This window comes from Doryrhamphus excisus, linkage group LG9, assembly GCF_037039965.1.
Source record: "Doryrhamphus excisus strain RoL-2023G ecotype Guam linkage group LG9, RoL_Dexc_Guam_v1.1, whole genome shotgun sequence".
Classification (NCBI taxonomy): Eukaryota; Metazoa; Chordata; class Actinopteri; order Syngnathiformes; family Syngnathidae; genus Doryrhamphus; species Doryrhamphus excisus.
In genome coordinates, this window is record NC_136365.1 from 20,293,767 (window position 1) to 20,359,359 (window position 65,593).

General features: G+C 39.8%; 2 protein-coding genes and 1 long non-coding RNA gene across 5 annotated transcripts; 2 read left to right on the forward strand and 1 right to left on the reverse strand.

Moving 5' to 3' along the window:
• Positions 1 to 854: 854 nt before the first annotated feature.
• On the forward strand, positions 855 to 46,877 carry hhip (hedgehog interacting protein). 2 transcript variants are annotated; one of them, XM_058065310.2, is made up of 13 exons: positions 855 to 1,893; positions 8,028 to 8,220; positions 14,231 to 14,375; positions 15,098 to 15,299; positions 23,693 to 23,844; positions 25,446 to 25,619; positions 26,900 to 27,043; positions 27,141 to 27,259; positions 31,033 to 31,156; positions 32,940 to 33,085; positions 34,757 to 34,838; positions 44,208 to 44,356; positions 46,079 to 46,877. In XM_058065310.2, exons 1-13 carry the CDS (start codon positions 1,621 to 1,623, stop codon positions 46,273 to 46,275), a joined length of 2,100 nt encoding a protein of 699 aa, XP_057921293.2. In that variant the 5' UTR covers positions 855 to 1,620; the 3' UTR covers positions 46,276 to 46,877. The 2 variants fall into 2 exon arrangements, with proteins under 2 accessions (XP_057921293.2, XP_057921314.2); XM_058065331.2 differs by lacking the exon at positions 855 to 1,893 and adding an exon at positions 2,120 to 2,331.
• On the reverse strand, positions 8,028 to 59,616 carry LOC131122958 (uncharacterized). Of its 2 annotated transcripts, XR_013628150.1 has the most exons (6): positions 59,516 to 59,616; positions 55,685 to 55,831; positions 54,678 to 54,799; positions 52,210 to 52,370; positions 15,233 to 15,313; positions 8,028 to 8,200 (listed from the first exon to the last, which is right to left on the reverse strand). It is a non-coding gene; the product is annotated as an uncharacterized LOC131122958 (long non-coding RNA). The 2 variants fall into 2 exon arrangements; XR_013628151.1 differs by lacking the exon at positions 8,028 to 8,200 and having other exon boundaries at positions 14,869 to 15,313.
• Positions 58,228 to 59,771, forward strand: si:ch211-194g2.4 (uncharacterized). Its single transcript, XM_078793109.1, has 3 exons — positions 58,228 to 58,261; positions 58,826 to 58,960; positions 59,034 to 59,771. The coding sequence occupies exons 1-3, from the start codon at positions 58,228 to 58,230 to the stop codon at positions 59,285 to 59,287; spliced, it is 423 nt and encodes a 140-aa protein (XP_078649235.1). The 3' UTR covers positions 59,288 to 59,771.
• The last annotated feature ends 5,822 nt before the right edge of the window (positions 59,772 to 65,593 follow it).

Consider the following 65,593-nt stretch of genomic DNA (forward strand, 5'->3'; position numbering starts at 1 on the left):
CTCACAAGGGTCGCGGGGGTTGCTGGAGCCTATCCCAGCTGTCTTCGGGCAAGAGGCGGAGTACACCCTGGACTGGTGGCCAGCCAATCACAGGGCACATATAGACAAACAACCATTCACACTCACATTCATATCTATGGACAAAAAAAAAACATAAAAAACTACAGCAAAGGTACATTAACGGAGCTATATATTGTTATTATAGCAGTAACACGGAGTACTGTATCACACGGGGAGGGAGTTTTTTCTTGAATTCAGTAGTACTGTTATCAAATTTCTTTCCACATTCCAAAAACATGCTAGGTTAATTAGCGACTCCAAATTGTCCATAGGTATGAATGTGAGTGTGAATGGTTGTTTGTCTATATGTGCCCTGTGATTGGCTGGCCACCAGTCCAGGGTGTACCCCGCCTCTCGCCCAAAGACAGCTGGGATAGGCTCCAGCACCCCCGCGACCCTTGTGAGGATAAGCGGTAGAAAATAAATGAATGAATGAATGATGTTTTGTTGTTTTGCAAATTTGGAGTGGTCAGACCGGAGCAGGAGGGGATAGAAAAGATGAAAAAAAAAAAAACAGAGTGGGGAGTGCATTTTTAGACAAAATGTCTAAACAACGATGCCACAATGATGCTACTCCGGTTTCCCCCCCACATTCCAAAAACATGCTAGGTTAATTAGCGACTCCAAATTGTCCATAGGTATGAATGTGAGTGTGAATGGTTGTTTGTCTATATGTGCCCTGTGATTGGCTGGCCACCAATCCAGGGTGTACCCCGCCTCTCACACAAAGAAGACAGCTGGGATAGGCTCCAGCACCCCCGCAACCCTTGTGAGGAAAAGCGGTAGAAAATGAATGAATGAATGCCAAAAATGAAACGCACCATATTCCAAAAGATGACCTTTATGCAAGAGTTAAATGTCTAATTAAGCAACTTTTTCAACGGGTGTGCCCTTATGTATAACCCCCCCCCCCACCACCACCACTACCACCACCAACACTAACCAGGTGACCGTCGACCTCGACGTGAACGCGCCTGGCCAGGGAATGTGTGTGAGTGTGCGCGCGCCCCCGCCGACTCGCATACGTCACGGTGCTCTTCTAGCGCGCTAGTTAAAAAGGAGGAAAGAGACCAAAGAGAAAACATGTGAGCACTCCTGGTGACTTTTTAGTACGGGAGAAGAAGAAGAAGAAGAAAAAGAAGAAGAAGAAGAACTTTTATATCTTGCATGCTACCTTTTTTCTTGGCTCCATGCATCCACACAGCGAGGGATTACATCTGAGAGGAACGCCGAGGCTCTTCTTTTTGGGGCTGCACTTTTTATGTTCATCTGGATAAAATTGTCATATTGTTTTTTTTAATGCAGTTTTTATTTTTTTCCGGGAGGGAGCATGATATTTATTTTTAATACATTTATTTCTAGATTCCAACACGCGGCACCTGCTTTTTCGTGCTGCATGTTTTTACTTTTCTTCCGGGCTCACGTGTGCAAGGTTTAAATGTAATAAACACACATATATTGCTTTTATATAACATATTACATTACAGACAAGGAAATCGGTGGGGGATATCTTGTGGAATAATTTTATTTTTTTTTTAATTAAAAAAAAAAACCAAGACAATGAAGCATTTGCAATTCGTGCTAGTGCTGGCCATCGCTGTCAACGTATGGGAATGCGGAGATGCGAAATTCGGCGAGAGGGGAGCCGAACTGAGCGCCAGGAGGCGACGGTGTTACGACGGCAGCCTGCCTAAGCGCCTCAAGAAGCGGGAGAGGAAAGTCCTGCTGGACGGCACCGGCAGCGGGGACGTTTGCCACAGGTTGTACCCGCGGGTGTCCTGCTGCCCCACCAGGAGAGCCGCGTACCAGATCGCTCACCGCAGGGATGCCCGGGTAAGAAGGTTAATAAAGTCCATTCACGGGCTTTTCAATTGGCTTTCTTTTTAAGCAACCTTTGTAATGCTGTCTTATTGTTAGAAGCGGCTGGTGGTGGTTTATAGCGGTGCTGGTGGGTGGTTTGCCTGCGGGCTGCTTGCTAAGCTCCACGCAACAAAAACATAAACAAGCTGTGCCGTAAAGCGACCTTATTGTTGTTAGTTATTGTTTGTTTACGTCACTTTCTCGCCCTTTACGTTACCCGCCTTGTACTTTATGCTAACCGAACTTATTCAATTGGACTAGTTTTTCGAAATATATAATTAATAAACCATATGCAGCGAGTTCGAGTTGTTACCATGGCCACTCTACATCGACGTCTTCCAACTGGGGAGCCGGTGTTGGCTGAAAAATCCAGGTTGGAACCGTAAACATGACCGGGCTGTAGAATATTATGTAAGTGTGCTAACTTCTAACTAAGTGACATGTTAGCTTACTGTATATGTGTGTAAGGAACATTCCTGAAGTTGTCTGAATATTCTGGAAGGAACAATTATGTGAAGCTTCCGGAATATTCCGTTCCTGGTTCTGGTTTAGTGCCATCTGTTATCTTGCTGTAAGTGTTGAAGGAACAGCAATATGAAGTGATTCCCTAAGGTTTCTGTCTTGTTGGCATCTGTTACACTACTGTATGTGTTTTGTGGAATAGTCCCAGAATACTTAGTATCTGTGACGGACCAGGAACATTTTAGAATATTCCACTATGTTCTAGTTCGGCTGCATTGTATCTGTAATCTTACTTTAGGACCGTTTGTAGTTAAGTGACATGTTCAACAGTGGTCGTTGATCTAGTTCATCTGCTCTGTTAGCTTACTGATGTGTTTAAGGAACAGTCATGTGACGTTCCATAAAGCAACACCTGCCTTATACAGTATATCTTAATGCATGTCATGTGATTTCAGACTATTCCAACATTGTATCAGATTCCATGATATTACATAGCAGTCTAGAATCTTCGGCAAAGCAACATTTTATCGGCTATGTGTTAAAGGAACAGTCATGTGAAGCTTCCGGAATATTCCATTCCTGGTTCTGGTTTAGTGCCATCTGTTATCTTCTGTTATCTATCATCTCTAAGTGTTGAACAGCAATGTGAAGTGATCCAGATTTTTTTCCCAAGGTTTCTGTCTTGTTCGTATCTGTTACATTACTGTATGTGTTTGTTGAATAGTCCCAGAATACTTTGTTCCTGGTCCGTCACAGATAGTGCCATCATTTCAGAATATTCCATCATGTTGTAGTTCGGCTGCATTGTATCTGTAATCTTACTGTACGACCGTTTGTCGTTAAGTGACATGTTTAACAGTGGCCGTTGATCTAGTTCATCTGATCTGTTAGCCTGCTGATGTGTTTAAGGAACAGTCATGTGAAGTTTCAGCAAAGCAACACCTGCTTTATGCAGTATATCTTACACCTTTCGCAAAGTAACATTTTATCAGCTATGTGTTAAAGGAACAGCCATATGAAGCTTCCGGAATATTCCATTCCTGTTCTGGTTTAGTGCCATCTGTTATCTTCTGTTATCTATCATCTGTAAGTGTTGAAGGAACAGCAATGTGAAGTGATGCAGATTTTTTTCCCTAAGGTTTCTGTCTTGTTGGCATCTGTTATATTACTGTATGTGTTTGTGGAATAGTCCCAGAATACTTAGTATCTGTGACGGACCAGGAACAGTCATCATTCCAGAATATTCCATCATGTTCTAGTTCGGCAGCGTTGTATCAGTAATCTTACTTTAGGACCGTTTGTCGTTAAGTGACATGGTTAACAGTTGTCGTTGATCTAGTTCATCTGATCTGTTAGCCTACTGATGTGTTTAAGGAACAGTCGTGTGAAGTTCCATCAAAGCAACACCTGCCTTATACAGTATATCTTAATGCATGTCATGTAATTTCAGACTATGGCAACATCGTATCAGATCCCGTTATATTACATAGCAGTCTAGAATCTTCGGCAAAGCAACATTTTATCGGCTACGTGTCAAAGGAACAGTCATGTGAATCTCGTAGAACATTACGTAAAAGCAACACATGTTGCAATGACTTCACTGTGCGCTATATTTCCATTTAAACCCTTCCTGCAATCATTCAGTGACTGGGTGGTAGTAACCCAAAAGACCAAAAAAAAAAAAAAGCCCTGTTGCATCATTTCATTTCCTCGAGTCATGCAAATAAGGGGGGGCGGGGGGGACTTGAGGAGACTGAATAGAACCAAGTCGACTTCTCCTCCCAGCTACACTGCCCACACACGGAGCCCATTCTGATTATGGCCAAAGAATAACAACGCCATTGTGTTTGTTGGTTTGGCTAATGGGAGAAGCTGGAGAACATCACCCCCCCCTTTTCCTCCTTGCCGTCATCAGCCCTGTCCAAGTGTTAATGCCTTTGGGAGGGGTTCTTCACTTTACCCCCCCCCCCCCCCTTTGCCAACTAACATACACCTATTCCCTGAGGACAAGTGTTTTGTTGGGGCTTAGTGTTGCCTACATGGCTGCTTTTCCCTCCCACTGCTTCTTTAAGAAGTTTGCAGAGCATCACAGATTTGCTGCAACTGAATGACAAGTGTTCTTTTCCACACACACACACACACAAAAAAAAAGTCTCTGCTTGCATTGGATGCAAACGTGCATGAGTTAACCGTCAGTGACTTTTATACTGTAGCTTTTACGCTTCTCTCTCAGCTGAGAAGCAAAAAAGGAGCATAAACAAAGCAAGGCTTGTTCTGCTTTTTTTTTTTTTGGATGATGGCAAAATTGGAGGGCGTCCCGGCAACATATGGACGCAGCGCACGGCCGAGAGCACACAAATGTTACTCCAAGCGGAGCCGGTGCCAGCTCGTGGCACTCGGAATCACTAGGCAATTTAGAGCAGGAGGGCAGGCATGCCCACATCGCTGCATGGTATTATGAAGGAACACGTGCGACCCGGAACTGCCTTTTTTTTGTGACAATACCTCCCAATTTACCACCATTTATATTTATATTTATCTTGTCAATTCTATACAGGGGAACCTTAAAGACCCGACACCGGTCCGATTTGTTTGGTGTCCTAAACAATTTCCCTAAGAAATAATAACTCTAAAGGCTGCGTCTTTAAGGAGGATTGATCCAAATGTTATGTAAAGTTAAATATAGCAGCAAGTCAGTCAGTGGCTAGCGGCTAACAGCTAACCTAGACTCCGCTTCCCTTTACATTTTTGCTAAGCGCACTCATTCCTTGGCTACTGGTGGTCAATTCCTGTCTTATGAGTCTTGGTATTGCTAAGAAAATAGAAAAAAAAAGTAGAAAAAAACAAAAATCTTCTCTCTGATTTGGGCTCAACTGAGCTCTTGCGAGGTACTTTGAGACCTTGTGAGATTTGCCGTAGTCTTAAAGGGATAGTTTGGATTAATTTTGGACATCCCCATCAGTGGTGTAGTCCATCAACAGTGACTTACACACCATTTGGTTCTGTGAGCCCAGTGCTGGTGCTGGGATTACTTAAGTAAAACGTTTGGCTTCTTAAAACAATATGCGATCAAAAGAGTAATTTATGACAAAAAAAATGTGGTGATGAAAAACATAGTTCCGGTTTGTTGCTGGGATTACTTGAGTAAAACGTTTGGCTTCTCAAAACAATATGTGATCAAAAGAGTAATTTATGACAAAAAAAAATCAATCTCACAAATCGTTCAGCTGTCCGTTGCGTATGATTTGGGCTCAACTGAGCTCTTGCCGGGTACTTTGAGATCTCGTGAGATTTGCCATCGTCTTAAAGGGATAGTTTGAATTCATTTTTGACATCCCCATCAGCGGTGTAGTCCATCAACGGTGACTTACACACCATTTGGTTCAGTGAGCCCAGTTCTGGTTGGATTTTGGTGACGAGAAACATAGTTCCGGTTTGTTGCTGGGATTACTTAAGTAACGCGTTTGGCTTCTCAAAACAATATGCGATCAAAAGAGTAATTAATGACAAAAAAAATTTGGTGATGAGAAACATAGTTCCGGTTTGTTGCTAGGATTACTTGAGTAAAACGTTTGGCTTCTCAAAACAATATGTGATCAAAAGAGTAATTTATGACAAAAAAATCCGCCCGAACAAATCGTTAAGATGTCCGTTGCAGATGTGACTATATCACGCATCAATACGATGTCAGACAAAGCAAAGCTGAACGATATGTTTTTTGGTGAAGAGGCATTTTTTTGTCTGCCGAACTCTTAAATTAAGTAATCCCAGCAACTAACCGGAATTACTTTACCGGAATCTCTTTAAGTGAGTAACCACCTTTTCTAGCAATTTAAATTGAAGTTTTCTCTCAGGTTTTTTTGTATGTAAACACATTCAGTTAGCCTCCTAACCTGATGTTCTGGTACTTTTCTGGGTCAACACAGCACTCTTGGGCTTCCAAATAGTCTTTTCCTCAGTAGCAGTTTGTTCCGTAATCAGGGAGCAAGTGTAAGGTCTCCTTATGTTGGCCTTGGGTCCTCCGAGCTAATTGACTTGGACAGACTGCTAATTTGTTGATACCAGAGAGGGAATGATGTGCCTGTCTATCTCTAAATTTGTGTTTACACACGGACCTCACACGGAGCAAAGTACTGCCAGCCTGCTTGCTTGCTTGCTTGCTTGACTACCCAAGCGACACCGCTCTTGACCTAAACCAGATTACATTGTGTTTTATTGCAGCTAATTTGTTATATAAATAATTCCTATCAATTTCTTTTCAATTAACTCCCTGTGTGCTTTTGCATAATGTATATTCATTCATTTGTCAGATCTGGGAATTGTTAAAAAAACATTTAGTGTTTATGGGAGAGATGATGTATGCATCATTATATGAAATAGCTGACAATACACTGATGCTTCATATGTTTTTGTTTATATATTTGAATGTTGCCATGTTGGAAAAAGACGTCAGTGACATACAAGTGATGTCTGAACGTCTTGTACCTTGACTGTCTGTCTGCCTTGGCTCATTTAGTCCACCCATTTTACCCGCCTATTTTGTCACTCAACTGCAGAGAATACCGGAACTCAATTGTTTTTTGGTGTAGGGATGGATGTTTGACTACTTAAAAACAATCCATTCGGAACTATGGAATGGATTGAGTAAGGACCTCAAACAATGCACAACGATGAGCCAATTCAAGAAACAATACAAGCAGTTGATGTTTGCTAAATACAAGGATGAAGAGTCTTGAACCAGTCATGATGTGCTATATATATCACTATATTGACACTTACTATGGTACACATTATGTCATTGGATGCTCATATCACCTCGTACTTTGGTACGTGACAAAAATACAATTAAAAAAACATTAATTTTTGTATTTTTTATTTTTGGTCATATCACCTCGTACTTCGGTATGTGACAAAAATACAATAAAAAAAATACAAAAATGTAATTTTTTTTATTTTTTTTATTGTATTTTTGTCAAAATAAAAAATACAAAAAGGCAAATTTTAATTTTTGTATTTTTTATTTTTTTAATTGTATTTTTGTCACGTACCAAAGTACGAGGTGATATGACCATACAATACCATAGTTTTAAATTCCATAGTTTTAGTACAATTTTAATTTTAATTTTAATTTTAATTTTAATTTTAATTTTAATTTTAATTTTAATTTTAATTTTAATTTTAATTTTAATTTTAATTTTAATTTTAATTTTAATTTTAATTTTAATTTTAATTTTAATTTACAAATAAAAATTTTAAATAAAAATTTTTATTATTTTATTGTGTATATATATTAATATATTATATAATATATATATATAAATTATTTATAAAAATAATTTAATGAATTTTATAAATTATTTTATTAAAAAAAAACTTAAACTATATCAGGAAAGCAGGAAGTGAACAAATGTAACAGTTAGTGATTGTAAAAGTACCAGATGGAGGGGTAGGATTTAATAAGCTTTGCTTCTTCCTACTCCTTTTGGACATGTGGAACTGTGAACTGATTATGGGATGCATTCAATTGTAATCTGATGCATGAAAACCATTACTATAATGGTTATGAACCATGATGTCTGGATTCCACACAACTCCCCATACCTGACATGATACAAGTCCACTGTGTTTGTGTGTGTGGTCTCCAGATTTTCTCCACCAACAACACAGAATGTGGACGTCTGCTGGAGGAGATCAAGTGTGCCCGCTGCTCCCCCAACGCCCAGGTGTTGTTCCACTCCTCAGACACAGACAAGATGCCACACAGGGAGCCGGACCTGCCCCAGCTCTGCCAGGACTTCTGCCGCGAGTTCTACTACACCTGCAGGGGACACATACCAGGTAATTCCACACTGAAAAAAGGTCCCTGAATGTATCTCGCAAGGCAGAGATCGACTCGTTGGCCTCGTCAGATGTTCTGTGAATATTTATTTACGCAGCTCTTACCTCATCCGACCTCACCTTCATTTGTTGCTGACCACCCCTCATGTGTTTGCTAGCTTGTCCCTCCTTGCTTTGCTTTTGCTTGTCAATGCATCCGTAACGTTTTTCATTAGATTACACCCCTGCCGCCCTGGTGGTGTTTTGTTCCGTGTGTTTGGAGCTTATTTTAATTAGCATAACAAAACACCGACATGTTTTTTTTCCAGCCTGGACTGTCATAGCCACACACAGACTTTGTGTTACATGCGCGTGGAAAATATTCCGCTACGGTGCAGGTGGGTGTAAAAACAAACTATTACAACATCAACTAATAATAAAATAAAATAAAAATCCGCACCAGTCCAAGCAGTTGGGTTTGGAACTGGAGCAAAATGGATCAAATGACCTACTTCCTGGATACCAGACTCAACTCCTGGAGTTGATTTCATACTCGGGACGTACGTACTCTCATGTGGTCCAGATAGGTGCCTTAGTAAATACGCTCACATTGTAACCGATGCTACTGAGGATTGTCTGATTAATTAATTGAGTTTGATTAATCGCGTTCGGAAGCAGTTGAGTCAAAACGCAGTGCACTACTTGGCTGCAACCAGCAGAGGCGCTGTCGAGTCACTCACAATAAGTTTGCCGTGCGAGGAAGAAGATCCTGATGACGAATCTGAAAGAATACTTTTAAAATATTTATCCGATAAGTATGGCGTTCATTTCCTCCAATGGTAATCTACTTTTTGTCTCTAATTTCTGTTGATATTAATAATTAATAATCAATTAAACAAAACTTGCTTTAACCCTTTATTGCTTTATTTGTTGTCAATGTTTCGGAACGTAAAAGCAATGTGAATTTTTTTAAAAACTGTTTACATTGCATACAAAAATATTGTGCAGTTTTCCCTTTTATAAATTTACTTACAAAAAATAAAAACTAAATTTTTTAAGGCAAATTTACAGTTAAGTACATTAATAGCAATAATTCTGGGTTAAGAAAAGAATACTCTTAAAATATTTATGATATATACTTAGAGAAACAAACTTTTACAATTATTAAATATTAATATATAAAATATTATATATTATAGTATAATACAATATATAATATTATATTATATATTGTTGTAATAATATATATTATTATCATATATTATATTATAAAATATTAATATAAAAAAATAAATAAAAATTCCGGATTACTTTAAATATGAAAAATTTTCGAGCCCTGGAAATGTGCGGCAAGGGCACATTTTCTAAGTAATGTTTTTGGCCAGCAGTTTGTAAAAATAATATTTAATCATTATTATTTAAATAAATGGAAAGAAATGTCCTGCACTAAATTTATTTTTTTTATTTTTCATGCACAAAATGTATAAAAGTGGCACCCCTGCATCCTTAAAACTTGGACACCCCCGATGTGTGGCCTCTGTTCTGGGATTAAATATAATAATAAATATAATAATTAAAAAAATAATCCCTTATTGTAATTTGAAATGGTAAAAGATTGAAAAGACTCCTTTGAAAGCCTTAAAGGGATCCAAGATGGCCGCTACCTGTGCCCTCCTGAGTGCATACCAAATATGATCAAACACCCCTTCCACTGCAAACGCTCCTCTCGCTAAAGTCCTCCTTCAATCTCTCAGGGCCACAAACTGATTAAAATCTGCAGAGGAGATTGGCAAACACCCTCGTGGCCAACTCGCCCACCCACATCTACGGTACCCTGCAACACGAGTCTAATATCAAACGTGCGGCGTTCTTGTCCGCGCCTAATGCTGCGCTGGCATCCTGGCTTGCTATGACGCTGCCGCACTACAGCGGAGATCATAGCGCAAAGACGTCTGGAGTCGCGTTACTTGCCCGGGAGCTGACACACATGTGGGCTCGGGGAGGAGTGCGCCCCGCTCCCCCCCCCCACCCCCTTGCCTCCCCTCCCTGTGTTGTGCTCCTCCGCCACAGATCAGCATATGTGGTGACGAATGACACATTTATTTTTCTACAAAGCTTGTGTGTATGTAAAACTGCTGAAGTGCATCAAGATGTCAAGTGCTCGGGGTGGGCCACCCAGGTTGCCTTGGAAGATAACCAGATGGAAGCTTCAGTGCTGGGGAGCCATGAATATGGACACAGCTCTGTTGGCTGCATGCTCCATCCCTCTTTTTAAGAGGAATAATAATAATACATTTTATTTCTATAGCGCTTTTCAAAATACTCAAAGATGCTTTACAGAGAAATAAAAAAATTACTACTACTACTACTAATAATAATACATTTTATTTGTATAGTGCTTTTCAAAATACTCAAAGACGCTTTATGGAAAAATAAATAAATTAATAAATAAATAATAATAATAATAAAAATACAATTTTGTAAAGCGCTTTTCAAAATACTCCAAGATGCTTTACAGACAAATAAATAAATAATTCAATAAATAATAATAATAATAATAATAATAATTTGTATAGCGCTCTTCAAAATACTCAAAGACGCTTTACAGAAAAATAAATAAATACATAAATAATGATACATTTTATTTGCATAGCGCTTTTTCAAAAAATACTTCAATATATATATATATAATAGTTCCTGAGGTTTATTATTATTATATTATAATAATTTATGTATATATATAACATTATTATTATTATATTATATATTTTTATATAATTATAATATATAATAATAAATTATTAATTATTATTTATTGTTAATTATTATTATTATTATTTCATTGTGTATATACGTATATTATTCATGTTATATTATATATATCTATATATATAGATTATTTATAAAAATAATTTTATGAATTTTATAAATAATTTTATTTAAAAAAACTAAACTTAAACTATATTAGGAAAGCAGGAAGTGAACAAATGTAACAGTTACTGATTGTAAAAGTACCAGATGGAGGGGTAGGATTTAATAAGCTTTGCTTCTTCCTACTCCTTTTGGACATGTGGAACTGTGAACTGATTATGGGATGCATTCAATTGTAATCTGATGCATGTTCAAATGAAATAAAACCATTACCATTACCATTACCATTACCATTATCGCAGGACAGCTTTTTTTCCGAATAAGAAGTCTTGTCATGTTTTAATCCTGATCGAGATCTTGTGACGCCCCAAGTTATTTTTATGTAAAGACCCTGCAAATCACTGAAAACGGAGGGGCGACCCACCCGGAATCATTCCTCTGAATCACTTGTCACAGGTGCGATGGATGACCGACTCGTCACTGTGCACTCATCAAACCTACTGGACCTTGATGAGGTCGACATTTATTAGCTCTCTCGCTTCACAGCCTGCAGGCCCCCCCACCTTCCCACCACTATTCCGCCCTTTTCCCCATATACCTTCTTTCCCTTGCCCCCCCCCCGACCCAAAGTCCCACGCCAGCATGGTTAAGATAACTGCCGCCACCAGTGGGTGGGTGGTATAGCCCGAGCTGTGTTCCCTATGTGCCTTTTGATCTCCATGTTGTGTTTAGATGTTCAAGGGGGATATCCTATCACCTCCACTATTTGCTGCGGTCAGCCCTTGTGGTCGCCGGCTGTGTGGCATGAGAGGTAGATGAAAGGTGGAGGGTGGGGGGGACCTGTTTGTGTTTTTATCGGCGGTGGATTTGCTCCCCTCTGTCTGTCCTCCGTGTTCCACTAAAGGAAACAATATTGCCAAGATTGTTTTTAGGTCGCAAAGGGGGTTTCATGAGGCGCCCTGCTCACTTTGCTTCTCGCTGGGAATATTGTTTGGACAGCGCTGTTTTTTTTTTCAGTGCAACTGAATGCCAGTCAAAGAGAGTCAAAAACGGCTATATGCTGTTCTTAGTAGCTTTCTGTGTTTCATTATATAGTTGCTTTTTGAATACTATTGAATATTAAGCATTTATCAGGCCTAGGGTATTGATCGGCCTCCATATGTGCGATTGCTTTTTTTTTAAATGTTCTATATTGTTGAACAGCAGCAATAATAACAGAACCTTTATTACCTTAAACATCAGCTTTGCAGATGCCATGTTGTTCACACTAAGCACACATAAAAAAATAGAGCTGCAGTCAAGCAACAAGTGTGAGTTTTTGGACTATAATTGCAAGTAAACCGCCATGGGGCCAAAACAAAAACAAACTGCAAGAACTAGTTGGGAAGAACTAAATATGAAACACTTATATGCTAGGACTACGTTAAAAAGCAATAGCATTTCAGTATGTGGAATCAAACTACATTATTTCCTATGGAGACCTGGGTTCAATTCCACCCTCGGCCATCTCTGTGTGGAGTTTGCATGTTCTCCCCGTGCATGCGTGGGTTTTCTCCGGGTACTCCGGTTTCCTCCCACATTCCAAAAACATGCTAGGTTAATTGGCGTTAATTCCAAATTGTCCATAGGTATGAATGTGAGTGTGAATGGTTGTTTGTCTATATGTGCCCTGTGATTGGCTGGCCACCAGTACAGGGTCTACCCCGCCTCTCACCCAAAGAAGACAGCTGGGATAGGATCCAACCCCCTGCGGCCCTTGTGAGGATGAGTGGTAGAAAATGAATGAATTAATAAATATTGTGTTAGCAATACCACAAGTGGTTAGCACGCAGGCCACACAGCAAGGAGACCCGAGTTCAATCCCACCCTCGGACATCTCTGTGTGGAGTTTGCGTGTTCTCCCTGTGCATGCGTGGGTTTTCTCCGGGTACTCCGGTTTCCTCCAACATTCCAAAAACATGCTAGGTTAATTAGCGTTAATTCCAAATTGTCCATAGGTATGAATGTGAGTGTGAATGGTTGTTTGTCGATATGTGCCCTGTGATTGGCTGGCGACCAGTCCGGGGTTTACCCAGACAGCTGGGATAGGCTCCAGCATCCCCCGCGACCCTCGTGAGGATAAGCGGCAGAATGAATATTTCCTATGGGAAAAATGTACTAGTTTTTTGGAAGTTTCGGCTTTGGTTGAAACGTTTGGAACGGATTAACATTTAAAAGCGCGGTACCACTGTATGGCATTTATTTGGTGGTGTAGTGGTTAGCGTTTTGGACTTTGGCGTGGACGCCTCGGGTTCGAATCTCCACTAGTAAGCATCATCGGTATTCGTTAGGAAGGTCATCCGAAATGTAAAGGCCTCAGTATGTGGATCAAAAAGATCCGCTGTAGCAACCCCATAATCAGATGTTATTTGAAGAAAATTTTTATTTTTGTTTCATTTCATCTCAGCTATTGGTTGATCCCCAAAACAAGTCATTTTGTTTCCATCGATGTTCCATCGACAGGGCAACTCGGTTCTCCAGTCTCAAAAAAAAAAAACACTGCAGCCAAGAATCGACCGCACATTGAGCCAATCTACTCCATGATATGTTTGTGTGTACGAAGAATATTAATATCCTAAACATACTCAGTCCTGTTTAGTGTATATACCCAAGGCCAAACATTTGAGTTCCTGAGGTTTTTTTTTTTTTTTTCCAATTTCCCAAAGATGTCTCCCGTGTCTCGTTGGCTCACCAGGAGACGGCATACATTTGTATCAAACTGACAGTTGGTATACGTTGTCAATAAATGTTTGTAGCAAAGTCAAGTATTTATTATTTGATACGCACAAACATTAGAACATATGCCAGATTCATGTCAGTGTAAATTATAATCCAGAATGCATTCCCACTCTCAGCCTGAAAAAAATCTTGTCCACATTTGGTTTGGCTTCACGTCTCTTTGCTCGTTCCTCCCTGTGGTTTGGTTTGACCCATCTCACACACCAACACACACATATCATTTTTTCCTTTCTGTGTATCTATTATTCATCACTTGTCTCTTATCCCGTGTATAGATATTGCACAGACAATTCCTAACTCATTCGCCAACAAACAAAATTCCGTTCTGTTTAATTTATCATTGCACATATCGACCCGTCCGTATGCTTTCTGTGTTTGCTAGAATTATTCCAAGCCGATGTGGACGAGTTCTGCCAATACTACGGGAGACGAGATGCCAGCCTATGTTTTCCAGATTTTCAACGAAAGCAACCGCAAGGCCAAGATTCCAACTACTTGGGAGATGAGAAAATCGAAGATATCAGCAGGTTTGTGGCCAGATGTTTATTCAGTGTGGAATATGCACATGCATGGTATTATTTTTGGAAATAGCTTTCTTCTTCGGTCGGATTCATCGCATTCAAGCTTGATTTTGCATGTTTGCGTAGAAGCAACAGGTGGAGTCACATGCTCAGTGGCCCGTTATTACACTTTCAGAGACAGCGCTACCCGGTTTAATCCCCAAGTTTGTTCAGCGTGCTTTGCTAACACAATAGAGATGCGTCAGTCTGGTCACCTCAACATCATTACAAACTTTGACCTTTTTTTGGGGGGCCAAAAAGGGGCGGGCTCTCATGTCCGTTTTCCCCGAGGCTGAAAAATCGTCACATGTTTGTCTTATATCCAAGTACAATGTCCAGTGAATGGCAATGAGTAGCTGCAAACCGCACATATGGAGTCAATATGGAGTCAACTACACTTTAAACATCAGACCACATCAAACTATGACATTTCATTTTACAGTTTAAAAAAAAATATATATTTTAAATAAATAAGACATCCGACTTGCAAGTCATGTTTCCAGTTTGTATGTTAAAAGTTGAAATACTCAGAAAGCAACTGGCGGGCCGGATCCAAACGCTTGTTGGGCCACACGTGGCCCCCGGGCCGTAGTTTTCCCACCCCTGCCCTAATCCCTATTACCAAACTGCATTGCTCGTCCCTGCGGTGTCCTCCTCTCTGACCTCTCTGTATCTCCGCCGTTGCCCAGGAAACACAAACACAACTGCTACTGTGCCCAGGAGGTGTTGAGTGGTCTGCGGCAGCCGGTGGCCGTCGTGCACTGCGGGGATGGATCCCAGCGTCTCTTTGTCCTGGAAAGGGAGGGATTTGTCCGGATACTCACCCATGAACTCCAGCTGCTCAAGGAGCCCTTCCTGGATATCCACAAGCTGGTGCAGAGCGGCCTGAAGGTAGGCGGGGAAGTCTGCAAAAAAAAAAAAAACACCTGCTCTCACCAAGTGGACATATTTGTATTCCGACACAGATTTACTGTGAAAGTGTTTACACTTATGTAAACACCAGCGCCGCTCGTGTTGTTGACCGTGAGGAACATCTCTGTGCTGGGACAAATCCCTTAAAAGCCGTGCCTGCTCACTATTAGTCTTCAATTATATAATTGCGGCAAACAAGAGCTCATTCATCAAACGTGATCGCGGCCAATCATTATGCTATTTTCTGCTAATTAACTGTACATACAGCTCGCATTGTGCTCACTGCTAATTCTCACAAGATGGGTTAATGGCTTCCCTAATCTATACCACATTGTTACGATACTACACACGACGAATTTCGTGTTACAGTGTCTATGGTGAGCTTAGTTCCATTCATTCATTCATTCATTTTATACCGCTTGTCCTCACGAGGGTCGCGGGGGTGCTGGAGCCTATCCCAGCAACTCCAAATTGTCCACATACCTATGGACAATTTGGAGTCGCTAATTAACCTAGCATGTTTTTGGAATGTGGGAAGAAACCGGAGTACCCGGAGGAAACCCACGCATGCACGGGGAGAACATACAAACTCCACACAGAGATGGCAGGGTGGAATTGAACTCGGGTTTCCTAGCTGTGAGGCCTGTGTGCTAACCACTTGAACGCTGTGCAGCTTAAAATTATAACATTCGCTTGACATGACAGTTGAATTAAAATGAACATATTTAATTTCAATATGAAAAAAAATCATCAAATTTGATGGGACTACTCGGAGAAAACCCACGCATGCATGGGGAGAACACGCAAACTCCTCACAGAGATGGCCGAGGGTGGAATTGAACTCGGGTCTCCTAGCTGTGAGGCCTGCGCACTAACCACCCGCACACCGTGCAGCTTAAAATTATAACATTCGCTCATTTATTTTTTACCGCTTATTCTCACGAGGGTCGCGGGGGGTGGCCAGCCTGGACTGGTGGCTAGCCAATCACAGGGCACATATAGACAAACAACCATTCACACTCACATTCATACCTATGGACAATTTGGAGTCGCTAATTAACCTAGCATGTTTTTGGAATGTGTGAGGAAACCGGGGGTAGCATCATTGTGGCATCGTTGTTTAGACATTTTGTCTCAAAATGCACTCCCCCCTTTTCTTTTTTCTTCTTTTCCATCCCCTCCTGCTCCGGTCTGACCACTCCAAATTTGCAAAACAACAAAACATTCATTCATTTTCTACCGCTTATCTTCACGAGGGTCGTGGGGGTGCTGGAGCCTATCCCAGCTGTCTTCAGGCAAGAGAGGCGGGGTACACCCTGGACTGGTGGCCAGCCAATCACAGGGCACATATAGACAAACAACCATTCACACTCACATTCATACCTATGGACAATTTGGAGTCGCTAATTAACCTAGCATGTTTTTGGAATGTGGGAGGAAACCGGAGTACCCGGAAAAAAAACCACGCATGCACAAAGCGAACACGCAAACTCAACACAGAGATGGCTGAGGTTGGAATTGAACTCGGGTCACCTGTGCACTAACCACTCATCCACCGTGCAGCCTAAAATTATAACAGTTTGACCCTGGAACGGATGTTGTAGATTGGCTTGCTAACTTTTTGCTCTGCTGTATTGACAGAGTTTTTTTTTTGTTTGTTTGTTTTTTATTTCAATTGTTTAGAATTCTTCAGATTGCATGAGGAGATGTCATTGCTGAGATATTTTCGAGGGGGCACGCTCCCAGACAGGAAGTTTGCCCCTCACGCATGCCACCATTCACAATTTGTTTACAAGGAGTCAAAGCAAGTGTGGCATTTGAATTTGTGACTGCCCCCGACGGGATGTTCGAATCCCCCCCCCCGCCCTCTCTTTTTCTTCACCGGCTCTGCATAACGTGATTATGACGGTACTTAGGATGTGGGGGCTCAGTCCCGAGAGTCTTGTTCTGTGATGGGTGACCCCCCCCCCCCAACCTCGAGCCACACAGGGTGGACACAACTATGGGGGTTAAGGTGTTTACCGGTAGCATCAACAGGATGGAGCTGCCTTCTATACAAAGCCCCCCCTGCCCACCCCCCCAAGAGACGGGCCAGATAACAGGTTTATCATCATGCTTTGATTGTAATGTCCTGTGTTTCCTCCTGTACCCCCCCCCACTCCTTCCTTCGGGGCACCCACACCCCCACCCCACCGCCTCCATGTGCCAATTAAGCGGCATCGAAACAATGCTGTGCTGCTTTGGTGTGGGGGCTCCACGCTGCAGCACTGTGGGTGTTCTCCTGTAACGTGATCTCTGCACCCATCCAAGTCATGCTCACCGCAACCGTTTGATATTCTTCCGACTTCCAAAGCCATATTGGATAAGACTTGACTTTCAGCAGTTTTTCGGGGTGCATATGCAGTTTTTTTGTGGAGGGATCTTCTTCTCCTTTATGTAATGTTTTCTAATTGAAGGCAGAGTTGTGTAAATCATGACAAATTCCATGCTTGACCTTGCTTCTTTAAAACAAAAAAACAAGGCCTGTGCAACATTAGAACAATCAGACATGTTGCGTGTCTTTTTCCAAATGAAGACATCTGTGAGCCACAAGAGAAAGCTGACAGACCACTGACATGTATCAGCACTTTGGATCAGTGGCAATGAAGTGATATATCACACTTTGAACAAATAAGTCACAGCATGTTATCCTCTTTATCTCTGGCTGCCATGACAGCTGCAGACAGAAACGCTGCAAAAAGAGCCAAAATACTTTCTTTGACTTTTATGGGCCAGATAAAAATATTAACTCTTGTGAAATGTTTCGTGGACGCCGGTCGAGGACTGGATTTACATCGACGTGGTTTGAGTGGTACGGCGATTTGATTTGATTCCATGTATTGTTTACTTCTATTGTTGTGGCATGTGTGCATGCTATTCGGTAAATATTAATACAGCGATATCAGATTTTTACAATTGTTCCGTGTTTATCGTGGTTCCGGACCTGACTGACCACGATAACAGCTAACTGATTAATCTAGGATTTATTTATTTTAAAAAGGTTTCATAATCGACATATGCTGGAGCCTATCCCAGCTGTCTTCAGGCGAGAGGCGGGGTACACCCTGGACTGGTGGCCAGCCAATCACAGGGCACATATAGACAAACAACCATTCAAACTCACATTCATACCTATGGACAATTTGGAGTCGCTAATTAACCTAGCATGTTTTTGGAATGTGGGAGGAAACCCGGAGTAGCATCGTTGTGGCATCGTTGTTTAGACATTTTGTCTAAAAATGCACTTCCCCCTCTGTTTTCTTTTTTTCTTCTTTTCTATCCCCTCCTGCTCCGGTCTGACCACTCCAAATTTACAAAACATCATTCATTTATTCATTTTCTACCGCTTTTCCTTACAAGGGTCGTGCGGGGTGCTGGAGCCTATTCCAGCTGTCTTCAGGCGAGAGGCAGGGTACACCCTGGACTGGTGGCCAGCCAATCACAGGGCACATATAGACAAACAACCATTCACACTCACATTCATACCTATGGACAATTTGGAGTCGCTAATTAACCTAGCATGTTTTTGGAATGTGGGAGGAAAACCGGAGTACCCGGAGAAACCCCATGCATGCACGGAGCGAACACGCAAACTCGACACAGAGATGGCTGAGGGTGGAATTGAACTCGGGTCTCCTAGCTGTGAGGCCTGTACAGTAACCACTCAACCGCCGTGCAGCATAAAATTATAACATATTAAAATTATACGCCCATATGTGTTGGACTTTAAGACGATATTTACCTGACCCCCCCCTGTGAGCGTTATAGTTAGTATAGCGCTATACAAATAAAATGTATTATTATTATTATTATTATTTTTCCATTCCCGCTCTGGACACCCCTGATGTAAACCCTCCAAACAACATGCATTTGACCGTATTCCTTTCCTGGGCTAAAAGGTCAAAGGCACAATGAGATGCTTCATTTTTTCCCCAACATTCTGCAGAGTTTTGCGAGTGTGCTGATGCCAACAAAGCTGGCGCCGCGGAGAACTCGAGTGGAGGGAAGCGAGGAATGCGGCAGCAGCAGGTGTTTGCAGCAAATGAAAAGATAATACCTCGAAAGATTCATTCCGCCTGACTGGGAAGCATGTCGACAGATGCCGTATTTTAGTGCTCCATAAACGGGACGCCAATTGTAACGAAGCAATCCGCGGGGTTATTAGCAAGGGAGCAAATAGTTCCGTCCATTGCAACACTGTTTATCTTCGGAATGGCGGTTACCTTTTGGTTTATTTTAGTGATACGGGTCGCTTCACCTCCACATTCTGCATGTGCAGCCAGCATCTCGACGTGAGGCTTTTTTCGGACAATAAAACATTCTGACTTTCTCCTGGCCTCTCGTCTGACACGTCCGTCCTCTCCCAAGTTCCTCCTCTTTCTGTTTGAATCCAGCCAGCCACTATCTATTCGTTGTTTTGGGGGGGTTTTCTCAGAAGCTTTCACGACGCTTAATATTCCGATTGATTAGAAACCCTGCGCCGTATAGTGTGGGTCTCTTCTGGTGCATTCCTTTTGCGGCGAGTCATCGATGTTTGATTCCACATGTGGCCCGTGTCACTGTCTGTTTCTGACAACATCCAAACAGAACTGAAAGTTGCAGTAAACCACTACATGATGTGTAATCTCTGGTTTGTCACACAGGCTACACCGGTCCAATACATGTGCTCTTTTTCCCTCTCTATTTTTATTTTTATTTTTATTTTTATTTTTATTTTTATTTTTATTTTTATTTTTTTTAATGTTAAATACACTGTGTTTTCTGGCATACAGAGTTTCCAAACCGTAGAATATAAAAAAAAATTGCATCATCATAATCATAAAACCTTCTCCCCATGCATGCGTGGGTTTTCTCCGGGTACTCCGGTTTCCTCCCACATTCCAAAAAAAAAAAAACATGCTAGGTTAATTAGCGACTCCAAATTGTCCATAGAATTGTCCAGAGAACATGCAAACTCCACACAGAGATGACCGAGAGTGGAATTGAACCCGGGTCTCCTATCTGTGAGGTCTGCGCGCTAACCACAAGACCGCCGTGCAGCTAAGAAAATAATAATTATAGATAATTTAAATAAGTGTACACAATTTTATTCATTCATTCATTTTCTACCGCTTTTCCTCACTAGGGTCGCGGGGGTGCAGGAGCCTATCCCAGCTGTCTTCGGGGCGAGAGGCGGGGTACACCCTGGACTGGTGGCCAGCCAATCACAGGGCACATATAGACAAACAACCATTCACACTCACATTCATACCTATGGACAATTTGGAGTCGCTAATTAACCTAGCATGTTTTTGGAATGTGGGAGGAAACCGGAGTACCCGGAGAAAACCCACGCATAAACGGGGAGAACATGCAAACTCCACACAGAGATGACCGAGGGTGGAATTGAACCTAGCTGTGAGGTCTGCACGCTAACCACCAGACCTCCGTGCACTCTGGTCGCCAGCCAATCATAGGGAATTTGGAGTCGCCAATTAACCTAGCATGTTTTTGGAATGTGGGAGAAAACATGCAAACTCAATACACAGAGATGACCGAGGGTGGGATTGAACTCGGGTGTTTTAGCTGTGAGGTCTGCACGCTAACCACCAGACCTCCGTGCACCCTGGTCGCCAGCCAATCATAGGAAATTTGTAGTCGCCAATTAACCTAGATTGTTTTCGGAATTTAGGAGAAAACATGCAAACTCAATACACAGAGATGACCGAGGATGGAATTGAACTCCGGTCTCCTAGCTGTGAGGCCTGCATGCTAACCACTCCTCCACCGTGCAGCCTGCAAAGCAATCAAAAATCTTAAAAAGGCTTACTGAGCTAAAGTCTCACAAGCAAAATGGCCGTTCAGCATTTAACTTTTATTCGAATTTGTCCTGAAACGTTCAATTGTGTAGGATTTTTCACCTGCGTGTGTACGACGGTCACTTAACTCTCTTTTTGTACGTCTTAGCTGAAAGAGGCAATAATAAAAGAAGCACAGAAAGCCATCAAGCACTTTTTTTTTTTCTAACCATTCTTCACACCTAAAGCCTGGCATTCTGTTCATTCTTTTGTCAAGAAGAAATAGTGAGCGGAGCGCAACATAAAGAAGGGCCGAGCTGTCTGGCTTCGCCTAGGGAACCAAATGCTATTGCTGATTATTACAGCTAACTATGACGGGAGGACCACCAGGGTAGCGACACGCCACGGTGCGGCCTCCACTGGGTGAGACAAAGGTTTACATATTACACAAGAAATTTCCATGTTTTCTAAACATGTTGCCGAGACGGCAACTTTTCCTTATTTAGCTTTTTTACTCTAATCCAGCCAGCACTGAATTTTGCAAGCATTTTGTGTAAACCAGGAAGTAAACCACTACATGATGTGTAATCTCTGGTTTGTCACACAGGTTTTTTTTTTTTGGTTTTTTTCCCTGAATTTTTTATTTTTATTTTTATTTTTATTTTTATTTTTTATTTTTATTTTTATTTTTATTTTTATTTTTATTTTTATTTTTATTTTTATTTTTATTTTTATTTTTATTTTTATTTTTATTTTTATTTTTATTTATTTTTTTAGGTTAAATACACTGTGTTTTCCGGCATACAGAGTTTCCAAACCCTAGAATATAAAAAAAATTGCATCATCATAATCATAAAACCTAATTTTAATACAATATGCCGTAATTTTAGACTGCACGGTGGACGAGTGGTTAGTGCACAGGTGACCCGAGTTCAATTCCACCCTCGGCCATCTCCGTGTATGTGTGGGTTTTCTCCGGGTATTCCGGTTTCCTCCCACATTCCAAAAACATGCTAGGTTAATTAGCGACTCCAAATTGTCCATAGGTATGAATGTGAGTGTGAATGGTTGTTTGTCTATATGTGCCCTGTGATTGGCTGGCCACCAGTCCAGGGTGTACTCCGCCTCTTGCCCGAAGACAGCTGGGATAGGCTCCAGCAACCCCCGCGACCCTTGTGAGGAAAAGCGGTAGAAAATGAATGAATGACGTTTTGTTATTTGCAAATTTGGAGTGGTCAGACCGGAGCAGGAGGGGATAGAAAAGAAGAAAAAAGAAAACGGAGGGGGGAGTGCATCATGTGCCCTGTGATTGGCTGGCCACCAGTCCAGGGTGTACCCCGCCTATCGCCAGAAGACAGCTGGGATAGGCTCCAGCACCCCCTGCGACCTTCTTGAGGATAAGCGGTAGAAAATGGATGGATGAATGTTATAATTTTAGGCTGCACGGCGGACGAGTGGTTAGCGCGAAGGCCTCACAGCTAGGAAACCCGAGTTCAATCCCACCCTCGGCCATCTCTGTGTGTAGTTTGCATGTTCTCCCCGTGCATGCGTGGGTTTTATATGTTCAGTGCCAATGATATTTGTGAATATTCATGAATCCGATTATATGTTCAGTGCCAATCCCAATGAACATATAATCGGATATAGAATATTCCTTTCCCCGATCCGATTGAGGTATCTTGTACCCGCTCAAATTTGTCCGTTCACGCTCTTCGATTGGATGGCAAACAGTCCAAGGTGTACCCCATCTCTCACCCAAAGACAACTGGGATAGGCTCCAGCATAACCCCCCCACATTGGGTTTTGAGTTGTTTTTTTTTAAGGTGGGAAGGTCGGGGCAATCACGGCAATCAACCCAACCAGCACTAAATTTTGCAAGCGTTTTGTTTAAACCAGGAAGGCGCAAGGACGGTAGAGAAGGGGTGGGGGTTGGTTGGAGGTGTGGGGGGGGGGGCAAAAAGCACTTTTTGTGCTCTCTATGAACTGTGTGTGAGCTAATAAATTCTTTGAGCCACTCAGCGCGGCATTCACGGATATCCCCCAAAGATTACACACACAAATCACCGCACAATGGAGGCCACCTTGAGGGCCCGGGCGTCGCAGGGGACCCCGACCCTGAGGACAAGCGCACATAACCAAACTGCAGGGAGAGGAGGCGTAGGAGGTGGCGGGGGGTTTTTTTTGGGGGGGGGGAGGGGGTGTGGGCTGTGCAACTCCACTCGGAGTCAAATGCTTTCTAATGGTTGGTAATGGTATATTCAAGGAGGTTGGTGAAGGTGTGAAGTGAAACAGGCCAGATTTGAAAAGGAAGAATGAGAGAATGCTCGGGGTGTCAAAGGCGATGTGATGGATAAATAAAAAGAGGGATTAGGGAGGGGGGGGGGTGTTGCACATGCACATGCACATGCACATGCACGGCCTTGGCCGTGATGAAGATGGTCGACGGGATGGGGAGAGCTTGCGGAGGGGGATGATTCCCAACCCACACGACCGAGCAGAGGCTGAGGCGGGACATAATTAACTCCTGGATCTTTTGTGCTTCCCGTCTGACTGCAGGGAGGAGATGAAAGGGGCCTGCTAAGCCTGGCATTCCATCCCAATTATAAGAAGAATGGCAAGCTCTACGTCTCCTACACCACCAACCAAGAGCGCTGGGCCATCGGGCCGCACGACCACATTCTCCGTGTGGTGGAGTACACCGTGTCCAGGTAAATGGGAGACGTGTGAGCGCTAGCTTAGTGTTGATACCGGTCGCTCGCCGGACTGACTAGACCGCACGAGGACGCTAATTATCTGCATTTTTATGAAAAATACATTCTATAAAGTTTCAAATTCAAATTTTGTTCAGTTTTATATACTATTAATGTTCCCACTTGACCGTCACTGTGGTTTGTCTAACAATACTGCAAAGGAGTATGAGCGCTACAATGACAAGACAAATTATGTTATGCAAAAAACAATTTGTAATATCACCAGAGTAAAATAATAATTTTCAGTTTATGAAATTTAAAAATATATATTTTAATGATTTTTTAAACTAACAATTTTATGAGAATAAAGTTTGAATATTAAGACAAAAAACATTATTGTACAAAAACAGTCATAATATAACAGTATAAAATATGTACATATATAGCTATGATATTATATATATATAAAGTAAAATAATAATTTTCAGTTTAATGAAATTTAAAAATATATATTTTAATTATTTTTAACTAACAATTTTATGAGAATAAAGTTTGAACATTAAGACAAAAAACACTTTTGTACAAGAACAGTCATTATATAACAGTATAAAATATGTACATATATAGCTATGATTTTATGTATATATATAAAAAGTAAATCATAATTTTCAGTTTAATGAAATTTAAAAATATATATGTTAATGATTTTTTAAGTAACAATTTTAGGAGAGTAAAGTTTGAATATTAAGACAAATTATCTAAGAACAGTCATAATTTATCAGTATAAAATATGTAAATATATAGCTATGACTATATATATATTTATTTATTAAAAGTAAAATATTTATTAATTAATTAATAATGAAATAAATTAAGAAGATAATTTTCAGTTTAATAATTTTTTTAATATATTTTAATGATAATATTTTTTAACTAACAATTTTATGAGAATAAAGTTTGAATATTAAGACAAAAAACAGTCATAATATAACAGTATAAAATATGTACATATGTAACTATGATTATTTATATTTATATATATATATTTAATATATATATATTTTAAAATAGAAATAATTTATTCATATGTTGGAATATTTTTTTTTCAATTATTTTATGTTCCATCAGGGGGCTTTGTGAATCCTATCAAATTTTTGATATTTTTGATAGTGCTATCTGTTTTTAATATATATTTTTTAAATCTATTTTCCAATGTTTAGTTAAAACCCTAATGGTGCATTAAGTGTCAATGGAAACTTTGTTGTTGAAAAGTTGGAGTAGAGGCTAGTAACGCTTATATAATTTGTAAACCCAAAGCGAAAAGCGAGCTATTCCAAACTCCTGGACTGATTTCCATACGATTATATAATTGGATATAAAAATCCCAACACCACAGATTTGACACCGTTTCCCAAAAGAGGTGTTAAGTAGCGTCACGGTGGATGGAGAAAGTGGGTCACACATTTCCACAGACTCACTATGCCTATGTGTGTCGTTATTGCTGCTCCGTATGTCATGTGACATTCATGCATCGCTTGCCGTGGTGTAGATTCGCCACAATCTGGACATGATGGCACTTGAATCACTCACGCCTCTTTTGTATTGCTTGTCCCTTTCAGGAAGAACCCGAACCAAGTGGACACCAGGACCATTCGGGTGCTGATGGAAGTGGCGGAGCTGCACCGGAAGCATCTCGGCGGGCAGCTTCTGTTCAGCCCCGAGGGTCTCCTGTACATCGCTTTGGGTGACGGCATGATAACCCTGGATGATATGGAGGAGATGGACGGACTCAGGTGAGGTGGAGGTGATGAAACGATGGTGAAATGAGTTTTTCCCAATGTCATGTTTTCTTGAGTTGGGCGGCACGGTGGTCGAGTGGTTAGCGCGCAGACCTCACAGTACCCGGTACAGTACTTGATTTTTTAAGTAACAATTTCATGAGAATAAAGTTTTGAATATTAAGACAAAAAACATTATTATACAAGAATAGTCATAACAGTATAAAATATGTACATATATAGCTATGATTCATTTTATATATATATATATAGTAAAATCATAATTTTCAGTTTAATGAAATTTTTAAGAATATATTTTAATGATTTTTTAAACAATTTTATGAGAATAAAGTTTGAGTATTAAGACAAAAAACATTATCCATTAAACATTAAGAAAAGAAAAGTCACAATCTAACAGAATAAAATATGTACATATGTAGCTATGATTATTTACATATATATAAAAAGTAAAATCATAATTTTCTGTTTAATTAAATTTTGAAGAATATATTTTAATGATTTTTTAACAATTTTATGAGAATAAAGTTTGAATATTAAGACAAAAAACATTATTATACAAGAAAAGTCATAATATAACAGAATAAAATATGTACATATGTAGCTATGATTATTTATATATATATATTAAAAGTAAAATCATAATTTTCAGTTTAATGAAATATAGAAGAATATATTTTAATGATTTTTTAAACAATTTTATGAGAATAAAGTTTGAATATTAAGACAAAAAACATTATCTAAGAAAAGTAATAATATAACAGAATAAAATATGTACATATGTAGCTATGATTATTTATATATTAAAAGTAAAATCATAATTTTCAGTTTATTGAAATAAAAAATATATATTTAAATGATTTTTTTAACCAACAATTTTAGAATAAAGTTTGAATATTAAGACAAAAAAATTAATAAAAATAATAAATAAAAATAATAAAATAAAAATAATAAAATAATAAAAATAATATAAAAGTATAAAATATGTACGTGTATATATAGCTATGATTATATATTTTTATATTTTTAGCTAGGAGACCAGGGCATGTGTGGGTTTTCTCCGGGTACTCCGGTTTCCTCCCAGATTCCAAAAACATGCTAGGTTAATTAGCGACTCCAAATTGTCCATAGGTATGAATGTGAGTGTGAATGGTTGTTTGTCTATATGTGCCCTGTGATTGGCTGGCCACCAGTCCGGGGTGTACCCAGACAGCTGGGATAGGCTCCAGCAAAAGCGGTATAAAATGAATGAATGTTTTCCTGATGTGTGTCGGCAGTGATTTCACGGGCTCCATGCTGCGGGTGGATGTGGACACGGACATTTGTACAGCCCCCTATTCCATACCGCGGGATAACCCCTACTTCAACAGCACCAACCAGCCGCCGGAGATTTTTGCTCACGGTTTACACGACCCAGGCAGGTTGGTTAAAAGTCACACTTCAACATGTGTGTACACTTTTTCTTGCTGTTGTTGTAGTTCTTCTGTGATCATTCATGAACCCTTCTGCGTTCTTCAGGTGCACGGTGGATCGTCTTCAGACCGAGAACGGGAGTCTCCTCATGCTCTGTACGGACGCCAGCGACAAAAACTCCACAACTCCAAGAATATTGGAGATTTCCAAAGGGAAAGATTACGGTGAGTCAGGCCGCACGACTACATTCCCCGTGTGGTTGAGTACACCATGTCGAGGTAAATGGGAGACGTGTGAGCGCTAGCTTACTGTTGATACCAGTTGATCCCGCACAACCTCGATTGCATCACCAGGAAGCTAATTATCGGCTTTTTAATGAAGAATACATTATTATAATAACGAATTATTATAATAAGAATACTGCAAAGGAGTATGAGATCTACAATGACAAGACAAATTATGATGTTATGCAAAAAACTATTTGTAATATCACCAGAGTAAAATAATAATTTTCAGTTTAATGACATTTTTTTAAATATTTTAAGGATTTTTTAAAGTAACAATTTTATGAGAATAAAGTTTGAATATTAAGACAAAAAACATTATTATTATACAAGAACAGTCATAATATAACAGAATAAAGTATGTACATATGTAGCTATGATTATTTATATATATATATATATTAAAAGTAAAATCATAATTTTCAGTTTAATGAAATTTATTTCATTATAATAAAGAATTATCATAATGTTTTTTGTCTTAATATTCAAACTTTATTCTCATAAAATTGTTACTTAAATAATCATTAAAGTATATATTTTTATACTTAAATACTATTAACTTTAATAATGTTTTTTGTCTTAAAATTCAAACTTTATTGCCATAAAATTGTTACATAAAAAATCATTACAGTATATATCTTTATACTTTAATGATTTTTTAAGTAACAATTGTATTATATTATATTGTTATATTATGACTGTTCTTATATAATGTTTTTGTCTTAATATTCAAACTTTATTCCCATAAAGTTGTTACTTAAAAAAATCATCAAAGTATATATTTTTACACTTTAATATATATGTACTTTAATGATTTTTAAAAAATAATTCAAGTATATGTTTTAAGTAACAATTTTATGAGAATAAAGTTAGAATATTAAGACAAAAAACATTATTATACAAGAACAGTCATAATATAACAGTATAAAATATGTACATATATAGTTATGATTATTTATTTATATATATACACATATGTATGTATTAAAAGTAAAATCATAATTTTCAGTTTATTGAAATTTTAAAAAATATATTTAAGTAAAATAATAAAACTGTAGTAAAATCATAATTTTCAGTTTATTGAAATTTTAAAAAAAATATTTAAGTAAAATAATAAACTGTAGTAAAATCATAATTTTCAGTTTATTGAAATTAAAAAATATATATTCAAGTAAAATAATAATACTATAGTAAAATCATAATTTTCAGTTGATTGAAGTTGTAAAAAACAGCACGAGCACAGTGTTTTTCCTGACAAAAACTCCACAAGAATATTGGAGAATTCCAAAGGGAAAGATTACGGTGAGTTGTACAAGCACCACCTTGTGACTTATTTTGTACCTGTCAGTCAAAAAAAAAGTGTAGACCCGCCTTCTCGTTCAACTTGCATGGATACTTGTCTCCAAACGTATGGTTCATAGTATATATTCTTCATGTCAATACTGTCTGACAAAGAGTACTTGCAACACACAAACGTACACGTCTTGATATTCACGTATGAACGCAGCGCTGTGTGGGAACAGGTTGAGAAATACTCCGGGACGCCTGCCCAAGTTATGAAGGTTCAAATATGAGACCCCCCCCCACCTCTTGGAATCCCGATATGCCAAAGGCACGTAAGATTTGGAGCTTGTCAACACTAATAACCGCAGGGGTGATGGCTGAGCATTGTTGAAAACCGCTCACGATGAGGAAATGGATGCCGACGTCTCGGACTGCTTTTTATCACACTTTTCTTCGCAAACAAATGACTTGTGTGCGTCTTAATAATGATGACTTTGGCAACTGGAGTGTATACTTTGCCCCCCCCCCCTTGTTCTGTGACATTAGCCAATTATAAAAAAAAAAAAAACTCAAGTGATTGCCGCAGGGAAATCAGCCCGCCACCCTCCATTCATATTTCCCTTTGCCAAAGACAACTGCAATCCAAAAATAAAGTCCTATTACATCAGTATCAAACTTGTGAACCGATGCAGCGTCCTGCCAAGGTTCGTGTCGTACGGCCCTGAGATGTTGGAGAGAATGTCCACACCCAAAATCTAATGGTTTCTTCCACCGTCCCTATGACAAACCTAGTACTGTATTAGTATTGTAATACTTGACATCTTTTTGTATGGATGACATTGTCCGCTAACAACGTTTATTAGCTTCAAATGTTCCTTTTTGGGCGGTCGAGTGGTTAGCACGCAGACCTCGCAGCTAGGAGACCATGGTTCAATTCCACCCTCGGCACATCTCTGTGTGGAGTTTGCATGTTCTCGCCGTGCATGCGTGGGTTTTCTACGGGTACTCCGGTTTCCTCCCACATTCCCAAAAAAAAACATGCTAGGTTAATTAGCGACTCCAAATTGTCCATAGGTATGAATGTGAGTGTGAATGGTTGTTTGTCTATATGTGCCCTGTGATTGGCTGGCCACCAGTCCAGGGTGTACCCCGCCTCTCGCCCCAAGACAGCTAGGATAGGCTCCAGCACCCCCCACAACCCTTGTGAGGAAAAAGCGGTAGAAAATGCATGAATGAATGTTCCTTTTGGGGTGGGTCAATGTATCGGTATCGGTATCGGTATCAGTATCAGTATTGCCATGTACATGATACAGTATCAGTACACTAGTATTCACTAGCGATACCGTTGACGTCCAACAGATCGAAGTTAGAAATTCATAATTATAATTAAATGTGGTTACCGCGCAGGCCTCACAGCTAGGAAACCCGAGTTCGATTCCACCCTCAGCCATCTCTGTGTGGAGTTTTCATGTCCTCCCCGTGCATGCGTGGGTTTTCTCCCACGACTTTAGCTCAGTAAGCCTTTTCAAGATTTTTGATTGCTTTGCGGGCTGCACAGTGGATGAGTGGTTAGCGCGCAGGCCTCACAGCCAGGAGACCCAAGTTCAATTCCACCCTCGGTCATCTCTGTGTATTGAGTTTGCATGTTTTCTCCCACATTCCAAAAACATGCTAGGTTAATTGGCGACTCCAAATTGTCCATAGGTATGAATGTGAGTGTGAATGGTTGTTTGTCTATATGTGCCCTGTGATTGGCTGGCCACCAGTCCAGGTTGTACCAAGACAGCTGGGATAGGCTCCAGCACCCACTGCGACCCTCGTGAGGATAAGCAGTACAAAATGAATGAATGAATAAGTAAATGAGGCACTATTGTTCTACATCGGGCTGCATGGCGTCGAGTGGTTAGCGCGCAGACCTCACAGCTAGGAAACCCGAGTTCGATTCCACCCTCGGCAATCTCTGTGTGGAGTTTGCATGTTCTCCCCGTGCATGCGTGGGTTTTCTCCGGGTACTCCGGTTTCCTCCCACATTCCAAAAACATGCTAGGTTAATTAGCGACTCCAAATTGTCCATAGGTATGAATGTGAGTGTGAATGGTTGTTTGTCTATATGTGCCCTGTGATTGGCTGGCCACCAGTCCGGGGTGTACCCAGACAGCTGGGATAGGCTCCAGCACCCCCGCGACTGATAAGCGGTACAAAATGAATGGGGCTGCACGGCGGTCGAGTGGTTAGCGCACAGACCTCACAGCTAGGAGACCCGAGTTCGATTCCACCCTGGGCCATCTCTGTGTGGAGTTTGCATGTTCTCCCCGTGCATGCGTGGGTTTTCTCCGGGTACTCCGGTTTCCTGATGATGAGCAGAGAACATGGGAAGACTCCAGTAACGTAACTTTAATCCAAAATGTCATCTTCTTTACCTTGTGCAGAGAACGAACCTTCCGTCTACGACCTGCAGTCGATTGGAGGAGCTCCACCAGTGGGGGGCTTCATCTACAGGGGCTGCCAGTCAAGGAGATTGTATGGCAGCTACGTGTTCGGAGATAAGCTCGGGTAAGTCAACCTGTACAAACCTTTGTTGATGACGAAGTGATTTCCACATTAGCTGCGCTATTCCGACATTTAGCGAGATGAGCACAGCTGGTCTCTCTTTCTTTCTCGTTCTCACCCGATTCAGTCGGTCCCTTGCGTCATGTCGTGCCAGGGTCAATACAAAGTTCCAACCGCATGGGGGGGGGGACGGGTTTTGTGTTACTTTCACCACAGCGGCACAGCCAGTTCGGTGTAAATGGAGATCGGACATCCTGCCCTGCGCTGTTCACACTTTTCTTTGGTTTGTAATTCATCCTCGTTTGCTGATGTCAAACAGTAAACGCTGGAGTAAGCAAAGGAAGTAAATAAAAGGAACAAAACGATATGCGGTTAGCTTATTAGCAGCACCAGTTTGGGATCTGACACATCAGACATTATGTGACACTAACCAAAAAATGGCCGATACTAGTTTCCTAATCAACTGCAGAGGGTACCAGGCATAAATGCAAACATCGTCAACTTCAGCTTTACAGATACCACGTCTTTGTGACACATAGTGTATCAGTAACAGTAGTGTATCATTAACCATGTTTACATGGACCCAAATATTCCAATTCCATTCGGGTTATTTGCTCAAACGAAAAGAATGTAACCTTTGTATACACCTCATTCCCAAAGAAAAGTGCCAATCCCAATGAATATATAATGGGATTCCCAGGGTTGGAATATTCCTTTCCCCAATCCGATTGAGGTATCTTGTACCCGCTCAATCGGAAAGTTGTCAGACTGCGTTCTTTTTCTTCTTCTGTTGTTTATTGGCGGTTGGCAAGCAGCTTTGGTGTGCATTAGCGCCATCTGTGGAACAGAATCTAAACCAGGGGTCTCAAACACTGATGTGGCCCACAGGACCACTAGTTTGAGGCCCCCGCCTTGATATGAAAGTTTAATGTTAGTGCGACCCGCGCAAGTTTGATACGGCTGCTGTATGGTATCATGTACCCAGAAAAAAATTATTACGTTTGATTAATGTTCATGTTAAAGGTTAAATAACTGTTAATAGTTATCCTCCCTATCCGTGTGGAAGTGGTAAGTTTTTGGCTATTTAAGTTTAAAGGAAATAACTTGAAGGCTACCGTTTAGGTCGCTAGCTCTCTAGTTTGCGAGTTAGCATGTGTCTCAAGACCCTGCAGTTGCGCAATATGTTGTAAATAAAAAGAGTATAAATGTGACTATAGTCGTGTTTTGTCATGTCTACAGGGCTCTAATAATGCTTTGTTCATTTGAATCGGAAAAAAATAATTTGTCTACCCACCAACTATATGTGGTTTGTTAAGTTTTTATTATTTGCCATTTTATTATTATTATTATTATATTTATTTATTTATTACTGATTGATCGATTTTCTTTATTCTGGATTTGTTTATTTTTCATCGTATTTTGTGTAGAAAAATAAAAAGCAAGATATTTGAGAACAGTTTTACTGGGCATGCCCCATTGACTATTCTGGTTGATTATAGCGCCGCATGTAGACACGCCATTGGAATATTCCTTTCCATGTATACCATTGCTTTCGGAAAGGTCATTCGGAAAGAGAAAAAGTCCTCATGTAAACGTGGCTAGTGATACCGAATGTGATACGGTGCGTTATTATCGCATTTCATTTGTTTATTCAAGTCAATTAATTACACACCCCGCAATTTAACAGAGGCACGGCGTCTATTAGAGTAGAGGCTACTATTTGAGTGAATACACAATTCCATGCACACTCAACAGTGGCTCTGATTTTTTTATGTGTTTGTCTCAGGAACCTGCGGATTCTCCAGAAGTCGTCAATAACGCCATCGGCATCGAGTGACCAGTGGCAGGAGAAACCACTCTGCCTGGGAACAGCCGGCTCCTGCGGTTCCACGCTTGTCGGACACATCCTGGGATTCGGCGAAGACGAGTTGGGTTAGTATCGTGATGAAAGGTGTCCACGTAGAGTTGGGTATCATTGACAAACGGCAAATCATTGTGTTCGGAATTTGGCATTTTCCCTCACCATGACTGTGATTGGTGGATAACGAGGACGCGTGTTGTTGTTGCTGTTCCACAATGAAACCAAGCACTGCTGTTTTGCGTCTTAAAGGGATAGTTCAGATTTTTTTGGTCCGATGATTTTTTTTGGTCCCATTTCGGATTTCCATGACAATTTGGCTCACCAAAACAATATGCGTTCAAAAGAGTAATACATTTGCATCATAAAAAAAACCTCCGTTCTTGCGTATCTCGCATCTTTTTCCACTGTGGAACACACATGTGAGTGAGGTAGCCAAGGCGCTCCAGAACTGGACTCGGGGGACCGCTCATGGTAATGCTAATGGTAATGCTAATGGTTTAATTTCATTTGAACATGCATCAGATTACAATTGAATGCATCACATAATCAGTTCCCAGTTCCACATGTCCAAAAGGAGTAGGAAGAAGCAAAGCTTATTAAATCCTACCCCTACATTTGTTCACTTCCTGCTTTCCATAATACAGTTTAAGTTTTTTTTTTTTTAACTTTATTTCATACATTTTTTTTCACCCCCCCCCCCCCCCCCCCCACATGTCCAAAAGGAGTCGGAAGAAGCAAAGCTTATTAAATCCTACCCCTCCATCATCTGGTACTTTTACAATCAGTAACTGTTACATTTGTTCACTTCCTGCTTTCCATAATACAGTTTGTTTTTTTTTTTGTTTTTTTTTTTTTATAATGTACCTCATACCGAAATACGAGGTGATATGACCATAGAATGACATCATGGGTACCATAGTAACTGTCAATAAATCCAAACTATCCCTTTAAGGTAGGCAATAAAGTTGAAAAATTACAGTATCACTTTCAAGCCCTTTTTAGAGGTGGCTGAGTCTGCTGTTATTTAGCACTGAAACTTTGTTTTTTGTGTCCGGTTCCTACTGTTTAAGTCGGCGCCATTACGATAGCAAGTTTTTGTACGCATCCCTATCTATATGAACAATGTAGCCACTTGTTGCTTATATTGTTTTGACTTGAGGTCAACAGGATATTAAATATGTACTTCCTATTGGATTCGGTATCATTTCCATAAAACAGCACGGCTTTCGAGCGCCGGCCCACCTACGACGCTGAGCGGTGTGTTGCCTTTAACTTTGGGAGCACTGAGATCAAGTCGGGTGAAGCGAGGTGAGCGCCATAATGTGATACGGAGAACACGATACCAGCTGGACCCCCACCAGTCACTGGCGGGATTACGAACTGTCAGCTCCAGTGTTTCTGATTAAGTCGAACACTCACTCAACGACAGCCGTCATAAATGTGTGATCGCGGCTCTCGCCAGCTGTCAAGAGTTGTTTTAAGGAGGTCTTTCAGATTTGACGCATTTGATCGGGATTTGACGAGAATCACGTCGGAACCCAGCGGTGGCGAGCGTTTTGGTCGGGGGGCGTGTGTCCCTCAGACACATGTTTACACTTTGTCCCCTTATGGAATTTAGCTGTGGGTTTGTTCCTCATTAAATTATCCGCATGGTTCCCACTTACGAGTGTTCAATCCACCCATAAAAAAAGTCTCTCACAGATGGACTGCCTTTTAATGTGACCGTTTCCTTTTTATTTCAGGTGAGGTCTACATACTGGCGAGCAGTAAAAGCATGGCACAGTCGCACAGTGGGAAACTCTACAAGATGGTGGACCCCAAAAGGTAAAATCTTACACCGCGGAATCGCCAACGCTGGTTATGCCACATCGCGCTTTACATTTTGCAGCTTCATTCATGTCTTATTTTGTTCCAAAATATATGAATTAATAAGTAAATACCATATAAGGCATTCAGAAGACGCATTCAAAGACGCTGTGTTGATATGTAGTATTCTACACTGGACACTAGGTGTCGGTAATGTCTAACAAGGACAAAAAAAACGATGCACAACTCTATAAGAAAACAAATATCTGAGAGTGTGTAGTTTAAGCGTTTGGCTCCCCAAAACAATATGCGTTCAAAAGAGTAATACATTTGCATCGTAAAAAGGCCTCTCCGTTCTTGCGATTCTTGTATCTTTTTCCGCTGTGGAACACACACATTAGTGATGTAACCACGGATTTTTAAGGATTTCTAATAATACTACAATAAAACTAAAATAACGTAAAATTGCTCAACCTTTGAAGCCACCGCTGAAGAAAAGTCATGTGGGGGCATATACACTTTTCTGAGGTGGCATCACAAAAAAGGTTGCAAACAGGCTTGTAACTACGATAACATTTGATTTTTAAATAAGGATTTATAATAACAGTACAATAAAACTAAAATAATGTAAACTACTCAACCTTTGAAGGCGCCTTTGAAGAAGTCATGTGGGGGCAACCATGTCACACAATGTGTCCCATTTCTGGTCGTCTATCATTACGCGTTTTTCACTTTTCTGACGCGGCATCACAAAAAAGCCAAAAAACAAGCAAAACCCACTCAGACGCTCGCCACATTTGCTGACATTTCGATGGTTCCAGCTGTCACGTTTTTGTGTTTTTGCAGACTTAAGCGCTTAGGACTTGGGTGTGATCCAAGAACTTTTGAGCGGTAGTGTATATTGGGTAACACAAGTGTCAAGGTGACTATAGGGGTGTTATTTTATGTCTAAAGGGCTCTAATGCTGTCAACAAAACATATTAAGAAGGTTGCAAAGAGGCTCGTAATGACGATAACGTTTGATTTTTCAGGGTTTTTAAGGATTTTTAAGGATTTTTAAGGGTTTTTAAGGATTTCTAATAATACTACAATAAAACTAAAATAATGTAAAACTACTCAACCTTTGAAGGCGCCTTTGAATATACACTTTTGAGGTGGCATCACAAAAAGCCAAAAAACAAGCAAAACACACTCAGACGCTCATTTGCTGACATTTCGCACGACGATGGTTCCAGCTGTCATGTTTTTGTGTTTTTGTGTTGACTTAGGCCTTGAGTGTGATCCCAAACTTTTGAGCGGTAGTGTATATTGGGTAATACAAGTGTCAAGGTGACTATAGGGGTGTTATTTTATGTCTAAAGGGCTCTAAAGGGATTTATAATAATAGTACAATAAAACTAAAATAATGTAAACTACTCAACCTTGAAGAAGTCATGTGGGGGCAACCATGTCACACAATGTGTCCCATTTCTGGTCGTCTATCATTACGGGTTTTTCACTTTTCCGACGCGGCATCACAAAAAAGCCAAAAAACAAGCAAAACCCACTCAGACGCTCGCCACATTTGCTGACATTTCGCACGACGATGGTTCCAGCTATCATGTTTTTGTGTTTTTGCAGACTTAAGCACTTAAGGCCTCGAGTGTGGTTAAATATCTTTGAAGAGGCGGAATTCGAGGCGAAGTAGAAGCATACCCAATAAAATGACTGTTGGAGACACGATCCGGCGACTGACGCTGACGCAACCCACGAAGCTGCAATTAATCACGCTCCTCTTAAATCCTCGCCACTTCCAGCTTTCCCTTCACTCCCGCGGGCCAAGCGACTCGTCACATGGCCCACCTGCCTCGGCCAAAGCAAATGCGAGAGCGCCTGTAACGGGAGAGCGAGCGTTGCATTGCGCTATGTTAGTGTCGGGTATTGCTAACGGCAACACTGCGGAGCTGGCTGGATTCACGCTGGCAAAATTACAGCGCCCTGGTTATTTTCAGAGCGTTTGACAGCAGGTTTTATTTTGCTGAGAGGAAGGAAAACACCGAGGCACCTGTTGTCCGACTCGGCTACGTTGACACTTCATTTATTTCAGCACACGCACGAGCACATGTACATATGCGCACATTTTTATCATAAACATATTGTGTTAAAGTGATTTTTTTAAATTCATTGATATGAATAATGCATGATGGCTGCACGGTGAAGGAGTGGTTAGCATGCAGCGCTCACAGCTAGGAGTCTCGAGTTCAATTCCACCCTCAGCCATCCCTGTGTGGAGTTTGTTTTTCCGGGTACTCCGGTTTCCTCCCACATTCCAAAAACATGCTAGGTTAATTAATTTGGTCAGCGACTCCAAATTGTCCATAGGTATGAATGTGAGTGTGAATGGTTGTTTGTCTATATGTGCCCTGTGATTGGCTGGCCACCAGTCCAGCGTGTACCCCGCCTCTCGCCCGAAGACAGCACCTGCGCGACTCTCGTGAGGATAAGCGGTAGAAAATGAATTAATATCCACGTATACATGGACCCAAATATTCCAATTCCATTCGGAAAGAATGTAACCTTTGTATACACCTCATTCCCAAAGAAAAGTGCCAATCCGAATGAATATATAATCGGATTCCCAGGGGTGGAATATTCCTTTCCCCAATCCGATTGAGGTATCTTGTACCCGCTCAATCGGAAAGTTGTCAGACTGCGTTCTTTTTCTTCTTCTGTTGTTTATTGGCGGTTGGCAAGCAGCTTTGGTGTGCATTAGCGCCATCTGTGGAACAGAATCTAAGGACTGCTAAGGAAAGTTTGTTTTTGATTCAAACTAAATTTCAAGACTGGAACGAAGGAAAACTGGCAATACGGAGTTATTCCGACAAGTGAAAGAAAAACTGGAGGAAGTCGGTATCACGTGATGTTGGTGTTTACGTTTTACTGGGCATGCCCCCATTGACTATTCTGGTTGATTATAGCGCCGCATTGGAATATTCCTTTCCATGTATACCATTGCTTTCGGAAAGGTCATTCAGAAAGAGGAAAAACTCGTGGCTATTGACATGAAAACATCAGATATAAGTCACATATGAGCAGAAAAATTCCGGACAAGGACGCTGACTTTTCCGAGGTAACACGGCAGACGACTGGTGGATTTACGGGCAGGCAGATGTGGAGGTAATTGGAACATACTGTAAAGCCTAACCGTCGTCAGAATGTGATTATTTCAATCACACTGAGAAACCGCCAACCACCAACAGCCTCGCTGTTTGTCTTGCTTTGTTTTACAACCGCACACGCTCAGTAGGTCTCAATGCATGGTGGCCTATTTATTATCGAAGGCGCACTTCGACTGACAAACAAATACCTCGAAATGAAGTCATCTGGCCGTGACATGTTTACACAAACACGGCTGAGGGATTTTATGGCTAATGTTTCCCCTGTGGGCCCTTTTTTTTTTTTTTTTTTTTTTTTTTTTAGCAGCTTTAGCAAACGGTTCCTCATTTTTCCCTTCTGTGTTCCCAAATTTAAAGCTCATAGCGGGATGCTATCCTTAAACTTTAGCCGAGAACCTGCTTATGAGAAGATCCGAATAACCAAAGCCTGAACGGATCAGGAGTCAAGGACTCCGACGCTACAGGCTCTGCAGACTAAACAAGTCCAGTTGACGGTGGAAAGAATTGTTCTGATGGGGGATGGGGGGGGGATCTTGAAGGGGGGGTGTAAATGCATCCAGGGCTCACGCCAGAAAACATAAATAAGAACCGAGTCATCTGGGACCCTTTGAAACATCTGCGGCATAATTAATCGCTCTAATGCTTGGGTGGCACTGTCGTCACCCGCGACTGATCAGCAGCATACATATTTCAAGTTTGATTCCCAGTCTGCTTTTTCTACTTCATCTGTCTCTCTTCATTTAACAGGAGATATTTCATTCCAGCCGTTTCGTTTGCGTTAAGCATTTTTTTGGCTGCTCTGAGTTCAAATCCGACGCGTTTGCTGACAAGTCACAGCGAGGATAACACTGAAAAAAAAACATCTTTCGGGAAAATAATCGGAATGTCTTTGATTTGAAACTGTAGAGCGGTGCGGACATAGTTTCTCTGAGGGATGCCGTCGATCCTTGATACCGCATGTAGGTCCAGTTCATACATATAGAATAAACATCACCTGACTGATGAATGGCAGCACTCAAATGCATCACGATGCTACGATACTTGCTCACATATCAAAGTTTCTATCGTGATATCATTCATTAGCCACGTTTACATGGGGAGTTTTTATCTTTCCGAATGGAATCTTTCCGAAAGCAATGGTATACATGGAAAGGAATATTCCAACGGTGTGTCTACATGCGGCGCTATAATCAACCAGAATAGTCAATGGGGCATGCCCAGTAAAACGTAAACACCAACATCACGTGATACCGACTTCCTCCAGTTTTTCTTTCACTTGTTGGAATAACTCCGTATTGCCAGTTTTTCCTTCGTTCCGGTCTTGAAATTTAGTTTGAATCAAAAATAAACTTTCTAATATTTTATAATTAAGCTCGGCACATGTTTTATATAGATATGTATTTTCTTTTTAAATAAAAGTGGACTTGTGAATGGCGTATAGAAGGGTTTAGATTCTGTTCCACAGATGGCGCTAATGCACACCAAAGCTGCTTGCCAACCGCCAATAAACAACAGAAGAAGAAAAAGAACGCAGTCTGACAACTTTATGATTGAGCGGGTACAAGATACCTCAATCGGATTGGGGAAAGGAATATTCCACCCCTGTGAATCCGATTATATATTCATTCGGATTGGCGCTTTTCTTTGGGAATGAGGTGTATACAAAGGTTACATTCTTTCCGTTTGAGCAAATAACCCGAATGGAATTGGAATTGGCGTTCTTTCGTAACACGCAGCTCCAGACGTTCTTCGATTTAAAAAAAAAAATGGAGGTGAGCAATCGGCACTGGACTGCTAAGGAAAGTTTGTTTTTGATTCAAACTAAATTCCAAGACCGGAACGAAGGAAAAACTGGCAATACGGAGTTATTCCGACAAGTGAAAGAAAAACTGGAGGAAGTCGGTATCACGTGATGTTGGTGTTTACGTTTTACTGGGCATGCCCCATTGACTATTCTGGTTGATTATAGCGCCTCATGTAGACACGCCATTGGAATATTCCTTTCCATGGATACCATTGCTTTCGGAAAGGTCATTCGGAAAGAGAAAAAACGTGGCTACTAAGACCGTTAGCATACCAGTTGATTATATTTTACGTGTTTGCACGAGAAGGGGACTACAGCTATTTGTTTATATACGTACTATATACATTACGCATGTTTATGCTAGCGCCTCTGTTTACGTTGTGTACAGATATAAACGGCGTGGGCGGTGGAGTACATGCAAACATGCACATCTGTGAGTCTGTGTGAGCGCGAGATATGCTAGCTCCCAGCATAGTGTAGCAACAAAACAAAAAAAAAAAAAAAAAAAAGCCTTTTATTTTCCCGTCCCTCTTAAATCTTCCTCCATCTCCGCTGTTGTTCCTTGTCGTCTTTCCGGCCTGAATAGCCCCAACTCCTACAATACACAGTAAATTTCTTGCACAATTAAAATAAGGAATAAAGCTACAAAAGACGGGACCCCCGAACAATGGTTGCCCGATGACAAAACGCCAAAAGAGACCACACGGGGACATTTGATGAAGCCATTGTTGGGGGTGCACAATATACATCACTCCACTGCGTTTTTTCTCACGTACACGTCATGTCAATCAAGCACGTCCTGATAGCAAACATGCTAATTACAAACTAGTACGAGTATCATATCAATATCGTAGCCTAAGTCAGCTTTTTACGTAGCATCACCAAGCTTCATGTTCATGTGACGAGCTCATGAGCGAGCAGCGTGGCCCCCTTCTCCCCACTCCCCTGGCTCCCTCACACATTGCAGCACCGCCACCCCTCCCAAAGTTGATAAATTCCCACAGTGGCTGTTGACCCAGCTGCCTTTGTCAAGTGGCGCTACCAGCAGGTGCTGTTTTCACAGCCACCCTGGCAGTCGTACAGACTGTTTAGTTGCGCTGCTGACCCCTTGCCTGCTATTAACAGTGTTAGCCACAGACCGCCACCGCCGCCCCCACGCCCCCAACCCCACAACCCACACAATACTCCAGGGACTCTTTCTATTTTTCCTCCATCTTTCCCTTCCTTTTTAAAAACTACTGCATACAACGACAAAAGCCAGCCTAAGGGATGGAGTCTGGAGTCGGGTGCTGATGGGAGCATGAGAATCGACCCCGCCTCCGCCTTCCATCGCACAGTTCATTCATTCATTCATTCATTCATTTTCTACCGCTTATCCTCACGAGGGTCGTGGAGGGTGCTGGAGCCTATCCCAGCTGTCTGGGTACACCCTGGACTGGTGGCCAGCCAATCACAGGGCACATATAGACAAACAACCATTCACACTCACATTCATACCTATGGACAATTTGGAGTCGCTAATTAACCTAGCATGTTTTTGGAATGTGGGAGGAAACCGGAGTAACATCGTTGTGGCATCGTTGTTTAGACATTTTGTCTAAAAATTCACTCCCTCCTTTCTTTTTTCTTCTTCTCTATCCCCTCCTGCTCCGGTCTGACCACTCCAAATTTGCAAAACATCATTCATTCATTCATTTTCTACCGCTTATCCTCATGAGGGTCGCGGGGGTGCTGGAGCCTATCCCAGCTGTCTTCTTCAGGCAAGAGGCGGGGTACACCCTGGACTGGTGGCCAGCCAATCACAGGGCACATATAGACAAACAACCATTCACACTCACATTCATACCTATGGACAATTTGGAGTCGCTAATTAACCTAGCATGTTTTTGGAATGTTGGAGGAAACAGGGGTCCTCGGAGAAAACTGGAGAACATGCAAACTTTTGGGGGTTTGAACTCCATTCTCCTAGCTGTGAGGTCTAAGAGTGCTAACCACTCGACCTCCGTGCAGCCTCGCACAGTTCAGCGTTTCATCAATGTGATGATGCAAAAACTCTTCCATGATATTGCTAAGAAAATACGTACAGAAACAGTCTGTTTCCACAAAGCATACAAAAACAACATAACTCAGGGTGAGCAAATCAAGCGCTCCTCGCTGTACTCCCTTGGAAGTGCGACTAAGACCGGTTAAGACATCCTTATTTAAAGATTTCTTCACATTTAGCCACCTGGTTAAAAATATATATATATTATTTTAAAAAGTAATTAAATAAATTTAAAAAATTTAAATTAATTGAATTTAATTAAATAAAAAATAATAATAAAAATTGGAAAAAAAATAATTATTTTTAATTATTTATTACAATATACGTCAACACATGACATTTATTATCCGAGTTCATCGTTTCTTATCGTTTCTTGATGGTGTTATGACTCGATACTCGCAGCGAGTAGCACAGCAGTCGTTAAATCTTAAAAAAAAAGTAAAAAAAAAACCACAATAAAACATATTTTCATTGGTGGTTATGCAGTGATGACAGTACATGCAAGGGAATAGCACATAAATATATGATATATATTTTGTCCCAAATTTTCGTTTTATCACCGCCCTTGGTCGTTCGTCTTTCAGAACCGTTCTTGTCTAATAAATGTAAGCATTCAAGAGAGTCTATGTAAGCATTAGCACAGAAAAATAGAGTCTACTCAATTCCTTTTTGAAGTGCTTTAGGTAAATGAAAATAAACGCTGGCGCCAGCTTTAATCTACAACAGGATCTCTCTGGTCGTCAGGTCTTAAATCCTATCTCCACTTTTCAGTTTCGACTGCTGCAGAGTGACCATTTGCTACCACCCCCCACCCCACCCCCCCTCCCAACCAACACTCCGCAGCAATGATTGATGAAGCCTGTTTTAACCGACCACAATTCCTATACTCCTGATACCAGCGTCAGTACCCCGGGAGTCCAGTTACCATTCCCGGGTTATTGGCATCGCCGCCTCATCCTACCCCCCCCCCCCCCCCCCCAATCCACCCTGCGTTGCCTCGTTAGCCACTAACAACAATGAATCCGACAAACGTGTGTGGCGAACAGGCAGCCGCTGACAAAACGTTCCACATTTGAACATGATTATACACGTTGCCATATTACTTCCAGATTTGTACGAGCGCGTGATAGGGAATAATTACTTAGCTAATGTGCGTGTCTTAGTGTTTTGTCTTAATGCGGAATGATCACAACATGTCCCTGTTTTTTTTTTTTTTAATCAAGGCTCTTAACCATGTGCTGCTGTGAAGTTGGACGCGTGGTCGGCCTGGTTTAGATCTGAAGCCGCCTCTTGATTTTTAATGCTCTTTTTATTCCGCTATGAGGATTTCAGGATGGAGCGAATGGGGAGGATGAAAGTCACATTTTAGAACACGGATACAAGGCTAGGTTTCATAATGGTAATGGTAATGGTAGAAATAACAGCTGTAATTTTACAAGAATAAAGTCAAAATATTTAGAGAAAAAAGTTGCAATTTTATGACAATAAACTTGCAATATTGTGAGGAAAAGTTATGTCATTTTAGTTTAAATATTAAGGAAAAAATATTTCTTTAAGTCATATATCTTATGAGAAAAAAAAATAATTAAATATTTTAGGGAAAATTAGGTTGGGTATGCATCAGATTACAATTGAATGCATCCCATAATCAGTTCACAGTTCCACATGTCCAAAAGGAGTAGGAAGAAGCAAAGCTTATTAAATCCTACCCCTCCATCTGGTACTTTTACAATCACTAACTGTTACATTTGTTCACGTCCTGCTTTCCTATTATAGTTTAAGTTTTTTTTCCTATTTATTTTTGTATAAAATAATTTATAAAATTATTAAATTGATAATTTTTTAATTATTTATTATATATATAATATAATAATAAATAAATAAATTATTTAAAGTAAATACATTATAAATAATTCATAAATGTAATAAATAAATCATAATTAATATACTATATATATTATAATATATAAAAATATATGTAATATAATTATAATTGATATATATATATAAAATGGTTATCATCATGGTTATAATGGTTGATAATAACCGCCAATATAGTGACAATATCAATATTGTTTGTTATAAAATAATTTATAAAATTATTTATAAATTAAATTCATGAATAAGTTATTTATTTTCATTTATTATACATATATATAATATAATAATAAATAAATAAAGTATTTAAAATAAATAAATTATAAAATATTTATAAATGTAATAAATAAATAATAATTATTAACCCAAAGTTCAATATTGAATCCTACAATAAACAAGGGATGACTGTAGTCCTAAAAGCAACTTTTAAATGTTCTATTGATAATCCCCCCCCCCCCCCCCCACACACACAAATTGACTTTTCTTCCCCCTCCCCACTGTTCCAGGCCCCTGGCCCCCAAGGAGTGCCAGCGTCAGGTGGAACCTCCAGAGCTGCTGATGACAGCTTGTTCCCGGCACTGCAAAAACGGACACTGCACCCCCATCGGCAAGTGCTGCTGCAGCCCCGGCTGGGAGGGGCCCTTCTGCCGCATCGGTGAGGCTCTTTTGCCGCTTGTTTTGTTATTTTGGACACTTTTTATGCCAGTAAACTTATTTTTATTTAAAAGCTCTGACAGCAGACATGACTACTTTCAACCAAGGAGACGTGTTTTGGACACATTGTATTTCTCTACAGTGCTTCTCAATTAGTGGGGCGGGCCCCCTGGGGGGGGAACGCGGTGAACTGTCAGGGTGGCCGTGAGAGGCAAGGGAGTACTGGTGGAAAATAAGTGCCACCCACCAACATTCAAACGTACAACGAACATTAGTTAACAATGTTATGCCCATGTTTGTCGTCCGCTAATTTAGTCTAGTTTAGCAACTAACATTAGCTAGCAGGGGTGTCTCATAATATTTTACTTTTATTTGACTTTATTCTCATTAGATTACAACTTTTTCCGCATCCTAATATAAAAAAAAATTACAACTTTATTTGTTGTTTTGTTTGTTTCTCATAATATTCAGTGTTTTATCCACATGTGTATTTTTTCTTTACTTGTTAAACTTGATGCTACTAAAAAGACGGCAGGAGGGTATTTATAATATTACGCCATTATTCTTGTATATGACTTAAAAATATATATATTTTTCCTTAATATTTAAGCTAAAATGACATAACTTTTCCTCATAATATTACAAGTTTATTCTCATAAAATCGCGACTTTTTTTCTCTAAATATTTTGACTTTATTCTTGTAATTTGTCTAAATATTTTGACTTTATTCTTGTAAAATTGCGCCTGTTTTTTCTATTCCTGCTGGGTTTCTTTTCAACGTTCTTGTAAATGTTCTTCTCCTACTTGTGACTTTATTCTCATAATATTCTACTTTTATTTGACTTTATTCTCATAAGGTTACAACTTTTTCCGCATCCTAATATAAAAAAATTACAACTTTATTTGTTGTTTTGTTTGTTTCTTATAATATTCCGTGTTTCATCCACATGTCTATTTTTTCTTTACTAGTTAAACTTGATGCTACTGGGGGCGTGTTCATAATATTACAACATTATTCTCATATATTACTTAAAAATACATATTTTTCTATAATATTTAAACTAAAATGACAACTTTGCCTCATAATATTACAAGTTTATTTTCATAAAATTGCAACTTTTTATCTCTAAATATTTTGACTTTATTCTTGGAAAATTACAGCTGTTTTTTTCTATTCCTGCTGGGTTTCTTTTCAACGTTCTTCTTGTACTTGTGACTTTATTCCCCTATTTTACTTTTATTTGACTTTATTCTCATAATATTTTACTTTTATTTGACTTTATTCTCATAAGGTTACAACTTTTTCCGCATCCTAATATAAACAAAAATTACAACTTTATGTGTTGTTTTGTTTGTTTCTCTTAATATTAATATATAAATAAAATATATTAAATAAAATAAATAAAATATATAAATATAATTAATATAAATTAATATATAAATATAAATAATATTATTATATCTTAATGTGTTTTATCCACATGTCTATTTTTTCTTTACTAGTTAAACTTCATAATATTACGCCATTATTCTCAGAAAATTATGACTTTTTAATATTTTCCCTTTGTGGAGTGGGCGATGGATGGGTAATATTCCTTGGTGACAAATTTTAGGAGAAAAGGAGGAACTCCAGGAAACGTAGCGGTCTATCGTCTTCTATGTTGGCACAAGAACCTTGACCATAACATCATCGCCACCTCCTCGTTTTTGTCTCCGTCTCCAGCCAAATGCGAACCGGCCTGCCGCAACGGCGGCGTCTGCGTGGAGCCCAACAAGTGCCTGTGCAAGAGCGGCTACTCGGGCGCCCAGTGTGAGAAGAGCGAACGGGGCATGCCCAACGACCAGGAGAAAGACGGCATACTGGACCACATCATCGACATGACCTCATACCTCCTCGACCTGACCAGCTACATCGTATAGAGGTGACCACTTTCAAACCCAGACACAAATCTACCTAGCAACACCAGCAGACTCCAACGAGGTCTCCTTAATTTGGCCCGCACAAAAAAAAAAAAAAAACACCGGATGGTCCATCTCAGCTGCCTTTCATCCACCATCACCAGACCTTTAAGTGTCGGAATTGGACTCGATAAGCTACTTAACTCGTACCGGAACCAGAACAGTCACATGATTTGACATTTCTGCTCTCTTTCTGGACAATAACAAAAAAAAAAAAAGGAGCGGTCATTGTTTGAAACCCGGAGACTACACACGCCGATGATGATGATGTCATCACGACTTCAGTAGACCAGAGCGGTTCTTGACCGTTGGACACAGAAGAAACCTGACTCTTCCAACCTTGCACGGACTCACACCCGACACGTCACCTTTTTGCACACTTCCGGTTCTAACAAACTTCCCGTCACGTCACACACTGAAACTCCGAACCGCAAAAGGGAAGAAGAGGTAGCTTGGCCTGGACGTATATTCCCAATAGAGCTTACTAAGTACTACTTAGCATTGCTAAAAAAAAAAAAAATAAAAAAAATAAAAAAAAAACACACAAAAAAAAGAATAAAAAATATAGCATTATTGTTATGATAGAGGAGGGTTTATTTTTGTAAGTGTAATAATATATGGGAGAGAGTGCTGTTTATAGGAAGCCGTTTTACACTAAAGCATTTGTGTCATTTCATGTTCTTGTACTTAACACACATGCATCTTCGGATTTTTCATCTTAAAGGTAAACAACACTTTCGGGAATTTTGTCCATCATTCACAATCTTTATGTGGAACATGAACACATTTATTTCCCTTTTCTGAGCATTCTAATGAAATAACATGAGTTAGTATGAGATAGCTAACAATGCACATCATTGGGAGGTACCTATTTTGACGACAAAGCCTTCTTATTCATTCATTCAATTTATACCGCTTATCCTCACGAGGGTCGCAGAAGGTGCTGGAGCCTATCCCAGCTGTCTTGGGGCGAGAGGCAGGGTACACCCTGGACTGGTCGTCATTCATACCTATGGACAATTTGGAGTCGCTAATTAACCTAGCATGTTTTTGGAATGTGGGAGGAAACCGGAGTACCTGGAAAAAACCCACGCATGCACGGGGAGAACATGCAAACTCCACACAGAAATGGCCGAGGGTGGAATCGAACTTGGGTCCCCTTGCTGCGTGTCCTGCGTGCTAACCACTCATGGTATTGCTAACACAATATTTATTAATTCATTCATTTTCTACCAATTATCCTCATGATGGTGCTGGAGCCTATCCCAGCTGTCCGGGTACACCCTGGACTGGTGGCCAGCCAATCACAGGGCACATACAGACAAACAACCATTCACACTCACATTCATACCTATCGACAATTTGGAGTCGCTAATTAACCTAGCATGTTTTTTTTTGGAATGTGGGGGGAAACCGGAGTACCCGGAAAAAACCCACGCATGCACGGGGAGAACATGCAAACTCGGGTTTCCTAGCTGTAACCACTCGTCCACCGTGCAGCCCACAAAGCCCTCTTAAAAATTTATTAAAAAATATATATATTTTTTAATTGAAAAAATTATTTTAAAAATTTTAATTTTTGCCATATTTTGATGATTTCAAACATTACCAACACTGTTCCGTCCTGACACTTAACAATGTCCGCTCTCATTGGGATGGCTGTGTCTTCCAGCACATGACAAGTCCTCAGGTAAAACAGGTAAAAAAAACTTCCTAGCAAAATTGAGAGCTCGGCATCCACTCTTCAAGCGGCGAGTGAAGCGTTGTGTTACTCCGCCAGATAAATATCATTTTTGTGTTAGCTGCTACAATAACAATGCAACACTGTTGGCATTTTTTGGGGGGGGGGTGTCAAAAAATTTTTTTTTTTAATTTTGTGTCCAGTCCAGCCATTGGGGCAGATAGTATTGTTGATCTAAATGCCCTTAAATGCTAAAAATAGGTATCTCTAATGATGTGCATTGTTAGTTAGCTCATAGTAACTCGTAGAACGCACAGTAAAGGGAACAAAAATGTGTTCATGTTATACACAACCATTGTGAATGATGGGCAAAATTCCACCAAAAGTGTACTGTTCCTTTAAAGGGGACCTATTATGCTTTTCTGACCTATAAATGTAGTTCCAATGTTGTATTGTGTTGTTAAGCCATGCCTAAGTTTCAGATAAGGTTTGTGTATTTGGAAGTTTGGGATGGCTCAAAATGCTGGGTTTCGAAGGGGTGTGGTAAAAGTGCCTCTTTGTGATGTCACAGAGGGATGGATTTCCTTATGTGGTTCATAGTGAGGAAGCACTTTGGGCGTGTGACCAATCACAGCGGATACATTCAAACAGATCGTTTTGGCAGGAAGCACAAATCAAAGGAATAGGTGCAGATTCTGGAAAATCAAAAAAAAAATCTGTGCGGGTTATTGTGTGTAGCTGCTCTATAGTAGTCCACAATTCAATACAAAGGGTTGAATATTGAGCATAATAGGTCCCCTTTAAAGTCTTCCCCAACATGCTTGCATCCGTAATTTCCGGCCTCATTATAATTTTTGAAGACGATCAACAATACCGTCGAAAAAGGAACAAATCCGCTCCCGTTTGTTAGCGTCTACGGCAACTGCGATCATCCGCATCCACATCACGAACAGTTTCACATTTTAAAGTGCCGTCTCCACTTATTGAAGTATGGTTTTGATTTGTTATAGATCCATGTTTGTTTGTTTTATTCTTTTATTCTGAAATGTATTTCTTGTTCACCTCACTTGTGTTTTTGCTGACAAAAATCAAGTCTACCTGGTCTGAACGAGTCAAAAACGGAATTATAACAGAAGGTCTATATGTTTTTTGTTTGTTTTTTTTTTTGTTGTTGTTTTTTTTGTTAGCACTTAATGTGAACGTTGCATTGTAGCTGCTGAGACGGCATGGTGTGAATAGAATAACCATTTTTCATTATTTAAGTAGTTACACAAATAAGATAATTATTTAAGTTCTCTGTCATTGTACTGTATGTGACCATTTTTTATTCATTGTATTGTAAATAAAGCTTAGGGGGTAATGTTCTTTCTCTTCAGAAATATCAATATGTCTATTAAAATTTATAGCATGTCTCAAATATTGGTCTCTTCTGATTTTCATCGACATATGACAAGAATCCTGTAGATTTTGAAGATGCAAAGCTTTTGAAAGGTAAGTATACCATGTTTTCTCATTGGAGGTGTACTTACTCAACTGCAGAGAGGAATAGGCATCGACAAAGGGGTAAGTCTATTTGTCTTTAATTGTATTTATTACCCATTTAATGCATTTGTATTATAAATTATTTTTTAAAAATTATCCAGAGTATTTTTTTCAATTATTTATAATAGTACAGTTTCAGTATAAAAATTGAATTTTTTTTAATGTCAAATTTTAACAGTAAAATTTTCCACACAATCACATCATACATACGCAATTTATTTATTTTTATTCACAGTATACCTTTTTTTTATTATTTTTTGCAAGCAAAATTACAGCCTTACTTCGTCTCTACCATTTTTTATACTCAGACAAAAAAGGAGGTGTCTATTGGAGGCGCGGCATTTGTTTATTCAAGTGACATTTCTTTGAGGTGCGGCGTACAGACATGATTTATTTTTTATAAATTTGGATCTTAATGAGATTATAAGTAGAGCTATGCTATTTTTGCTAAATTTTAAATACAATTTAATTTATTTAATAATTTAAATTTTATAAAATTATTAATTTAATTTTAATAAAAATTAATTTAATATGTAAAATTTTCCCCACAACCACATCATACATACGCAATTTTTTAATACAAAGTATACCTTATATTTTTATTAAGATTAAGTAAGATTATTTCACTAGCAAGTTCATTTCTTTAATGATCATAATGTATTTCCCCCTGCAGGTGTCTATTGGAGGTGCGGCATTTTATTCAAGTGGATGACATTTCTTTGAGGTACGGCGTACAGACTTGATCACAATTTGAAAAATAGCTCAAATTGATCTTTTATACATTTGGATCTTAATGAGGTTACAAGTAGAGCTATACTATTTTTGCCAAATTTTCAATAAAATTTAATTTATTTAATAATTTAAATTTAATAAAATTTAATTTTAAGAAAAAATAATTTAATACGTAAAATTTTCCCCACAACCACATCATATATATGCATTTTTTTAAATACAAAGTATACCTTTTTTTTTATTAAGATGAAGTAAGATTATTAAGTAAGTACTATTTCACTAGTTCATTTCTTGAATGATCATGATGTATTTTCCCCTCCAGCCATGTTGGAAAAGGATGCTGATAAACATGCTTAAATGGAAAAGGAGTTCTGGCTGATGGTTTTCCACTCCACCCCCATTTTCGGAAGTACACAAGCACTTTAACGCATGCAGCCACACACACGCATGATGGCCATATTCATTTCCTTCTCAAAATACCAATGAGGTTTTTTGGCTTGTTTAATGATAGTGAGCACAGACCACCCACCTCACTCCCTCCACCTCACACACACACTAACACACACTCACACACACTCACACACACTCACACACACTACAATATTTGGAGTAACGCAACACCGAGTTGTCAGTATTCACATGCATTCCAAATTGCATCAAGCGGAACGGCCCGATCGTGTTATATGATGTCAACTTTATACGCTATCTCTTGCGTGAATCGTTACTTTTCATTTGGAAAACGTTCCGTGTTTTTGCTCCCAAAGGAAGTCGACTTGGTGCGGCTATCTCTCCCAAACAGTGTAACCTAGTACTCTGAGTAAACACGACCAGGCTGTATACCAAATATTTGCAGGACTCACATGGCTGGAAGTGCATGCAGTAATATTGTATACACGCGATACTTCATGGGGGTCAAGGGTCATGGACAGATACCATTGACATGTATTGGAAAATAGACATGTTTTTGTTTGAATGGCTGTTTTGATTACAATTGAATGCATCCCATAATCAGTTCACAGTAAAAAAAAAAAAATCAAAAATTCCAAATGTTTCCAATTGAAAATGAATGGGCCATTTTTCTTTGCTTTTTGAATTATTTTTATTTATTTTTTTTACTGATTGACAAGAGGTTTGTTGGATTTGTTTCTTTGTGAGTCGCGGTGTGTGGAGAGAACCAGGGCGTGTTCTCATCTATTTTTTTTTATTAAAAAATAAAAAAAATTAAAAATTAAAAATTTTTAAATTAAAATTTTAATTAAATTTTTACATTTTTAAATTTTTTCATCCCATAATCAGTTCACAGTTCCACATGTCCAAAAGGAGTAGGAAGAAGCAAAGCTTATTAAATCCTACCCCTCCATCTGGTACTTTTACAATCAGTAACTGTTACATTTGTTCACTTCCTGCTTTCCTAATATTTTTATTTTTATTTTTATTTTTATTTTTATTTTTATCATGACATAATGGCTTCATTCTTTCAAACTGAAATTCCAAACACCTTCGAAAGTAAACAACCAAATCAGAATTTGGGCGTTCCGCAGAGAAATGTTTTAAGTACATTGATGTTACAATGCTTTAGACCAGCGTATCTCAACCGTTTCAGTGCTGAGTCTGTTTATGGCACGCTCTTCTCCAGCAGATATCTAGAACTATGTCGGATGAACAGCACGTCTCCGCTGTATGATGTACTTCCTCTTTAAACCCTCCTTGTTTTTTTGCAGCAAGAACATCAAATCAAAAGTCGGTGGTTCGCTTGCAGTCGTTATTAAACGGACACAAAACTCAACGATTTCCCTTCCAGTGGCTTTCTGCACCTGCTGCTGCCGCCGGAGGGAATTGAATGTTTTTATTGTAACGGTGGTCTGGTTCTGATATACGCGCAGGTGCACATAAGCAAAAAAAAATGTACCTTAAAGATATCTGATAAATGGAGGAAATACCTGAGCAAAGTAGATGAGTCGTCCCACCAAGACTGTTTGACCCCCACAGGAACACCAGTGGGGCGGGGATCCAGTCACTCTTTCACCCACTTCCTGTTGAGCATCGCCTGGGTGTCTGGGTGAACAGTCAAGGCGCTCCCCAGGATTTGGTTATGTCCAAACTAGATGGTTAGCAAAAAAAAAATTAAATTTTTTCATTTAAGTATTATTAACAGGAACTTTAATTTTGAAAAAAAAACATTATATTTAGCCAGAAAAGTGATATATTCCCAGCACTAACACAATAATGACATTCAATGTGTTAAAATAATAATAATTATTATTAGTATAATAATAATAATAATAATAATAGTAATTGCCCCAATAATAATAATGATAATTATTATTATTTTTGTATTGTAATATATTATTGTAACTATAATATAATATATAATAATAATATACATATATATTATATAATAATATATAATAATACTACTACTATAATACTACTACTACTACTAATAATAATAATTATAGTAATTATAGTAGTAATTATAGTAGTATAATAATTATTATTATTATTATTATTAGTATAATAATTATTATTATACTAATAATAATAATACAAATAATAATAATTATTATTATTATTATTATTGTATAATATAATTATTATATAATTATTTATATAATAATATAATTATTATTATTATCTCCACACAGAGATGGCCGAGGGTGGAATTGAACCCTGGTCTCCTAGCTGTGAGGTTTGCGCGCTAACCACTCGACAGCCGTGCCGCCCTAATAATAATAATTATTATTATTATTATTAAAAATAATAATGATGAATAATAATAATAATATAAACAATATTGTTTTGACAGCATTATTCAGGAACAAAATGGAAGTATATGTGGTTATTCAGTTGTATTAAAAATATGTATTAAAAATAATAATGACGAATAATAATAATTATTATTATTATTATTATTAGGGCGGCACGGCTGTCGAGTGGTTAGCGCGCAGACCTCACAGCTAGGAGACCAGGGTTCAATTCCACCCTCGGCCATCTCTGTGTGGAGTTCGCAAATTGAAGGTTTTATCCTGTTTTAACGTGTGACGAGAAGGAAGAAATATGAAAAAAATATAAATGAAAAAGTCAAACTCGATATTTGGCAACCGAGATGAAAACTGCTGAATAAGATCTGCGAGGACAACCAATCTCTGCAGAAGAGAGTAAATGTTTGGATCCTAATAGGAGACGCTTGTTTTGCCTGAATCTGCATGAGATCCCCGTCCCTCCACGCCGGCGTAGGCGTCTCTTCGTTCCACCAGCTCGCCATGGCTGTTAGCCGGCGATAGCGCGAGCGTGGCGGTACACAGCGTACGGGGCGTCGGTGCAGCCATTCGACACAGAGCTTTGCAGAGATTAGCATGCACACTGGCAGCCTGTGTACCAAAAACAAGGATTAGCGCTGTGGCGAAGGCGTCGCCACAAAAACACTGCGGCGGTATCGCCATCAAGGAATGAATAGGCAATATTTCCAAGTGTGGAGGAATGAATGGCTGACCTCCATTTTGGGGATTAATTTTGGATTCATTTTGTAGAGTGCTGGCTCACGAATGATGCCTTTGAATTATTGTGTGTGGGTGGGTTTGCAATTTGTTTTGTTTTTTTTATAGCACAGCCATAAACATATTTCTGTTCAAATGAAATAAACCATTACTATTATCATACACCAAAAACATATTATAAGATGCTTAAAATTAAAATTGTACAGTAAAAAAAAGTTTAATGTTTTTGTGCATTTTTGCTTTTCAAAACATGGCTTAGGCGGCACGGTGTTCGAGTGGTTAGCGCGCAGACCTCACAGCTAGGAGACCAGGGTTCAATTCCACCCTGTGTGGAGTTTGCATGTACTCCCCGGTTTCCTCCCACATTCCAAAAACATGCTAGGTTAATTAGCGACTCCAAATTGTCCATAGGTATGAATGTGAGTGTGAATGGTTGTTTGTCTATATGTGCCCTGTGATTGGCTGGCCACCAGTCCAGGGTGTGCCCCGCCTCTGGCCCAATGACAGCTGGGATGGGCTCCAGCACCCCCCGCGACCCTCGTGAGGAAAAAGCGGTAGAAAATGAATGAATGAATGCTTTAAAACCTTATTTTTCACAAAATATCAACTAAAAGTCAAACTATCTTAGATTTGATATTTTTACAGGTTTTTAACGTATTTTTGCTACAAAGGTTGCCTTTTCACATAAGATGGCATTTCTTCTACAAACAAAAAAAACTTCAAATGTACCTCCAACTCGCACAACAAACAACCTAACTGAAATATACCGCCTATCTGTCAACCGAGCATACTTTTTGTGTACTTTGTGTTTTCCAGGTTGTCTTTCATTTGTGCTGTCCTGCCAGGTGAGCGCACCTCCACCACCCTGCAATTACACCACGGCGCCCCCCCCCCCACCCACCCCCTCTCACCTCAAACACCTCTGGCCTCATGGACGGACGCCTGCAGACTGACTTCGAGGCTCTCAGGTGTGGCTCGTTGCGCCGCGCTGACCGTCTGCGGCTGCTATGTTCTTCGAGGCTTCGATGAAAAGCTGCGGCAGAGGAAGAAAATGAGCGGATTCGGGCGGCGAGTTTTGTTGGTGATGGCGCACCTCGTTACTATCTCACTGGCTCGTCATCAGATGAGGTAATACTCCGACATTATTGTTCAGAAAGTCTATTTATGTCTGGGAATTCATTAGGCTCAATTTCCAGGAAAACCTGAATTTTCATGAAGACACAAATTTATGGATTTCATTGTTTTCCGTTGCTAATGCTAAATGCTAATTTCGGGTGTTCGAAATGCAGACATTGTGGAAGACTGAAACAAATCGGATTGCACTGCTTGGGTCCAACCAGCCGAGGCCCGATTGATTCAGTCTCAATATCCTCGTATACAAGGACCCAAATATGGGCATTTATGTGGTTTATTTTCGGAAAGAATTTAACCTTTGTATGCACATCATTCCGAAAGAAAAGCACCAATCCGAATGAACATATAATCGGATTTACGGGGGTGGAATATTCCTTTCCCCAATCCGATTGATGTACCTTGTACCTTTTTCCAATATTTTGCGGACCAAACTACTAACTGTTTATGTGTGGTTCATAGTGATTTGGTCAGTCGAGTAACCGAAAACAGGTTTCAAGAAAATAGTCGCTAGTCCCAACTTTGTGTGACACCGGCATGGAAACAGGAGTTTAGAACATTCGCCTGTCTCTTTACAAAAAATAATAAATCAGTTGAACAAGATCAACAGTCAGTTTTCGACTGATTTTTACATCTGTGTCAACATTTGATAATACCCAAACTAGGTCCATGTCTTTGTAAAGCATGTTAATATGTGTGGCGTCCCACAGGGATATGTCCTATGCACTACCGCATTTTCACTTTCACATTTAACTCCCGATAGTGTTTCAAAGAGCGCTCCACTTACGCGGGCTGGAGACATTTTGTCACTCGGTCGTTCGTTGTCGTGATAACATTTTTCCTCAGCAGGTCAGACGAGGACGCAATGGGGGCGCCTCCTTTGGGTCAAGTCCGGCCTGGGATCTGCAGCTATGGGCAGACGACTTCTTGTTGCCTGGGATGGAAGAACGTGAGCGGCGTTTGTCAGCGTAAGTCAAAACCAACCGTTATTAGGTTGAACCACAAGCAGTGGCATATTTAGTTTATTCTGTATTAAATATAAAATATATATATATTAAAAATAATACTCCTCACGCTAATAAAATTGTAAAATTAGAAATTATGTCATTATTGGCTTCAGTGGGAAAAACAAACAGTTCAATTATATTAATTTTAAAAAACATATTTAAAATAAAGTGCTGCACGGTGGTCGTGGGGCTAGTGCACAGACCTCACAGCTCAGAGACCCGAGTTCAATCCCACCCGAGTTTGCATGTTCTCCCCGTGCATGCGTGGTTTTTCTCCAGGTACTCCGGTTTCCTCCCACATTCCAAAAACATGCTAGGTTAATTAGCGACTCCAAATTGTCCATAGGTATGAATGTGAGTGTGAATGGTTGTTTGTCTCGTATATGTGCCCTGTGATTGGCTGGCCACCAGTCCAGGGTGTACCCCGCCTCTCGCCCGAAGAAGGCTGGGATAAGCGGCAGAAAATGAATGAATATTTAAAATAAAGTAAAAATATTCAAATTAGTCTGGACTAAAATTACCAATAACTAATGCGATTATCATACCAGTAAAATCATGCTAACATGCTAATTTTGTGATTGTTAACTTGTTGTCCACAGCACTATGCAAGCAGTCTTGTGTTCATGGACAATGTGTGGCACCGGACAAGTGTTTATGCCGAGTGGGCTATCAAGGGCCTCGCTGTGATGAAGGTAGTTATTTTTGTCCTTTATTTATATTCATCATTGAATTTGCTGCTCAGGGGTAAAATAATAATAATAATGTTTCATGCATCCAGATGCGAATGAGTGCGGTTTGTCGGCACGACCGTGTTCCCAGCGCTGCATGAACACGCAAGGTAGCTATCGCTGTTACTGCGAGCCTGGATACACGCTCAGTGTAGATGAACACACCTGCACCAGTGAGTCCCACTTCTTCAATAGAACATGCTGATACCTTAATAGGCACTTCAATGCAATCTTGCAAGGACTACAGTGGTGTGAAAAAGCAAAACAGCTCCAGACCATCACACTACCACCACCATATTCTACTGTTGCTATGATGGGATACACGCCCTCCAAAAAGTTCACAGCAAGTCTTCCAGGTCCTGAAGCAGCAAAACAGCCCCAGACCATCACACTACCACCACCATATTTTACTGTTGCTATGATGGGATACACGCCCTCCAAAAAGTTCACAGCAAGTCTTCCAGGTCCTGAAGCAGCAAAACAGCCCCAGACCATCACACTACCACCACCATATTTTGCCGTTGCTATGATGGGATACACACCCTCCAAAAAGTTCACAGCAAGTCTTCCAGGTCCTGAAGCAGCAAAACAGCCCCAGACCATCACACTACCACCACCATATTTTACTGTTGCTATGATGGGATACACGCCCTCCAAAAAGTTCACAGCAAGTCTTCCAGGTCCTGAAACAGCAAAACAGCCCCAGACCATCACACTACCACCACCATATTTTACTGTTGCTATGATGTTTTATCTGAAACAGGGCATTAGCTTTCCAAAAAGTTAAACTTTTGTTTCGTCAGAACACAAAGTATTTTCGCAAAGGTCTTGGGCATCATGAAGATGCTTTCTGGCAAAATTGATACAAGCTTTAATGTTCTTTCTGTCTTTCCCCGTTAAACACTCCACAAATATGGCCGATGCGGTGCTTGGAAAAAGGTGATGTTTAAGTTGAAGTTCAAAGCCGCTTTCAAAAAATATTTAAAAATGATAAACACTATATTAAGTAGGTGTAGGTTCAAAAAATACAATGAAAATAAATAAGATAATACATTTGCCTGTTTCTCTTCCAGGACAAGCCACATGTGCTTCCCTGCGTTGCCAGTTTGGTTGCCAGATGGCTGCAGGAGGAGGAACTGGAGGAGGAACTGGAGCAGGAACGGTGCGTTGTCTGTGCCCCCCCGGCCTCCACCTGGCCCCGGACAACAGAACCTGTACAGGTACCTCAACTTTGCATACACATCACAGACAACTCCTGTTCTGTAATGATACCCCCCCACTGACCCCGCCCACCCTTCCTGTCCCCAGTCTCATGACCATTAGGGACATTCTTGGGAACAATCCTTGAAACTGAGAGAAAATCATAATTTACCTAAATGCTACACAACTGCAGTAAGTTTTAAAAGGAACTCATGTACAAGTACATGTACTAGTAGACACACGTTGCTTCCAATATTACTTCATTCATCGGCCATTACAGAAGTACAGGACCACTCGAGGGACAAAAGAGACGGCGTCAATATTAGCATGATGCCAAGCTACTTACTTAGCGTTCACATTGTTAAATAAGCTAAAACTTACCACTTCCGCACAGAATGGGAGGACAACTCAATGCGGTGTCTCGTCAATGTAATGTAGTGATGCAGAATACTACATATTACTTATCTTTCAATAATGTTTTAACTACTTTTAACTACCACGAATCAGTGACTGAGTGAGGGTGCAATATTGGAACGGTGATAGCAAGGGACGACTGTACTCCTTTTGACCTCAAGGTTATGTCGAAAAAGTAGCCCTCCAGCTGCCTGTAAACAAGAATGCGTCCATCGTTACTTTTATTTACTTTCGGGGTCAATGTCAGGAATTTGGAAGGAGACATCAGGCATTTATATAGTCCACCCGAGGGAGACGTGTTCTGGGTGTTTTGGGTCATTGCTTGTTCAAAGCACTTTTCGCTTCAAAGCACTGCCGTCAAGGTCAAGGTAGTCATTTGGGTCTTTTGGGGGGCAGGGGGTAATTGTTGTTGGGCGTGCCTGGGCAACATTCAAAGTCACTGTGATGGCACCCGAAATATCGCCTTGTTAACAGTATCGTGATATATCGTATCGTGAGCCTAGTATCGTGATATCGTATCGTATCGCCAGATTCCTGCCAATACACACCCCTACTGTGTTGTGGTTTTTTACGTTGCAGACATAAACGAGTGTCAGCACCACGTCGACGTGTGCCCGCCCCGGTGGACATGCAAGAACACATTTGGCAGCTTTGTGTGCGTGTGCCAGGAGGGCTTTGTCATGGGGACGCTGCAGGGCTCGGTTCAATGCCGAGGTGCTTGTCTTCCACTTTAAAGCAACACTATGTAACAATTGGCTCTTGACATAACAGTACCCTCCCCCCGCAGATATGGACGAGTGCTTGACAGGGTCCCACGGGTGCAGCCGCCACGCTCAGTGCATCAACACAGAGGGTTCGTACACCTGTCGGTGCTTGAAGACCTACACGGGCAACGGGAACACCTGCTGGCCCAGGAGAGCCGCCCACTACGCTAAGCCCCCGTTGTATTTGAATTATAAACTCTCCAAGAGATCGGGAGCTCGGAGATCCTCGTTGTTATATCCTAACATCTACAATCTCATCAAGAGAGGGTCAAAATAAAAACTTTGACTGAACTTTGGGCACACTCGAAACCCGCTTGGGAATTTTAATAGCTAGCATTAGCATACCGATGCTAATAGACCGATGACCAACTTGTCGTACGAGCAGAACCACGCAAAGCCGAGTACTTTTCCGCATTTTTTAAAATCATAATCTCTCAATAAAAGGCCGCCCTCTGGTGGTGGACACCTGCGCTATCCCAACCTTCCAGACTTAATGTTTTCATACCTCGCCTTCTTCTGTTGTGTCACTGCCGGGCCAGACTACCACACAGCGAGAAAGCGGGAGCGTAGACAGGTCAAGATCTCTTGTCTGGAAAAGTCCTTCCTGTGTTCGGAGAAAAGAGCGCACGGAAATGATTGCGAGTTTGTTTTTGATGTTCCTCTGGAGGGGTGGCAGTAATAACTGTAATGAGGGGCGGCGTTGCTAGGGGGCACTATGTGTGCTGCGTGGGGGCTCCTGGCAGCTGCTGGAGGGCCCTGCCACTGACCCTATTCATCCCAACAGCAGGTGTCACATCGCGTCCAACCCCCCCCCCCCCACCACCACCACCCGCCGCCCGCCACACACACACACACTCAGATAATGTGTGTGTGGTGAGTCGGGGGGGACCTGGAACTACTTACCGAGAACAAAGAGGCAAATCAGGGAAAAATGCAGCCTCCTCGAATAAATCTCACCACAATGCTGAGAAAAATCCCCCAGCTCGCCCTCAGAAAAGCAGGAAAAACCTGGTTTCTTTCTCCCAAAAGCGCTCCACAAAGTGTCTCCACAAAGGCAGAAATAGAAAACATTTTAGATAAAAGCAAAGCAGCAAGCAAGGCCCCCCTCGCAGAACGGGACCTCACACCAAGATGGGTGTAATTCCAAACAGAAACCAAAAAAAAAACAAAAAAACATGTCAGCAACAAATAAAAAACAACAAGTGAATTGCGGGATGGAGTGGAAATGTCCCTATTTTTATTTTTTTTATGTGCATGTTATTTTCTGCTCAGCTGTTTACATGACACGACACATTTTGGCGAGGAGCGGTACCTTTGGCAAAAGGAGGCGCAAGGCGACTTTGGCCAAAATAAACGTCTAAAATATTGATGCTAATATCCTGCGCTCACGCTTGCTTTCTTTGTCTTGTTTTATTAATATCGGCTAGCTGTTTGTCCCCAGCCGAGGGGGCGGCACCAGAGGATTTCAAGGGAGCTGTAGCAGCTTGAGAAAAAAAAAGAAAAACATGTTTTTCTTAACCTGCGATGTCAACTTTAGTTACGTAAAAACAAAATATAGATTAAAAAATAGGGTGCATTTATATTTCAAATGTTGCTGTAAATAGTCTATTTTATTTTTGAATGACTGTATGATATTGTTGACAGCATAAACTATACAACAAAATAATGCCACAATTATTATTATTTTAATATTATTATAAATATTATAAATATTTGTAATGTTACATTATTATAAATTATTCTTGTTATAATTATTAACTTGTTAACAAAATATTAAAATATCCTTATTCTAACTAATATATTGTATTAATTATATTAAAATGTCGGTACAAACATAAATCTGTAAATCTATTTGCATTATGATATTATTTGTAAATATATATCATATAATTAGGGATGCCCAATATTGGCTTTTTTGCTGAAAACTGATATAATCGATATTATCCAAATCTCAATTTCTGATATCAGCGGATACCGATAACCATGTAAAAAAATAATGACACAATTATTATTAATATGTTATTTTGTAATAGTATTATATTATTTTTTAACATTATTATAAATATTATATATTATAAATATTTTTAATGTTACATTATTATAAATTATTCTTGTTATAATTATTTCATTAAAGTTATACATTAACAAAACATTAAAATATCCTTATTCTAACTAATATATTGTATTAATTATATTAAAATGTCAACACAAACATTCTGTAAATCTATTTGCATTATGATATTATTAATAAATATATATCATATAATTACAGATTTTGCTGAAAACTGATATTATCGATATTGTCCAAATCTCAATTTCCGATATCAGCGGCTACCGATATGTGTAACATGACATGATATATCTTCAGTGGTCAAAATATCAATTTTCATGATCTGATACCGATATCTGTCTTGATACTGATATTGGGCAGATAATTATCGGACATCCCTAGATATGTTATTTGATGTTGGAGCACATTATTCTCTAATTTTATTATTATAATGTAATAATATTCATATTTTTGAATTCAAATGTAGTTTTTATACAGTATTATATAATATACAAAATAATACATACATAATAAAATAATTCAAGAAAATATTATGTTTTACATCATTTATTACATAATAATTCACATTATATATCATTGTTATTTAAATACACATGCAGTATGTATTCAAATATTATGCACAGGCCCAGCAAAATAAAGAGAAAAATTATATTATTTTTCTATGCTGTGGAATTGAACTCAAATCTCATTTGTTTGAGTTTGAAAATGAAAATTAAGCCTCTTAAAAGTAACCCGCTGCAGCCAATTTGGTCACGGGGATAATCAAAGCTTCCTGTTATCTTAGACACAGCCGTGCCCTTTGAGTCACTTTTAAATCACATTATATGGCCTCCATACATACATACATACATACATACATACATACATACATACATACGTGTATGCGTGTGTGTGTGTGTGTGTGAGACCCTAGCAGGAACTTTGTCATTCCGAGACACACATACACATACACAAGAACCAAAAGGCATTTAAACATCAAGCTACCGTTTATCAGTGACCTTAATTCATGTTTGACGACTTTGAACTGCTTGAAGACAGTTAAGCCCCCCCCCCCCCCCCAACACACACACACACACACACATGTTCTCCCCTCCTTCCTATATAAGTGGAACAGCCACACGGAAACATGAAAGCAGGGGAGTCTTGACCTGAGCGGAATTCACTGTGCCTAAATCATTCTTAATATGAGAGCCGTGCTGCCTTGTTCATGGCCGGATAATCCCTGATGAAACAGGAAAGATTTCCAGCTAAGCTATGGTGGAATGCCCCACTCAGGACAAGGTGAAGGGAAGTGAGCGGGACCAAAGGGTTCTTTTCTTGGAGAGCGCCACTGCTTTATTCTGACTTTGTGCACCAATTCCACATGAGAACAAACGTCCCGTGTTTCCGCTTTCACTCTTTGCCAGTGCCAATCAATTCAAGTTCAAGGCCACTTCCGCTGTTTGTAACGACCACTGATGCAAACGACTTTTCTGTCCCCTCTTAAACTAAGCATTATGGCTGATGTTATTGTTGTCTTTTGTCATTATTGCTTTTCATCCTCTATTTACTTTATGTTTCTCACACAGTTATTCCCCTTGTATTGTTGCTTTTCATTCTGTACTTTCCCTTGGTCTGTCCCCTCTTCGTTTAGGACAAAGCAACAACCAGAAGGTGATGTTTTTGTCTTATTTTTATTTCCTTTTATGTCTGCCCGTCCCATTTTCAACCAAAATGCTACTGTTGCTTTTTCTTCTATATTTTCTCTCGGTCTGTCCCCTCTCAAACTACACTAAAACAGGGACAACACAAGCAGGTAATGTCTAATTTTTATTCCATTTTATCTCTGTCAGTCACATGCTACTGTTACCTTTTCTTCAACAGTTTCTCTCTGTCTGTCCCCTCTTAAAAATATGCTAAGATGGGCACAAACAGATGATGTCTCATTTGTGTTCCGTTTTATCCTTGTCGGTCCAAATTTAAACCAAAATGCTCCTGTTGCTTTTTATTCTATATATTTTTTCTCCCTCTGTCCCCTCTTAAACCATGCTAAAACGGGCACAAGCAGGTGATGTCTCATTTGTGTTCCATTTTATCCTTGTCGGTCCAAATTTAAACCAAAATGCTCCTGTTGCTTTTTATTCTATATATTTTTTTCTCCATTTGTCCCCTCTTAAACCTTGTTAAAACGGGCACAACCAGGTTATGTCTCATTTTTGTTTTCTTTTATGTATGTTGCTCCCATTTGAAACTGAAATGCTACTGTTGCTTTTTGTTCTATATTTTGTCTCTGTCTGTCCCCTTTTAAACGACAGTAAAACAGGCACAAGCAGGTGAGGTCTAATTTGTGTTCCCTTTTATCTCTGCCAGTCCCATGTTAAACTTAAATACTACTGTTGCTTTTTGTTCTAAATTTTGTCTGTCTGTCCCCTCTTAAACTACACTAAAACGGGCACAAGCAGGTGATGTCTCATTTTTGTCCCCTTTTATCTCTGTCAGTCTCATTTTAATCCAAAATGCTAATGCTACTGTTACCTTTTCTTCTACAGTTTCTCTCTGTCTGTCCCCTCTTAAATTATGCTTTTTTAAAAAGGGCACTGATATCTCATTTTTTTCTCTTTTATCTCTTAACTAAAACACTACTGTTGCTTTTTCTTCTGTATTTTCTTTCTGCCCGTCCCCTCTTAAACCATGCAAAAAAGAGCAAAATCAGGTGATGTTGTTGTCTCTGGTTCGAAGCTTTTGTATCCTGTATTGCTGTCTCCAACCACGCTCCATTGCTGTCATATCGGTTCCCCTTTTGTCTTTGGATGTCCCCTCTGTATGTCGGTCCCCCTCTCAAGGTAAACTAAGCACTATGCGTTTTGTTTCTCTTTCCGTCTATCCTCAAGTTCTCCAACCAGGTTCCAGCAGGTATTGCTGTATATTCTATATATTTTTTTGAATCTGTCTGTCCCCTCTCAAAGCACACCCGGTACTGCCAATAGCATTATAAATGCTCTGCTCCACTTGCGCCTATAATGCCCTTACCCGGTCTTTTCTGTGCATTTAAGTACTGAAAGCATAAGGATGGTAAATAATAGTCCTAGTGTTTATTGCCTATTTTTATGTCTTTTCCCCTCCACTCCTGCCAGTTCAGGTGTCTGCCCACCCACGGGGCTCGCCATGCTGGCACCCACCCCCATCCGAGGGCCCGCCTGGGAGCTCCCTCTCCACCTGGCAGCTCATCAGGACCCCGAACTCACTCGGCAGCCAACTGCCTGTCAGTTAGCGCCGATCTCCCAGTGGCAGAGCTGGGGGATAGAACCTGGTCGGTGGGGTGTTGTGTTGCCTTCGTGTGCACTCTGGCTGGCCGCTACTCCACCCCGCTCATGACTCCAAACCTCCTCTGGCGGATTGTTTGCTTTGCAGTGATTCTCCAATCACGTTCGTGGGGTTGATATCCTTGTTGTGACACTTATGGTCAGAGGGATTGACACACAAACACGATCATTGTTGACTATGCACTCAAGTCTCTTATAAACACTCGCATGCTTGCCTGGGCACAAACCCAAGCTCAACGCCCACTTCAACTAAACCTGAGATGGAACCAGCAACCCCAAAACTCCACAGACACCACTGATGGGACTTTTTGTGAACCATTGTTGACGTTTTCATTCTGACCTATCGACTCCTACGCCGCTCCTCCATGCAACGGAGTTGAACCTTTTTTTTATTTGTACTTAAGACAACAATAATGGGAAAGTAATTTGACATTTTGTTTGTTCATTCCAGGGTTGGATTTTCCAATTTTTTTCTCATCTGCCAAAAGACTGTTGGACTTTCATTGGAGCTGATTTTCTCAGGTACAACACTGACATCTTGTGGATACTTACAGGATGTACACACAATCACTGGACACAACATTAGGAACACCTGCTCACATCGCTCAATATATTTTTGTACTATCCGCCATTAAAAAAGAATAATTATACCAATAAAAAAAATTCTAAATATTTTCATTGTTAAATTTTTTAAATTAAAACAAGACTTTCAAAAATGTACTAAAAACATTATTTTATATATATTATGAATATATTGGAATTAATATAATTTGGTCACAATTCATAATTGAATACTGAAAGATTGATTTAAAAATATATACAAATTCTAAATAATATTGTAATGTTGCAATATTGTTCAATTGTAATACTGACCGGGTGCTTTTAATGATGTTTTTGCGCTATTTTGCATCATTTTGTAATTGTTTAATTGTTTAATTGTAATTATTAAATCATAGCAATTGTTTAAAAATGTTTTCAAAAGTGTGTTTTAAAAATGCTCAGAAATACACATTAATAATTAAGTCACAAGTCATAATCCAAGGTAAAACAAAATAAAATGTTTTAAAATATGTTTTAAATAGATTTATATTTTATAGTTATAAATAATATTGCAAAGTGATTAATACCTATATGATGTTAGAAAATAATATATTTTATATATATTAGAAATATTGTCTTAACAAAATCAAAATATAGAAAAAATAAAAAC

What these genes read in the sequence shown, in the direction of transcription:
- hhip (XM_058065310.2), top strand. Translation starts at nt 1,621, where the DNA reads ATGAAGCATTTGCAATTCGTGCTAGTGCTGGCCATCGCTGTCAACGTA. An exon ending in AAAATCGAAGATATCAGCAG is followed by an intron (nt 14,376 to 15,097) that starts GTTTGTGGCCAG and finishes GCCGTTGCCCAG; the next exon opens with GAAACACAAACACAACTGCT. An exon ending in AAGATGGTGGACCCCAAAAG is followed by an intron (nt 34,839 to 44,207) that starts GTAAAATCTTAC and finishes CCACTGTTCCAG; the next exon opens with GCCCCTGGCCCCCAAGGAGT.
- si:ch211-194g2.4 (XM_078793109.1), top strand. Translation starts at nt 58,228, where the DNA reads ATGGGAGGACAACTCAATGCGGTGTCTCGTCAAT. An exon ending in CAATGCGGTGTCTCGTCAAT is followed by an intron (nt 58,262 to 58,825) that starts GTAATGTAGTGA and finishes TTTACGTTGCAG; the next exon opens with ACATAAACGAGTGTCAGCAC. An exon ending in GGGCTCGGTTCAATGCCGAG is followed by an intron (nt 58,961 to 59,033) that starts GTGCTTGTCTTC and finishes CTCCCCCCGCAG; the next exon opens with ATATGGACGAGTGCTTGACA.